The following is a 72,089-nucleotide window of genomic DNA, read 5'->3' as shown; positions in this document are numbered from 1 at the left end:
ACAGCTTTCCCAGAGATCTGCTGCATGCAAATCAAGCAAGCTTCCAAATTTCTTGAACAAAAATCTTATACCAGGAAGCCCAAACTGTGGCTTGTCATGTATACTTGTCTCATGTATAACACTTGGAATTTAGGGAAATCCTCCTGTGCTATATTCCTGGACTCCTTCCCACCTCAGCCTCCAAAGAAGTCTTTCCTCTGCCAGCTCCTTCACTGCCCTCACACCAGCCTCCAATTTTCTGACAAGATACTGCTCTTTTGGGCTCGACATCACATAACCTACCCTGTGCTGGCTGGCTCTATGATTGTTAAACTACTGCCAGCCAATCTCTATCTTAGGGTTCCCTAACAACCTTATTATCCTTTTTATTGTTTAATTAACATAATCACTTCTTAAGAACAACTGTAATAGTAGTTAGTGGAACAGGTGCTGTAACCAGTAAAAAGTCTATAAAGAGAAAAATCAATATCCCACCAGATGTGTGCAGAGGATGTACCTTCCAACATCACAAATTCCCTTTTGGGGACCTGAAATTATTCTCTGCTGCTTCTGCATGATGTGCCTCAGTTTTAATTCACTTGTTATTCTTTGTTTAATCAAGTTCATCTGTAGTATAAATGTGAGCACCATTATGCTAATTTCTGCACTAGACATGCAAATATACAAACATTTGTGCGCCAAATTATTAAGGTTCTGTCTATAATGTTATGCCCCTATTTACTATCTATATTTTATGTCTTATGGATTTCTAAACATTTAAATTTATATCAGCATTGTCACATATCTGCAAGCAGAGACAGTTTTATGAGCACTAAAAAAGCAGCAACACACAGCCACTAAATACTAATGACATAAATGGTATCCACTAATGGTCTCTATTTTTATTACAATGCAAAACTTCAATACATTGCAATTACCATTGCTCTAAGGCTGAACCATACTCACTGTATAATGCCAACTTCCATCTCTATAGCATAAAATGACATTATTTGTTGTTCAGCCCTGTACTGCAGATGTTGACTGAATGCTCAAGTCAGCAGTTGGAGTTAAGATTCACTCTATTTACAGAGTCTTACTGTTAACTAATACCCTAAATTGTCAGATATGCCAATGCATTAGACATTTTTCAAAGGCTGCTGCACTAATAGCATGTAAGTGTAGCACATGTCTTGTTGTACCTGTCAACAGCCCAGGAACTTTGCAAAGGTAAAGCATGTCAAAAAAGGGAATTATCTTCTTATGCTTCTGTGTTAAAAAAATCTTCAGTGAACAATTTTTCTAAAATATTGCAATATAAAAGTGCATTCAACAGAGCTTACTGTCTTGTAACTGGGTTTCTATTTCACCTTTTTAATGTTAAATTTTAAATTCTTCATTCATAATTACAGCAGTGTCTCCTTTTACTTCAGCTACCAAAGACACTAAAGCTTCCTCTTAGAACTTTGAGGCAGAGGAAATCTCAATGTTCATAAAACTGGATGAAAACAAGTGCATTACAAAATCTCTCCTATGAGAGTCAGGGGGTGGAGGGGTTAATTTCATTTCATTTATGCATTTTGCTTGCCAGAAACTTTCACCAAAATTAAGGAGAGCTAAGCTCATCTCACCTAAAACAAGTACAATTAGATTCCCTCCCATTGACTTCAAATATAACCTCCAGAAAGCTGAAAGTTTTGTTTGAAGCAAGAGACATTTTTCCTATTTCCATGCAGCTGGGAAGTCATTTACACAAGGAAAACACTGGAGACAAAGTAGGTGTCAGACTGGGTAGCATTTTACATACATTTTCTGACACAAGGCAGACAACAGGAACGTGCACACAAAATATTTCCTTTCAAGGGCTGGCCAGTGAGAACAGCAAAAATGAGGAGACGTTAGCGTAATTATTACAGAGTTACCAAATACAGCTTGTCCTTAAAAATACAATCCAATTATCACTCATAACTTTTAAGCACAGAAAACTATTCCACCAGAAAGCAGCACTTTCTTTAAATGTTCTCACTCATCTTGCAAAATCTAAACATACACAACTGACTAGAGAAGAGCACATGATGTAAAATACATAGAAAAATAATACCTAAATCTTAAAACTGGGAATATTGACATAGCATTACTTTTTTTTCCTTCCTCCTTTCTCTGCCAAGAATCTTCAATATGGCAAGTGCTTTCTAATGCAATCTGAACCCACTTCAGTGTCCTAATATTTTGACTAAATAGGTTTTATACAGGATCCCAGTCGATTACCTCTGTTCTACAATTGCAACAACAAAATATTCCAACTGAAAATCAAATGGAAGTCTTAATTTCAGAATCCAGGATTTCTCAAAAGAACAAATTCATTACTTTAAATAATTGTAAGAAAATACAACTTTTCTAAATGAGTAAAATATGCTATGCATTTTCTCAACCAGGGTTTAAAATACTAATTTTAACATAATAGCTCATTTTTGAAATTCAAAACATTTTGGGGGGTGGGGGGGGAGTAATTTTTAATCCTCTCTACACATCTTAAAACTTGAAACAAACCAGTCTGATTTCACTAACACAAAAATGAAATATCTGAGTACATGAAAAGCATTTTTCTTTAATTATTTCCCCTTTTTTTTCTTGAGGAAACTGTTAGGTAACTGTAAACCATTTTGAGGCGTATTTTGGCCCTTTTGAAATGCCATCTCTGACAAGCTGCGTTGCTCACTGTAATTCTTTCCCCTTGCTTAACAATCACATTGTAACAAAGGAGGAAGTCAGCTCTTTATAAGACGACCTTGGACAAAATCCGAGGGTATCAACTTGAAAGAAAATGTTACCTTTGTTTCAGTTTGCAAGTGTAATGTCTCCACTAGAAAAGCAGCAATAGGTCACGGCTTGGCTAATGCTAAGCCAACAAGTGCCTGACCCATTTTTTTTTTTTTGGTGTAGTTTCTGCTTTTAGTGTGGTTTGCTTGTTTGGTTGTCTTTAGTTTTATTCCCCCTGACTTTGGCTTCACAAGTTTGCCCTTATAACTCTCTTTGCAACAAAGCCCAATGTCATTCCCCTAACAGACCACACTTGATGAGGTGCCTAATTAAGAGAGCAGCTGCCCTAAAATCTCTGTAACATCAAGGAGAGAGAATGAGACACCTGCAGAGGCCGAGTCAGACTCGAGAGCTCCCAAGCTCCTAGTGCAGGTGTCTCAGGACAGCAGGGTTACACGGTCTGAAACCAGCCCACAACCTAAATAGGGAGTTCTGTTTCAGCCTAAAAGGCGTACATTCCATAAGGGCACTGAAAGAGCACACAGGTAAGAGCTCAGCTGCTGCCCAGAACTGGAATTACAAAGGTCTCCATGGATATTCCAGACATTCCCAGAGCAATAGGCCCAGTGGGTTTCTACACTCATGGACCTGGCTGCTGTCTCTGGGCACCTTTCCCAGCCTGTTGCTCCAGCCTCTTCTAAGTAAAAAACAACATAAGCTCTTGTGTGGAGCTAATCTCTACCTGGCCACACACAGTGAAAACACTCTCCTTCACTGAAACAATAAAAAACCATGGAAAACAACAAGAGGCTTTCTGGCCACTCCAGTGGATGGTCAATTGAGCCCTGAACTAAAAGACTCCTGCCTTCTGTTACCTGATTGGAATATTAGGTTCTAGTTTTGTTTTAAACTGTGAAGACACTATTTTAAAAACACTCTAGGAAGGATGGCTATCTGTATCTGCATTCCTTCCAAAGGGAAGGGGGTAGAGTATTTACACCTAAGGCAATGGCTTTTTTAAGGTGTTTCTTCTGATTATAACAATACAATGAAACAGCTATAATATCTGGAAGCTTTAGACTTCTGCCTTGTAACCATGCAGATGAATAGCTTCAACCTTTGCAAGAAATTGCAGTATGAATGTCTGTTTTATTCCACAGTTGTGTCTGAGCAGACTATTAATAGAATACTGATAAATGCTACAATAGCTTTTTCCTCCCCTTTCTCTTTTATGCTATTGCCAATACCTATCCTTCCCCTGGTGCTGTCAGCTGATGCCTGTCTCATAACTCTTGGGGTAACAGCATTAGGTGAAAAAGAAATTAAGTTCAAATAAAACTGCCAAGTAGAATCAACATTATGAGATTATGGACTGAATTGTTTTCTGAAGCAGGCACATATATGCAGAGATATACCACTAATGACCTACAAAGAACTTACATATTAAAATTTAATTACTATAATATTATTTAAGAGAAGGGAAAAGATACTAAAGCTGAATATATTTCTTTTTCTAGGAGCTCTGCAATTTTTAATGGCAAGTAATAACCAACTTCATCTTCTCCATGCAGTTCCTGGGGACTGTGTAGGTAGCACCACACACTGCACCGTGTTCACATAAACCCAAAAGATGTTAAGAAGTCTTTGTCAAATGTGCGTGGGGCTGGTAGGACATTCTGGCCTTTGCCAGTCTGTGCCATCCTTGGGCACATGGCTGCATTTGCACAGCTCCCTTGTTTGTGTTCACTCTCGTGTAATATTTGAAAAGATAGGGAGCTGCCACTGTTGGTCCTGTGAGTAAAAACTGATCAGTGAGATTATGGAGAAGAGCACACAATATAAAGACTATACAATAATTATGAAGAAACAAAAAAAAAATTGGATTTTTTGCAAATACTTGCAAGCCATGCAGCTAAAAATAAATGAATATTTGATTATGATGCCAACAGCCTTAAATTATCAGTGTGGAATGCAAATGAGTGAAGTTGTTTACCATATAACAGCAGAGTTAGCCATGCTAATGTCTGTGTCACATACCTCAGAACCACCGTCAGATACTTCATCTGGATTGCAGCAAATGCAATTGCTGTCAGAAGCACCCAGCTCCTTAACTGGGTCTTTCAAGGCAGCCAAATAATGAAGTGCCACAGAGAACAGATATATTTTTGCTCCCTGAAGCGATGTCTTCAGTGAGTTAGAGGAAACAGGTCCATCCCAGAGAAGCCTCTAAGGCTGTAACTGATGTTTCTTCTGCTTTGAAAATTTGTATTTTTAAGAGTTCTCAGCCTATTAAGTTTGGAGCAAAAATAACACATGTAAAAGACACTAAGAGAAATAAAAATCTCTTCTTTTCTCATAAATGCCTAAGTAAAGTTGGGAAGAATGAGAAACACCTAGATGTTTGTCCAATCTGAACACAATCCAATCCAGCAACAAAAGGCTGTAGCACATCCCCAGTTAAAAGTAACAGTTCTACTGAGTAGTAAATATTTATCTTTTAAGATCATGGTGGCAAGTACTGTGGAAACATGCATGCATACATTTTAGGAATAGCTAACATTTGCTCATGGCTGGAAAATCATTTTGGTGAAGACAAGCAACCTTATAAAAATGCTTTAATAAAACTAACAAGAAAACTACAAATGTAGTATGAGTGAAGTGGGATAGTCATGGAAAATAAAATGTGGTATTTTCAGGAAAGTTGAGTCAGCTGTGGCTCTGATAGTTGGATGCCTGGACAACAACAGACATCACAGGAAATCCCGTGTGCATACTCACCAAAAGAAAACTGACTAGTGGGAATTTCAGTGCACAAAGGGCTAGACTGCACCCTATAACTCTATTAAAATATTATTATGAGACTGGAAAGAACTAGCAATGCTAATGGCAGAATGCCAGTCAATGCAAAAAGTATAGAAAATTATAAGGATGCAGTAGTCATGGTGAAACAAAATCAAAAGGTGAAAGGAGGTCTAAGTACACCTGGGAAGGCAGGTAAAAAGGACAGAGGGTACCTAAAACAGGGGTGATGGGAAAGAGGGACTGGCAAGACGCAGCAGAAACAGAAAGAAGTTGAAACCTTTATCAAGAGACACATATTAGATGATTTGTAAATATATGTTGTTGTTTATAAAAGGCAAGGATTTTTCTTCAGCTGGGTTTTTTGTGTACTTATCTGTAGCTTTAGAGACTATCAGTTTTGGAGATTACATCTTATGCATATTAGTCTTCCAAGATATTGAAACTTTTTTTGACCTTTCCCGAATAATAAGTGGTATTTTTATGTAAATTAGTCTTCTTCAATCTTTGTTGTGATATCAAATATCTTAAATATTGGGCACGCTTCCCATAGCAAAACTATTTCAAAGAACAAACAAACTGAAAGTGAATAAACATGGCTGGTAACTTTAATTATCACCCAAAGGGACACCAAGAAACTGTATTTTAAATGCTGAAAAATTTGCAGTTTTCTCTCACAGAAGTCAGAGGGACAGCACTTTTCACATCCCATGGCCACTGCCATCGATATCTGCTCCAAGAAAACTTAAAACGTTCAATTCCGCTAAGTCAGGCTGGCAGATTTCACAACACACAATGGACCAGTGAAACTCTGAACTGAGGGTCCCTGCCTAGGACCTGGTTACTGTCCATATTCAGCCTTTCCAATCTGTGTTTATAGGAAAAAGGCATTTACCTGCTATAGCAAACCCTCACCTGGCATCTTCTTCACCTCTCCATTCCATATTTCCTTTCAACCCCAAATATCTGAGATGTCTAACAATGGGAATGGATCAGAATAGATTTGAAGGTGTCTGAGCAAGGAAGGTTAAGAGCTACAAATCTCTTCACACAGCTCTGCCCTAAGCAGTAAGGATCTGCATTCAGTACAATAGTCAAGCAGAGCTGAACTATCAGATGCATCCCCTCCACTTGCTGTGTCTTTCCTGGTAACAGAGATACTGCTCAAAAACATAAAGCCTAACTAGCTGGTATAAACTAACTATATAAGCAGTTATGACCTAAACAAAGTTTGAACAGTACACAGCCTCTGGGTACTCTTTTGAGTATATTTTGAGTTTAAATTTAGATTTTTATTGCCCTTGGAATGCTGAAATAAACTTTCAGTCCCACTGGTGCAACTCCAGGAAGAGACTATATTAAATTTCTTTGTTTATGAAGGTGTGTGCCTTCCCTCTATTCATTACCAGGCATGCAAGTCACATAATAAAGCTGAGCAGGTTTTATTCTTACACAATACATATCTTATCATGCTTAGCAGAATTCTGCAAGGGCAGTTCCTATCAGCAAGTGGTGTCACGTAATAGCTGAGAATCCCATCAGGGGTCTTTGAACACACAGATTTGACACACCCAGGGCCTGTCAGGGAATGGTCACACATCTTGGTCTTTACTTCTCTAGCCTGGGACAGAGAGCTTCAATTTCCCTGTTTCTGCAGAACAACATTTAGGACTAACTCAAATCCAACTAATCAGCTTACTAAGATGGCATTGTGAAAATACACCACAAAATGAAACATCTGAGGTTTGAAAAAGACAAACCTAGAATTTGCTTATTTGATAAGGTAAGAGGTTTAATACCCTAATATTAGTAACATGCATTGGCCTTACTCAACTAACATTTTACCAGCAAAAGAAAAAAAGTAGGCCCAGGCAGAAGTAACAACTCTGACATGGGAACAACCTGACACATCAATAAAATTAGAAACCATTGTTTTGTCAGCTATTTCTTTGTCACTTCCCAAATCAGATCTGTCCTGGAGTCAAAATAATTGAGCTAACTGGGAACAGGGAAACAGAAACCTTTCTCTTACAAATCCCAAGGAAATATTCACCCATTTCATTAGTTGTTTAGCTGCATAACTGGGAGAAGCATTCCTTGTTTCCAGTGTACAAATCCATAATGCTGCACGGGCCCTAGGCAGAACATTTAAGGTAACAGTTGAAATATGCAATGAAGCAGAGATTGCTACACATGAGAACAGATGCAATTTGCCTCAATAAACAAACAAACAAATAAATAAATAAAGTTCTATGTGAGTTTGAAGTTAGGCAGATTCCAACAACCTGAAAATAGTCTTTGGGGCAAAATAATGCTAGCCATGCCTATGACAAAGAAACTAAGTATGGTGTGTCTCTTGATGCAACTTACTGTTTTATCGACATTCTCCTGTTGAAATCTTGTTCAGTTCTGCTTTTCTTTCAAGCAAAGCTCTTCAAGGCACTGGGACCACACCACAGGTTGTAGGTCCATGTTGGTGGCAGAAGAAGTTCCATTTGTGGGAAATTTGACAGACATTATACAAATATTTATCCTGGTAATAGCAGCTGTAGCTGGTTATGAAATGCAGTGCTAACTCAGAAATGGGCATGGAATAGTTACTGATATAGCTCTCCATTGAATTGTTGGCTTTTCAAGATGGTATAGAAGGAAACACTTATGGTTTTAATCATGTTCATTACACCAGAAGAGAATTTGTGATCTAACCTCTACGAGTAAGTTTAAAGAATTTATGTCATTTTGATGGCTCATTTTTGAGATTTATATTTTGTGGTGGTTTTGTGGGTTTTTTGGTTATTTAAAGACAGAGAGGAAGTTTGAGGAGAAAGCTGAGAGATTTTTTGTATGTTTTTAAACACTGTCTGAGCAATACAATCAAATTGACAGTGTTTCTCTGATCCCCTTTACCCAGAGGAAAGTTTGAGATTATTTCTTCTTTCTGCATACAACACAAACAAAAATTGCTTAACCTTCCCTTCCTCTTCAGCTCCTATCCTATTCACTAAAACTGGCCTAGATGGGCTTCTCTTTTGCTGGTTTGGGGGAGCATCATAGATCATTTGCCTTTATTTTAGATCTTTCCAAAGCTGTTTTTTTCCCAAAATAGCCTGCTATTTGGGGTTCTGGCTCTTCCTCCCCTTCTACAGTATTTTGAAGTTTAATTTTATATCTTTCACAGGGCTTTTGATTTTTTTTTTTTTTGGTAACTCCTACTGCTGCCTTTTCTTTATGCTTTTATAGATATTGATAACATTATGAATTATGCTATACTATACAGAAAAAGCTCACTAGAATGAAACTTGCTGCCACTTTCTTCCAGTTTCTGTGAGGGGTTGAGACTCCCTATGAATTTATTTTAAAATCCCCTTTAATCCTCCGACATGAGTGATGTTTCCTTTCAGAAAAGGAGGGCACTGTTCCAGCCTCAAGAAATGACATAGCATGAAGGAAATGAGGAAAGAAAAAAGTCCTGAGTCACGAAAGCAAAGAAGAAATGCAAGTAAAACAGACTTGAGAGGATTAAAATCCACAAACTGGAAGGGACAGAAAAGTAGGATGGAGCGCTAATTGAAAGGAAATAGAGGCCTGACTCTAAGAACTAGAGAGGTAGAGCAAGGAGGGACAACTTGACCAAGGGAGAGCTGAACTAGCAGCCACCTCTCACCTTTTAGCTCTGTTCATTATCCTCACCCTGTCTTCTGTTCCCAGGGAGAGCTGGAGCTCTTCCTACAAACTTTCCTGGCCACAGTCAATGCTGCAGCTGGAAAGCAAAGCATTTGGGACAGGAGCTGCTCTCAGAGGGTCACACAGGATGGCCAGGGTGGAGTGATGGAGCTGCACTGTCCTTCCAGGGGTAGGATTGATATCTGGGCTCTGAGGAACATAAGCCAGTTCTTGTTCCCACAGCACTGACAAAAGGGGAGAACTCCATCTAAGGTGTGCAAATTGATGTATTTTGTGAATAAGTGCTTTTGTTCTTTCCTGCTGCTCTGGATGTCTGAGTACTGTGCAGCCACTGCTAAGGGCTGCACACACAGAAGAGTCTCAGCAGTGAGAACACCTGGAACAGCCCCAGACCTGAGCCACTGCACAGCATCACCAATCTCAGCCCCTGTGCCTTGCTGGGGACAGCTGGGCTGGCTCCTTTTTGTCCACTGGACAAGAAACTTCAGTGCCTTAAACTTCTTTCTACTCCTAAACTCTATTTTGGAAAATCCATGTTTACAGTAACTAAATGCACTCTGCACTCATCAAAAGGAGTGCTATAGTTAAATCAAAGCCCACAGTTACAGATACATTGCTGAATTTACCATTCTTGAACACTCTGTAGTGTGAGGCAAGAGCTGTGCCAGCTCAAAAAGCTGAAAAAGACATTATTTTCTTCAATTATTCCCATGGAATGGACAACTGGATTTTAAAAAACTATGATCTTTTAACATTCATTCTTCTGAATAGGATGTTAAAAAATTAATCCCTCTGAGCATCACAGCTATACTTTAAAGATGAGTCCAGCAATAAAAAGGATTTTGTATGGATAACTGATATATTTTCTACTAGGTGAAGAGAAAAAAAAAAAAAGAGATACCCCAAGCTATGACAAGTTTGCTGTATAGGTGATATATGGTAGTAATTGTCATCCTAACAATAGGAGACTAGAAAGATACCTTGAAATTATTTTCTTTTCTATTTCTTCCCTATCTGCTTTTCCTCCTCCATTTCTTCAGTAAGGCAGATCTACCAGCAAGACAATTTAATCTTCCAGGGATAAAGAAAGGCTTCGTTGTCTAAGAAAAATAAAAACTTCTACTGGTCAAGGACAGAAAGCCCAAGAGAAGGAATTATCTCCTGACAGTGAGCAATGTTTTTTTATCTCTAGGAACGGAAGCAGCAGTATTCTGGAAGAAATAACATTGATTTAGCTGGAATGTAAGGAAGACATCTTCTGCTTGATGTATGTAGCCTTCTGGACAAGGGTAGGACAATAGCTTGTATTCCCTGAACAAAATACCTCCTACTGTGATTTCACTATCATTTAGTGCGAAGAATTTTATTCCCTTGTAACATTTAATTCTGAACCATGAGAAACTTCATGCTCAGTTATAAGCCAGGATGGATACTTATTCAATAAGCTACCAATAGGATAATTCTTCCAGGCTCTTATGCCATGCATAGCTGGGAAACAACATTGTCCCAATAACATTGTCCCATCCTGTATGAATAATAAAGTAAACCACACCTGCCAAAGACACCAATACAATTTACCTCCTTGGCAAAACTGACACAGAAACCAAACCCCAATGTTTGTTTAACTTTACAATGTAGAGCAACTCTTTCCATCATTTTTGCTACTGCCCTTCACAACATAGCAGTATGCCAGTCAGGTTCAATAATCATTAGTAAAGTGACTTATTAGTCAAAGAAACAAACTTGCTAACTTAGGGCTTATATGTAAACACAGAAAAAGCTTCCACATCTGCCTTCTTCACAAACACACACTTGCCATCCACCTTAAAAGTAGCTGACTGTTGCCTGTGATTCTTTCTAAAGGAATGTTCCACTTTTAAAAAGGCCACTTTTATCTGCTGGCTGGAATATAAAACAACTCTTGTACTTCTGTTATCCAGCTGAAGGCATACATGGCTGGTAAGCTTATACTTAAAGGTTTAACTTTAAAACATGAAGCACCTTGTTGCTTTCAACTCCATGAACACCCTTATCACATCAAGCACATTCTTAAGTGTTTTCCAAATGGTAGGCTTTTCTCAACAGAGTAACTAGAGATATGTGTAGCTCCATCCTTTCCTGAGGAGCCAATCAGAGATGTGGGGAGCCAACAGTTCAGGAGAATTAACATTTTACTGGTTTCTAGCAGAGATCTTAATACTGTATATCAACAGGGTTCTTCTAAACTAGAAAAAAAAAAAGTTAGAAAAGCACAGCATGAACAACCTATAAAGGTAGTGGAGAAAACCGGAAAGGGCTACTAAAGGCAAGAATTATTTGAAGTTAATCTCAGAGATGACAGGAAGTTGATACACAAAGAGGCAGGCACAAACTGAGTTTGCACAGCCAAGAGGTTCTACTCCTGATTGGCAAGGCTGAAGTATTGGGCCTTTTGAGACGAAGTATTACTAAACCAGTTAAAACTGAAAAGCTGCACAACTCATGGAGGAAAATCAGCAAATGAGCAACTGCAACACAAGGAATATACAAGGAATGTCTCAAGGTATAAAGGACTGTACTTCTAGAGCACATTACTGATGCTGTGGACATAAACCGCATTGGCAAAGGGTTTAAAACTCTACTCCAGGTAGTCACATGTGGCCAGGGCTTACCTTGCTTGCCCGGCAGTGCTGGTGCTTCCTACCCTGTCCTGTAACAGTCCCTTTGCTTCAAGCTTGCAAAAATGTTTCCATGCTGTACAGCTGTAGGAAGAAGCATCTCACCATCCTCTGCCCCTGAGAACAGACACAGGGTTAGTGCAACCTGGCCACAGTGTAACAGGAGGCAAATTTCCATAAACTGCAGAGGTAAAGGGCTGAGTGAAAAGCATCTGAGTCACACAGGAGCTCACTCAGCTGCACAGTGTACAACAGCCTTTGTGCAGAAGCCTTCATTAGACACGAGTGTCGGTACAGCGAGACAGAAACACGGTGTGGTATGATATGCTGTCACCATTAAGGTAGGATGTGACAGTTACATTTGGAAAATATAAAATATATTCACACAGCTTCAAATTGAGAGAATATATGTGAAGCCAACCTGTATGAATAGCCCTGCTTTCTTTGGAACATGCTGACATCAATAGCACTGATCAGACCAGTTCCTAATTACATCAATTTCTAAACAGCACTCCAACATTATATTTGCAACATCTCCAGCTTTGCTCAAAACACAATATAGTAAGGGAATGATAAAAGCATTAAAGTAAAATTACCATTCTGCAGTTGATTTCTGATTATACAGGACTCATCTTCCCAGCTGCTGAAGCATAACCAAAGGGATTTGGCTGCATTACCGTGTTCTGAGCATAAAGCAGTCATGACCAAACCTTTGGGTACCGACTAGCTGGCCTAGAGAGCTGCAGCTTCAGTTTGCCTCGTTTCTAGAGGAGCCAACACTGCCTTACACTATGACCATCTCAGCCACAAAGACATAAAACTGTTAGAAACAAAAATTGTGTTCATCCTTCATATTGTGTTCTCCAGATTTTCATGAGCACTTCACTTGTTTTGTCTTAAAACAAGTCCAGAAGAGTTCAGCTAGCTCCTTTCCCACACAGGACAAGTATCCAAATCTTCAGTACCATCTGAAAGACTGCTAGTAAACAGAGGGGAGATGGTTTCTTCATAAAACCATCTACTATTTCAAGAGAAAATAGTAACAGATATTATTTAAACAAATACTTTACTTGACATGTTAAGTCCCAATGCTTTTTAATGGATTTTATTATATTCTTCATCTTTAAAAAAAAGTAATTATTTTAAATAGGAAAAGTTTGTCATGGGACTAAAGCAGGTTATGCACTTAAAACCCTACACTGATAGAAATTAAATGACAATCACCAAGTAACACTGGACTGCTTTGACCCTGTGACATTCAAGTTATTTTTAAAAAAAAACAACCTATCCTAGGCATCTTTGGACAACATTCTTTTGGACAACAACATCCTTTCACCATGTGTTTACAAGTGAAACTATTAAATATCTCAATAGTTACCCAGAAGATTTGCACGATCTTGAAAACATGGCCAAAAATATTCAGTTTTGTTACATAAGGCTCCATGAAAAAATTAAAATGAAATGGGAGAAGAAGAAATATAAATGTGTTTCTTCAAAAGTTCAGGTCATCCAAATAATCCTTGTCTCATGCCAAGTGTATCTACTGCTCATAACAACTGAGGAAATGGGACTGGGATGTATTTCTGTAACAGCAGTTTCCTGACTTCTGCCATAATATCCCACGGGCAGAATAAGTTGCAAGAATCTGCACTGCAACACAGCTATGCAAATTTATGTCAGCAGAAAAAACTCATTTAACGACCCACTGGAATTTAAAACCGTATCTTCAAAACTGAGCCCCAGCATCTCCACTTTAAAAAAGAAAGATCCTCATCTTCCTGCTAGAGAGAAAAGCTGATTTTTCTCTCAAAGCATTTGTTTCAAAGTCTCTTCTTGTCAATAAAATGTATGTATATTGGGAAAATAAATATGACTTTCACAGGCCTGCTATGTTAACTAGTGCTTCAAGACCATGATATCTTAGTTCTGTATGGGAAAAAAAAATAATTTCTAGTTTGGTCAGAGCTGTGCAATTTTTCATGTATGTGATAGGCTAAATGCAAAGCTGGTAGGTTTACGTGTATTAACGGTGGTTAATTACTAGCAGAGCTCGCAATTAGCTTAATCAAGCAACAATAGGGACCTGGGAATACTGCAGGAAATTCAGTGAAGATCTCTGCTCAATACAGCACTGTGAGAGGTTGGCCACATGACAAAGTGCACAGCTACAGGAATTAGAATTTCTGTTGTGGATATAATAACTGCTGAGCTTCATCTCACTCTTCCGCATAAAGCTGGTCCTGCCATTTCAAAGGAGGCGTTTCAAAACTAGAGGCTGCAATCCTTTGGGTTGTGTGAACAATTGAGCCTTTGGAAAGGCTCTTCGAAGACTAAAATAGTGAGATTAATCACTCAGAAGACAGCAAAGGAACAATAAAACCAGATTAAAAAGAGAGACATCAGAAGCTTCTCTTCCCTCACACCTCAACAGACAGAATGGTAGAGAAATTCAGCTCTATTGCCATCTGGGAAACACAAAACCAAGTACAGAAATTATAAAACCATTAAAAAGGGAATTATGAATCCATCCCAATCAATAATTTTAAAACATGATTCAATGTATGCTGAAAAATTTGGGGAGAATCAAAGTAGGAAGAATAATTGGCCCACGAAATTTCAAGTCCTGGGGGCCAGATTTTAACAATGATTAAATCTGGAATAGTACTAAATACTTGTCCATTCTATCAGTGGAAATGGTATTTATCAGGTCAACATATCAGGCAGTATGACCAATATCCTGCAGTATTATAGAAGAAATTTTGAAGGAAAGAACTGTAGAGTGAGCAATATGACATGTTTATAATTTTTTTTAAAGTCTCAGTATTTTTGTTTCATAACAGAAAGAAATATTGACCTGCTTTGGTGACAGCCACACCAAAGCCAGTTGACATGCAATTTGTGGCATGGGGGGTTTATTATCAGAAAACATTCAGGACTATGTTAATTTCCACTAAAAAATTTACATTTTTAAAAGGATTGTTTCTACTGGAAAAATTGGAAAACATTGTCAGTATAGAAGCAGCTCAAGGAGGATGGCCCTGACTTGAATGACCCTGAAGCCCAAAACATTGAAAGCACATTAAAATTTATTAGCATGAAGCCCAACATTGCAGTGAGATTTTCCACTACAAGCTGGATGACTATTAACTGCAAACAAAGCAAGAGTTCTCCTGTGAACCTTTAGTCCTTGAACGAGCATTGTGTAGACAAAAAAAAAAAAAACCAAAAAAAAAACCTGGAAATAAAGCTGCAGTTGAAGCACTGATACTTCTTCGAACATACTGTATGCAACATAAATTACTAATATGAATGACAATTATTCACATCTCCTGTCTTCATTTTGCTCAAACTCTTCCAACATCTTTTTCTCGGGTCCTCTTTCTTCTGATAGCTTTGCAGAATTTCAGTCAATTAGAAGGTCACCAACACCAAAAGTGCTAGGAGGAGCATGCTGCACAGAAGGCTCATGACTAAGTCCAAACCCATCTTTGTTAGTGATATAGGCACAAGAGGCAGAAGACCCTTGGGTATATTTTTCAAATCTACATGCTCACGCAATGTTTGAACCATTCTCCAATAGCTCCACAATTCCCTCCTGAAGAAAAATTTCCCAAACAGGGTTTTCAGTATTACAGATATCTCCTGAGTTCAGAACAACTGTTTCATTTTAGGAGTCCCACACTGTAAGAAACTAAGTGCAATTGGTGAAACAGGACCCAGCTCATTACCACATCTCCCCAGCTGTGCAGAAAGGCAATGGCATTATCTTCTCTCATCCAACAGAAGGCTCAAAGTTGTTGCAGAGGAGAGCGAGAACACTGCGTACCCAGATGTGCACAGCTGCTTACACTGGGATCAACACTGCTTTTGACTCTGGACCACTGGAGTAGAAGAACCCCACTGCCCTGCATCCTAGGAATACATTGTAGGAAGGAAGGAGGTACCAGTGAAGGTGAGGGAAGTGCACCCCGTGCAGGCATCACCACCTCTGGTCCACACTGGGTTTTCAGCGAGTGCCCCAAGACACAGGGAATGATTATTGCCAGCCTTGCCCAAGTGCTTCCATCCCATGCAAAGCACACAACTTGTTCCACTCTCCAAAAAAACCACAAGGCCTCTTTTCTTTTTAGGCAAGAAACAAGAGAGGCCTTTTGGCAACTCTTAGCTGACAGAGTACACATCACATTTCACCCACTGACCCCATCTGAGGGTGAAACAAAAACAATTTTACACGTGGTGTCCCATCCGGGATTTCTGCACTACAGGGGTTCCCTCAGAACCTGAGCCTTCCTGCTCTCCCTCTGCACATCCCACTGGAGATGCCTCCAGCAAAACACTGACCTCTCCCCTCCCACACCACCCTTCCTTTCACGTGGAAAGGACCCTCTCAGAGGTCACCCTCAGGAACACTGAGCACAGATGGAGAACACAAGCTGCTTCCACCTTCCTCACACCCAGTCCTCACAGTACCCTCACAGTCCCCTCCCTGCCTCTCAAATCCCGGCCGGCGGCCAGCCCGCTCCTCTCCCCGTACCTGTTGCAGCACGGCTCCAGCCGGGGCTCTCCAGCACTCGCCGGTCTCGTCTCCAGCTGGCAGGAAAGATGCGGGCGAGGCGCTCGCTGCCGGGGGCGGCACTGCCGCTGCCAGAGCCGGGCGAGCCTCCCCCGCTGACCCCGGGCAGCGCGCAGCTCTCCGCGCTCGGCAGCGGCGGTGCCTCGGAGCCGCGCAGCCGCCGGCAGGGCTGCAGGGAGCAGGGAGCAGGCTGCAGGCTGCCCGGCCATGCACGAAGCCCTGCCTCCGCCGGCTCCTCGGGAACGGCCGCTTCCAAACGAACTTATTGGGCTTCCAGATGTGCCTGTGGGGCAGACGGGGGGAAATTATGTTTTGCAATGCCGAGTGTGCATTAACTGTTCCCTGAGTTAACTGCATTTGACTTGCTCTTCTGTTGGACCAAACTCCCCGTCTCCTGCTGGAGTCATTAATCTGTACCTTTGCATCGTTTGCGCAGAAGGGAGTTGGTTCGCTTCTCCCTTTCCACCCCCTTCGCCCCCACACGCAGTCCCTAAAAACCCAACAATTAAAGATGTGGATTTTCCCTTTAATTCCCCTACATTGTGTAATTATATTCACATTAGAAATCAATCAACATTGGTCATTACCATTAGTGATATGCTCATAAACTAAACACTAGACATGCTAATGAACTGAATGAAACATAATTTCTTGTTGTGTAAACTCATGCTCAACGCTAATCAGCAATAAATTCAATCAGACCTTACATACATCAACCGAAAGCACATTAAAGCAGGGTACAGAGCAGCGGCTGCTCATTTCCGAGGGCAGCACGGCCCCGAGCCCGGAGCAGGGGACGAGGCCGCCGGAGCCCTGAGGGGACACGGCCTCCCTGCCAGAGACCCCTCGGTGGCGGGGCCGTTCGTGGCTCTCGCCCGGGCAAAGCCGATCCCTTGTCTGTCTCTGCAGCCTGTCCGGTTCCACAGCTTAAAACGCTCCAGTTCCTTCGGCTTGGTCACCCCTCAGAGCCCGTTCTGCTCCTAGGACCCGCCCGCGGCCTTGCGGCTCGCAGGGCCCGGCCCTGCCCAGGCGGGAAAGCGGCCTTGCCTCACCTGCCCAGCTGCGGGCGGCTTCCCGGGCGAGAACGGGCTCCGAGCGGGTGCAACCGAGCGCTCATTTTACATTTCCCTGCCATAAACACGGAGCCAAAGCACCGGCCACGCGTAAAGATGGCGATGGCTGCAAAGTGGGTGCGACCGGCTGGCCTGAGGGTGCCCCGCGCCCTGTTCGCCCCGTCGGGGCAGCGCCGGCCGCGGGAGGCTCGGCAAGGCCGCCCGCCGCGCCCTCCAGCCCGATCGGGGATCACCCTCACGGCCTTCCTCTCCCTGCCCGCCGGGGGCGCAGGCATGGCAAAAAGGGGCTGCTTTTATACACAAGGCTTCTGCCGAAGTAAATCACCGGGCAGCAGCCCCGCCGCCGCTCGGACGCGCCGCCCCGCTTCCGCACCCCGCGGCCGAGCGAGCTCCGGGCCGAGCTGGGCGGGAGGCAGCGGGGCCCGCCCGGCCTGCGGAGAGCCGGGGCGAGGTCCCGGGCCAGGTCCCCCGCCTAGGACACCGGCAAGGGCTCCCCGGCCCGGCGAGGCGGCCGAGAGCTACGGGGGCTTCGGTGCGGCGGCGGCTTTACCTCCTCAGCCCGGACGCCGCAACTCCCGCCCTACCCCCGAGGTGTGGGGCTCGCTGGGGGGAGCAGCGCTGAGCGGGACGGGGGGCTCGCTGCGCGGGCGTGCAGCACACGAGGCTGTTTCAAGCAGCCACGGCGGCGTTTTGTAACAGCCGCAAAGCAGCGATTTGCTGCGATCGGAGTAATGTAATTTCCAGCTGCACAATATTAATGAGACGCTCAGAACCAGGGGAAAACTTTCAGCGGAAGGTGGCGGGTTTATTTGTTTCGCGTTCAGGGAGAGGAGGGAAAAAGAAAAAAAAAAAAAAAAAAGACAAAAGACAAGCATCAGCATCATCAGCCCCCGCACCTGCGGCGATCGCCGGGATCCCCCGCGGCGGGCCCAGCCGGGAGCTGCTGCCTGGCTCCGGCGCGATGAGGCGGGGAGGGCACAGGGCCGCTGTCCTTTCTCTTGCAACCCAGTAATTCTTGTTCCCCCCACCCCATTTTTCCCCCCACTGCCCACTCCCCGCGGTCGCGGCAGGCAAGGGCGTCTCCGCTCGCCCTGACCATACCCCTGGGGTGCGGGAGAGCGCGAAGGGCGAGCGGGGCTGGCAGCCCGGCGGGACGGAGGCGGCGCGGCGTGAGAGGCTTCAGGGGAGAGCAGTGAAGAGTCACATTGAGAGGGGAACATGCGGCCGGAGAATGTGACGTGTTGGTTGTGTCGAGCAGTATGCCACTCCAGGTGAACACAGCCCGGCTGCCTTCCGTCATTATGCCTTCTTCATAAATCTGCTGTTTCCTCGCACGGCTCCCGGCCGCAGGTGCCGAGGCTCCCGGCGAGCTGCTGGCGGGGCTCGAGGAGGGCCGGCCTGCGCCTTCTCTGCTCCTGCGGGGCGCAAACCACCACCTGGGCCAGGCGGCATCCGCGGGGCCAGCAGGCGTTTTGGCCCCCGCGCCCAAGGGTGCCAGAGGAGTGGGAGCTGACAGCAGGCTGGTGTATTCCACTTGGAGTCCATAAGGGCCGCGGCCATCCCCGGCTCCGGCCGACCCCGCTCCCCGCCGCCGCCCCTCCGCGGAGCTCATCCCCGCCCGCCCCGCCGGTCTGTTTCCAGGGCAGAACCTGTGAATAAAGCGAGAAGCGTTGCTTATTGTGCTCGTATTAATCCCCCCCCCTTCTTGGAGCTAATTAAATTCCTTCCCGGGAGCCGGGGATTCCTGCGGCTCCGCTGGTGCCGCAGCCGGGGCAGCCCCGCGCCGGCCGCCGCCGCGCCACGCACACAGCCCGGGGGTCGTTTCACCGATTTATTTCACATTAAAGTTTAGATACAATCGAAATCCTCGGTACGCACCTTTTAATAAAAGTAGTAGTCTCTCTGAATACTGCAAAATTATAGCATTTATATCTTCAAAAGACGGTAAACAATTAATACCAGCGAATCAATAGTACCAGCATCGAGTGCACATGGTCAGGTGTTTTTAGGCGGCCGTATAAAATGAGATCTGGTTTATAGAATATAATACAGATAAATGCTATATATAAGTGGCTATCAGAGTCGGTGTGAAACTTCCTCCTTTGGCGGGTCCGCTCTGGCGCTGCCGGGAGCCAGGGGGCTGCACCCCCCAGCCTGTCCCCCTGCAGCAGCCCCGGGACCCCGCCGAGCCTCCTCCCCCGCCTACCTGCATTGAGAAACCTAATTTCTGGTTAAGAAAAATAAAAGTCCCATTTAAACTTTATTGAATTAAAGCAAAAATTAGTTTTCGATATTCACACATATATTACAGAGTAATAGTAAAAGTTCAATATACTTCCTGGCGTTTAGTTGGGCCACGTTGTACAAGAGCAAAACAAGCATCAAAACATTTAGCAGCCTTAAATTTCACAATCACTCAGAATTACATAGAAATATTGAAATACCCTAGTCAGCCTTGGCTGTGGATAGTTCTTCATGTAGAAATTTTTTCCTTTTGCCAGCCAGTACATAGCAAGAATTGCATTTTCCCTTCCATCATGGCATCCATGTATTCAAAAAATACTTTGCTTTTTTTCTTTTTTTAAAAGTTAAACTCAGAGAAAGAGTCAAGATTAACATGTTTTAAAAACAAAACTACAAAATATGCTGTAAAGGACAATGAAAATATCTAAAGTCTACTTGTGTGAGGCAGAAGCCATGGAGGAACAATGGCAGATTACACCAATGACATAGAGATGGGAACTAATTTTGTGGGAGGAGAGAGAAGAATATAAATGGGGGTTTGATCAATTATAGTGTCTCCCGCCTGTTGGCTGCAACACAACAAAAATAAGTAGTAATTTTTCAAAGCAGATGTACACAAACCTAAGCAGGATTAAGCTTCTTTAATATTTGAATGTAAAAAGTCTGCTGTCCATTACTCTTCAAACCCAGCTCTGACTTGGGAATTTGTAAGAGATCTCTCCCTTTTCTTGGATGAGAAGTGATTTAAAGCGGGAACACTAGAAATCCAGAGAATGTTGAATACTTCCAGCCTCCCATCAAGTTTCCTCTCTCCAGTTTTAGATAAGCTCTGTCTCCTTTCTCCATCTGAATCAGGACTCCATTGCTAGCAGCTTCTCGGGTCACATCTTGGTCCCCTGCAAAGGCAGAAATCACTGGCCACCCATTTAGCATCAAACTCACCTAAAGAGCAAGATAAAACAAAGCCCTCTGTCAATTAAAGTCAGACAATGGCACCGCTGGGGCTCGCCTAGCAGGCAAAATGCTCAGTTAAGAAAAGGCCTCTTTTGACAGCTGAAACTCCAGCCCCATAAAATAGAAATACCAACCTAAACCCAGCTAAGGTATGTACTCCAAAGGAAGATGTCTTTCACCACTGTTTTAGACTGACAACCACATCAAAACACCCGGTGCATATAAAGCAGGACATTGATCCTATTTTGGAGAATTTCAATAGGGTGCCTGTGTTTCCAGGCTATGAAAAGAGGTCTGCTTGTACTTATTGAAAGATGGCTTTATGCGAAACCTCAGAGAGAGCGAGGAGCAGAGCCACAGCCGCCGGAGTCAGGGCCTTTGAAGTGTATTCAAGGGGTAGTTTTCCTTTGTTAGGCAGCAAAGACAATATGCCACAACACAGTCAATAAGCTCTGCTAAGCTCGTGTTAATGATCTCGGGACTGCATACCCCACATTAATAATACACTACCTGCCCAATCTAAAGGTGTTAAGCCACTTATACCAGATCGGTGCTATGTAGCTGTCCATTCACCTTTGCAGTGTGCATTGTTATACAGTCAGATTTCCTGTCCTGGTTATGCTACCTGGCTTCAGGCCGGTAATTTATTAACCCTACCAAGAGGAGCCTATGTATTGAGCCCCATAAAATAAGGACGTATGTATAGAGTTCATAGACACATAGCTGCATAGCCATGCACAGATTCACTATCCGTTCCATGCCACAGGCACCTCCCTGAACTCCAAATCCCCGTGAAACCTCCTGCCACAGGAGAGTGGGTGAGAAGCCCGCCAGGGGCCGCGGTTCCTACGGGCTCTGTGCAGGGATGTTTCCGCCAGCGCTCCGCGGCACTGGGCAGTCGGAGGGCTCGGACAAACTGGGAGGGGACAAGCAGGCGGCCGATCACCTCCCGTCCCGGGACAGCTCATGCGGACAGGGGCCGAGCGGAGGCCTGGTGGGACTCCACGGCCCCTTGGGCACCGTCGCCGCGGGCGGAGAAGCGCCACAGGTCTGCGCCGCCCGCACGGCCCCATCCCCGTCCGCTCCCTCCCGCGGTGCCCGCGGAGCCAGGCGACGGCGCTCGGGGCTGACCTGGATGGTTTGCCGGTTGTACACTTTCACCACGTGAAAATTGAAACTGTAAATCCCTTTCCTGGGCGCGATGAAAGTGCTCCGCTCCGAGTCGAAGTTGCTGCCGATATTCACTAGTACCTGGAAGGGAAGGGCACTGTCAGCACCGACGCGGGGCCACTGCCGCCCAGCCCCGCTGCCCCGCGGCCGCCCCCGGCCCCCAGCGCTCCCCACTCCCGCGGGCAGGGCCCCGCGGGGCGGCGCGTCCCCGGCCCGGCCCCGCCACCGGCCCGGGCAACTTCTCCCGCAGCGGCGCGCCCCGAGCCCCGCCGTCCCGAAGCGCCCGAGCCCCGCCGCGCCCGCCCCACCTGGTCAAAGTAGATGATCATGGTGCGGTTGCTCATCTCGGAGGGCTCGTGGTTGGTGCTACGGATGGCGGAGAAGGCGACCTTGGCGCTGCCGGAGCGCACGGAGATGCCGAGCGCAGTGCCGGTGGGGTCGGAGGTGGGGTTGGAGTCGCACACCACGAGGCACTTGCCCTCCAGCACGATGGGTTCCGTCTCGTTCTGCCCGCACGCTACCCACGCCGCGCCCAGCAGCAGCCCCAGCCCCAGCCCCAGCCCCGGGCCCCGCATGGCGCCGCGCTCCCTTCGCCTCCGCGCCGCTCCGCGCCGGGCGGCACCGTCCGGGCTCCGCTCCGCTCGCTCCCCTGCCCCGCCGCGCTCAGAGCGGGGCCGAGCGCGCCCCGCCGGGTGGGAAGCGGCCGCGAGGAGGCACGGGAGCGCCGGCACACATAGCGCGGCGCGGAGCGCTGCGGTGCGGAGCGGGGCCGAGCTGTTCGGAACGCAGCGGAGCCGCCCGCCGCGCCGAGCGGGGCTGAGGGAGGCGGCGGGAGGCGGCGGCGCTGCCGGGGCTGCCGGCGAGCACAAAGACGGCGCGGGACGCGGCCCCGCCTCCCCACCGGCCCCGCGCTGGCGTCAGCGCCCCGCGCCCGCCTCCGCCGCGCCGGCCCAACCGGCGCCCGCCGCGCGCCGCCGCCGCCAATGGCCGCGCAGTCCGCCTGCCGCCGCCCGCCGCCGCCGCTTTTGTGGGGCGGCGCGGGCGCGGGCGCGGAGCAAGTGCCCGGCAGCCGCCCGCACCGCACCGCGCAGCACCGCACCGCACCGCGTAGGTAGGAGCGCCGGGGCGCGGCGGCACCGCGCGGGGCTGAGGCGGGGCGGGGGCCGGAGAACTCCCGCGGAGCAGCGCGGACCGGGTCGTCGGGCAAAGCCGGGCTAAGGGCCCGCGGGGCGGAGCGGGGCCGCGGCTTTCCGCGGTGCAGCTGAGCCAGGCAGGCTGGAAGGGCAAAGGCCTGCCGCCGCCTCCGAGCAACCTGAACATCCCCGGCTGTGACCCCGCGCCCGTCCCGCCGGAGATCGCACCGAGGGATGGGATGCCACGGGTCCGCATTTCAGAAGTGTCCAGGCTCCGCTGTCTTCTTCAGCCACCTCGTTCGCATCCCGGGCAGGAACAATCCGCAAGGCTCCCGAGCAAGAAACTCCGACAGCGTCTAGAGCCTTTCCTGGCTGGCAGAGCACCTCGCTGATAGGGAAAGTTCCCTGCCGGGCCGGGACTCCGTGCCCTGCCCCGCGATGGCTCCAGCCCGGAGCGCAGGTTTAGGGCTCTGGTTGTTTCCTAAAGTGCAAAGATTGCTTTGTCTCGGTGGATGTCTGACCAGTGTTCGTTCTGGATGTGCTGTCAAAAAATCATCACCCGGGATTGTAAATGAAGAGATTTACTGATGAACCATTAGAAACAAACGACTGGAACAGAGTAACTTTCTAACTGGCAGATCTGTTTACAAAGTTAAACTTCACTGATAAAAACTTTTATGGAGTTTGTAGCATCTTCTCTGGGAAACAGAATTTCATCCAAAACTGGGCTCCAGTGCAAATCATTATGAATTTTGGTAAAGGCTTTTACGTTATTTTATCGTGCTGTTCCGATTGTGTGATTCATAAGTTTGTTATCTGGGAAAGTGATCTCTCTCTCTTTGAAAACTGCGATAAATAAAACTTTATTCATAAAACTGCCCTGCTAAGTTAAACGCGTGTCTGTAAAGTTGTTCAGACAGCCTGTGAAGTATCAGTGTGCCCGTGGGTTGGTACTGGCTGGCTCTGAGGGACGGGATGTAGCGGTAGCCAATGGCATCAGGAGCCTCCGCAGGGAGGGTCAAATACTCCGCGCTGACTTTAGATGTTCAGCAGTGAAGCAGTCTGGAAACCAGGGTAGTGGCAAAATTATTATAGGGGTGGGACAGTGGTCAGAACGGACTTGGGAAGATAATAAAATAGAAAAAAAACCCTCTTCTGAGGAGCAGAAAGTGAGTGGGTGGAGCTACAGCCTCTTAGAAGGTGTGTTATGTTTTACTTCAAGACTTGAGCTTAAAATCTACAATGTATTTTTACTGCTGATGGTCTTAACAGAGTTGGAAATCAGAATTAGAAACTTTAAAATAAAATTAATATTTCTAAGGAGTACTAATAAGGCTAACCCAAATAAAAATCAGTGAAAATGAGCATTTTGCATTCTTGTCAGCTTTGGTGAAATGACTTGAGGAAATGGAAGCTGAAGGAGCACGACTCTGCCCTTTTCATTTTTTTGAGTGCTTGACTCAAAAAAACATAGATGTTCTTTCAGCACACGTGGCTTGTAAAAAATATTCATGTATTTCTCTTGTAAGACACTTCTTGTGCATGACTGAAGTCAATTCTCTTGTGCTATAGAGCTCTTTAGATGTAGCTTGTGGGTTTGCATCCAGGAGGGTCTGCCAGAGCTGGAAGTTGCTTAGTGTGGTGAGCCCTTGGCAGGAGGCTGGGTGGGCCTTCTAGCCCAACCTCCTTGACCACTCCGAGGGCTTTGGTGGATGGAGTTACCAGAAAGAACAAGAGCAGGGGGACTTGGAAAAATGAACGAATTTGTCACTTTACCTCACACAGGAGGTGGCAGGCAGGCAAGGGGGGGTGCCAAGATTCCTGTGCCAGACACCCTGGTTGTCCCTGACTCTCAGCCTTGCACACTTGCCTGGCACTGCAGCATCCAGCTTCTGCAGCTCTGGCTGTAATGAAGTAACACCTGCCATGCCAATTAGACCTGACTTCATTTTCGTTAAATGTCACATGCGGTGCTAGGCAGTAGCGTAGATTCTGTCTGTATTGACAACAGTCTCTGACTCGTACCGGGAACAAAGAAGAGATGCTCAGCAGGAGGATGTAGTGACTGATATATGAGCACATGGCATAATTAGTGATGTGTGGCAAGGAGCTCCCCTTCTAGGATTGGAGATTTGTAAATCCAGATGTTTACAGAGTGCCAGGAATGAAATTACTCAATCTAACTACAAACTGCATTGTTAGTCAATGTCATTGACTAACAAGACAAGAAGGCAATCGTCATTGAGATACAATGGAAATAGTGTCAAGGTATTAGCAAACTGCAATAAATGTTGTAGGTGTTAGTCTGAAATGGACATATATGTCAAACAGGGCTCTTTGGTGTTTGCTTTTAAGAAAAAACCATTGCGGCTATGGAGAAAATACGTGAACTGTCCACTGTGTGGTAACTAGCCCTGACCTCAATATTGACAGATTGACCACAGACTATTAGTTTTTAGAACTCCCCTAATGTGTCACCCAAGGATAAAGGAAAAAAAACAAACAAACAAACAACTTGGAAATAATCTGGAGAGGAAAAAATAATGGAATGATCCTTGAAGTCCCTGAAGCACTGCTTCAGGATTGGTTATTATCCTGCTCAGATCGCAAGAGGGTTGCTTATCTTGTTCCAGAAAAAAAAAACAAACCTATGGAGAGACCAAAATAATCTGTTATTTTACCTCTTACAGAGGCAAACTTAAAGCTCACAGGTACTGAACTTTTCTCTGTAGAAACCAAAATATAGTTTATAGTTTATGGCAGCAGCAGCATTATCTGCTCTCCATTATACTGTCAGTGAGCCTTAATCCTGTTTTAGGAAAATCATCCTTAAAACTTAATTTCAATACATATTTAACTTTAGCTTCACTCATGAAGAAAGCCTCTGAGGGGGACAAGCATAAGCTTCTCTGAAAACAGAAGAAGGTACAGAGAAACCTACTGGAAACCTTTATTTTTCCTTTGAGAGAATAATTTAGTAAGCAGTTAGCTCATTGTGTATAAAATCACCTTTTCACAGACTACTTGCCTTTTGATTTAATCCTTCTTGAGTAAGAAATGCAAGGTCTGGCCCATAACTGGATAACTTATATGAAATGCAGTTTGTTTACAGTTCTGAAAATGCAGTTTGTTCACTGCTGTATTAGTTTATGAAGTATAAGCAGCAAAAAGCAGTTCAGGGATTTATATATGCCCATATAAACTGAAGTTACTTGTCTTCCCAAGCATCTGCTGCGACTCTGTACAAAGTCTGAAGATGTGTGAAAATGAGATTTAGAGCAAAACAGCTCTTGCTGGTCCGTGGTGTGCCCTATCTAGAACCATCTGATTTGCTGTTGTGAGAGAGGTTTGCATGAATTTATGGTGATTTGCTTATGGTGTCACCTTCAGCTTCCACAGCAAGCAATTAAAGTATCTCAAAGAGCAGACTGAGTTCACTGAGAGAGAGCACAGTAGGAGCAGATGAACTGCTAGGGTGCCAACCAGCAGAAATTATCTTAACATTCCACACTGTAGAATAAAAAAGACCTGGGACCTGCTGTGCCACTTGCCTGCCAGTGCAGGTCGTGCTCAGCAGAGAAAAGACAGAAAACTGCACAGGGGCTGGTCTGGGGGCCAGGGGAGAACCCCACAAGGCCAAGGGAATTCTCTCATTCTCACTTGTGCTTGCAGGAGAAAGAGGACATCCCTGAGTGTAAAACTCATCAGTAGTGTGGTCACCCAGAGAGGGCCTGTGCTTTCCAAGGTGTGTGCCTGACAACAGCTGCCAGGTGATCGTTTGTGTATATTCCTGTCTCAGTGTTCTGTAATTTTATTTGATCAAATGAAACCAGGTTGCTTCCCAACATTCATCATCCACACCTTACTACAGGAAAACAGTTCTGATTTTTACTTTCAGATCTTGGTTCTGGCTAGAGAATATGAAACAAAATAAGCTTAGTGTTTTCCCTGTGCCTTCAAGTGTTTTGTAACGTTAAAAAAATTGTGATAAAATGTTGAAATAAAAATTCAACTTCTGCAGTTCACATTTGTGGCAAACCCACAAAAAAGTCGCAGGAGTGGGAATTTTTGGGGGATACAGGTAGTTGGAAACAGAAGGTCAAAGGGGAAAGAGTTACACAGTCTTAACCAAAGTGGGGATTGCAGCAGTAAATTCATGTCAAATTATCTACCTTGAAGGATCCTTGGGCTACACAGGTAGAAGGGTTTGTATATTTTGAAGAACACAGCTTATTAAGATAACATGGATAAATTTCATCTGCTGCATTTTACTGCCTGCCTGCAATACAGTCTTTGACTTCTGATCTCCCATATATATTACATAGGGCAGCTTTAAAAGTAGGAAAGAATATTAGCTCATTGCTAAGGGCATTTGAAAACACCATCCCTGAGACAACTATTAAACATTCTGGTTTAAACAACCGTAATTATCTATGTGTAGTATAGCACTATCAAGCTGCTTTTTTTTTTTCTTTAACACTGGATTTCAGTCTTACCTTGAGATGTCTGTTTTATAGCTGCATTTACTGATGACATGCACAGCAACAGATCTGTTGCTGTATTGACTGAAGATGTGAGATAAGTTATTACTTGCATGGGATATCAGCAGATTTCCTTTCAGGTACAAAAAAATTCCTAAGTGAGCAATGATGCCAAAGTCAGGAGCTCAATTTGTTTTTCTTGTCGTAGACTTCTGTCAAAACAAGTTCATTGTTACAAATGAATAACTCAAACTGGAAATTAGTTGCCATTCAGATGGGTAATTATATTTTAACAGGGCAAAATCCCAGCCCAAGCTGCCAAAGAACTCTCAGCTGAAGCCAGCACGGGCTGGAACAGCGTGTGTGCTCACTGTAATTGTAAATGGGGCCACCTCGGTCATGCTGCCTCTTCAAACTTAAAAGAATTAAGACCAAAGCTGTCCAAATGTTAACTGAAACTCCTAATAATTAAGGGTTATTAAGGGCTGTTGGCTGGCTTTATTTTCTACTGCAGTGCACTTGTATTTGTGGATTCTGTTTATACACAGAATTAAGAGCTCTGCTTGAACAGGTAATCCAATCTCCTCTGTGTAATTTAGCCAATGGTTGGGTTTTTTTTCCTGGCCCTTAATTTTGGCTGTGTTTCATGATGTACAGTGCAACTGCAATACTAAAAATAATCTCATTCAATATCCTTTATCTGAAAGGATAAATCAGACCACCATACAAATGTGGGGTAAAATTCTGATTTTTTTTTTTTTTTTCTTACGAAGGAAGTCCCAGAGGTGCTGAGGAGAATTTTCTGTGTACATCTTTCCCTCTAGTGGCTGTTCTTCTTGGGGAAAATCAGCAAGAGCAACACTTCTGCACTTCTGTATTCAGTACAAAGGGATGGGCAGGATGGAGGGAAGGAGATATGTAGACAAAATTTTAGGTACCAGAAAATGAAAATTTTGTGTTGCATGAAGACAAAGATACAATAGCCATGGATTTGACTATGTTTTCATGGAAAATGCAATGCATTCTTGAAATGTTATAATAATTTTGATCAGTTGCATGCAAGATGAACTTCTCAGCCACTTCATGGTCTCTCACACTGATCCTTTTTGTTGGTCTGTTATATTCCCAGTGCCTGCAGGACTCATGGAGTTGGAAAATACCTCACTGACAGCCCATAAACCAGCTGTCCCTCATGTGTCCATTCCATTCACTTTTCTCCTGTCTGATCCATGCTTCTCCTTTTTGTCTGTCCTTTTCTTTTTGGCAGCATTAAACCCACAACCACGTATTCATGTTCATTGTTTCCTTTTGGCTGTTCCTGCTCTGGTGTTAGAGCCTATTACACACCCCAGCACCCCTTCCCAAATTGCTGTTAAAAGGATGAGTTAAAGCCACGAATCCAAGAGTGTTCGGAGGATGAGGTGGCTGAGCCAGCACTGTAGAAACACAGCTGCTCCAGTGACTCCACGCACTGTATTGCATCTCTGGCCACCTTTTCCAGTGTTGAACCAGTGATTATGTGGACTTTAAACACCTCAAATGAAGTAGGGGATTTGAAGTAGGCAGAGGATTAAAAAAAAAAAATAAAAGGGGAGAGAGAGAGAGAAAAAACATGCTTTAATTTCATTCATAGCTCACATGGATGCCAACCTGAGTTAGTTTTCCAGTCCTTTAGATGGAGACATCTTTATTCCTCTTTGCTTACTCTCACCCCTTTGCTTTCTTCCATTTTTGCTAGTTTTATAGCAGGATTGCTCTCTCTAGCCAGACTCCATTTATTCTGCTTCAGTACAGAATGGTTTAGGTCTTTGTAACCTACAATAGCTGGGAGATTTCCTTAACACTTGTCATTTACTGCTCTGACAGTCTGTGATAACAAAGGCTATTAGATACCTCCCCTTATTCACTGCACGTATTGGACATATGTGCTACCTGGCTCAGAAACTATCTCAGGACAACCCCAGGGTACATCCCAGGGCACACTTCCATCAGAAATCAAATCTGACAGGACTATCAGATCTAGGAGGTTAACTTGTAACCATAAATTACAAGCAATTAAATTCCTGAAATATTAGTGTTTCATTCAGGGCGTCTTCTGAGTAACTTCTTTGTTATTCAACCAGTCAAAAATGTCTATAGCCTTTCCCAGAAGGATTTAGACAAACCCATTGTTAATAAAAAAAAATTAATAATAATGGATTACTTACAACATCTTTGAACTTCTACCAGGACAGTTTTCCCCACACTTATTTCTCCTTAGGTTTGAATGGAAAAATGATTAGTAGTTATGTCTATCTTCAGTGAAAGAAGTAAAATAGTAAATTCCATCAAATACTGACTACAGCTACTTTTTATCATAAATTTTTACAAAGTCCTCACCAGTGAGCTCATTAGTGTAAATGATAGAGCCTTATCTTAGGTTTAAAGTCAGCAGTTTTTCTTAGCTACCAAGCAGCCTGTTTTCTTTCGTGACATGGTAATGGAAGACTTTATTCCAGAGAGCACGGAAAATTTTCCTCTCTGGTCTTGCAGGGCAGTCAAGTAGGGCTGCTAAAAATCAAGCAGATTGAATGGGATTTCAGTGCTGTCAGTATCTTTCTGGAAGCCTTTTCTAAAAGTAGCAGAGCCTTTGTAGGGGAGAGAAGTGCACATTGCACCACAAGCCTGTTGTAAGGGGCAGATGTCACAGGACGATAGAGGAGAAAAGCTGTTTCTAAAGAAAATAATAGATTCTCCCTATTCTACCCTCCAAAATCTTTGTGGCATACAAGCACTACATGACATACACATTAGTATCCCAGGACGCCATCAGCATTCCTCATCACACAGCAGTACCTCATCAGAGCTGGGACACTGCAGAGTCCTGCTGGCAATAGGCACGGGTGGTGCAAGACTCCTCAATTTCCAGGAGCACCTGCAGGGGGAGAGCTAAGAGGAATGGCGTTGAAGTGTTAAAGACAATGGCAACTACAGATTAAGATAAAACTTTAAAATATTCAGCTAAAAATTATTATTTCAGTGGCAAATAGGGGGAAAGGAAGGCAAAACCCTGAGTAACAAGCAATTTCTCCTGACTTTCTTCTGAAAACCACTAGCCTGGTAATTGTGGGGTAAACGTGTCAGCCAGCACACGGACACTGTGCCATGCTGCTTACTGAACCCTGCTTTTCATGGATAGTGATCTCTGCATTCATCACAGTGCATCAAAATAACTCCAATGAACACGGTCAGGGCTGAGGCTGGATTGTTCAGGATGCTCAGTGGGATCGTTCAGAAAGGAAGGGGGGCTGTCATTCTGTCCAATGTTCATCTGCTGCTCGCCAAAATCGTAGCACAGCACATTTCCGTGTCCTGAGCACTCCGGGTGTTTTCCAGGGTTGCTCGCGGCTCCGCAGGAGAGTCCATCCCCCGAACGCGCTCAGGCACGATGGCATGAGGCTGCCGGCAGCGCTGCGGATGCAGCCCGGGTGAGCCCCGCCGTGCCGCGCTGCGGGCCGGGCTGCCTGTGCGCTCCGGGCAGCGCCCGGCGGGACACTGTGCCTCTGCCGCGACCTCGGCACGGCACGGCTGCGGGATACAGGGACACCGAAGAGCTGCAGAGCCTTTGCTGCTGGAACGCGAGCGCTCCCCGGCAGTGCAACAAACAAATAACAAACATGGGGATGTCGGCACGCAGATTTTGAGTTTGAATTAATAAAGGCCGCGGGAACGGTCCATAAACTCAGCTGTTTGTGCCAAAAACTCAGCAAAGATCTCTGAAGGAAACCTGCTCTCCCCAGAGCCAAGAGCAATCTAGTTAAAAAAAAAAAAAAACCTGGAAGCAAACCACCTTAACTTGGAGAGGAAATTATATATATCACAGAAAGCAAAATGTCTTCAAGTGGCTAATTGGAGCAACATTGTTCAGATATTAAGCTGTGAAATTAAAAGTCACTATGAATTTGCCTGGGGTCAAGCAGTGAATTCTATCCTCTCAGTTCCTAATTTTGCAGCTAGCTGGGCCTGTGTTTCCCCCACAACAGCATCCTTTGGTGTGCTGATTCCCTATAAAGTTCCATCCAAAGCCCATCAGGCTCAGAGTCCATTTGTTCTTTCATCTCCTGTTGAATTTACCTCATCATCCATGGACTTGAGCATTTTGTGTCATTTCTGGAACAACAATTGTGCCACAAGATTGGGGCAGAAAAAGAACAAAGAGAATTGTTTCACATGAGGAGCACTTTTAGATTTCCTTTTTTTTTTTTTTTCAGGTACACAGAGCTCAGGGAAGTGCCTGTATGTTGCAGTAAGCTCTGGGCCTGATATAAAGCTCAGGGGAATGGAGAAGAGGTGTTATTACTTGCTGAGTATCGCAAGGACTCCCTCCTTGGCACCAGTGGGAAGGGTGACTGGGATATACAGGCAGATCTGCTCTTCCTCAAGGGCTAAATCTACTTGTTTTGGAAATTGCTGATATAGGTGAACTTCTGAGGAGATACAAATTGCACATCATATAATTGTGACTGCTACTTGGGCCAAATACTTATTTACACTGGAGTAATTTTTGCATATATATTAAATACCACAACAGTGAAAAGAATAGGTAATGAATATGGGTACCTAGTTCTTCATCAGCACTGCCTCCACAAGAACGTTTCATCCCCTGAAAGAAAAAATCCAAGTTAAGTCTGTCACAAATATAATATTTCCTTACATATTCCTTCCTCTAGCTATATCCACCAGCAGATTGTCCATCAGTGCTGCAGGCAGCTTGTGACAAACTGCTGTTTCAGTAATTACTGAAGGTCTGTACCACATTTGTGATGCTGTTCACCGGAGGGGTTCAAACCTAGAAAGACAGACATCATCATTTTTCTTTTGAAGCTGAGACCAAGCCTGAGTCACTGGGCTGGCCACTGACTGGCTCAGCAGATCAGCGGTGGCACCAAGCATATTGTATTTATTGAATATTATGAGGGGAACAATGAGAGGTAGGATGGTAACAGCAGTGATACAAAGGGAGCGAGACAGCACCGGATAAGGAATCCAGTCAGGTATTGGCCAGCCACCAGCATGAGCATATTTATAACAAAGATCATTTGAGGGTCATAATCAGGACATAGAGGCAATCTGCTTTGTTTGCACATCATCATCACCATTGTTCAGCACATCTTTAAGATACAAAAATGCATGTGTTTTCCAATATTTTAATTAAAAGCGCATTTTTCTTCTAACACACGATAACTTCTTTATTATTTTTGCCTCTCAAGTAAGCTGGGAGTTCTTCATTTAGGTTATGTAAAATATTTACCTACAGAGAAACCTAGCTGCATTGAATGACTCTGCACCATACCATTTTCTTCCAGGGTCAGCAAAATTTTTAAAGGCTGAAGTGTAAAAATTGTGTTGCATTGCATTTGCGCATTGCCTTTTCTTTATCCACAGAAACTCACCTCACTTGCCTCAGTCCTTTTGCATACTAGGGTTTATTTACAAATTGGCAGTAAAGTACTGTAGTCTCTTTGACAGTTTGCAATTAATTGCACACAATCTGTTTAGGTTTTAAGATGCACCATTCATAAATTATGATATATTCCAAAAGGCAGTCCAATTGGCTGCTTTGCATATTGCATATATTTTTCATATTTCTGAGACAGGACATATGCAAAATCATTTTACTGTGGCACAAACAGGAAAGATTATTTGGAAGAAAGGCCAGAGGTTCTATATCTAATTCTTTGACTCACCTGCTGCAGACTGTGGGCAAGTCATGTAATATTTCTCTGCCTTTCTTCTGCATCTGCACAAGGTTGTTTATTCTTCTGAGAGCTGGAATTCAGTGAATGAAACTGTAATTTATTATTATTAATATATTCCAATAAATGGTGTTGCAGTGCTCTAGCATTGCTTTGAAGTCAGTATTAGAGAGTATTGAAGAAATAGAGAATTAGAAGAAAAGGTACTTCAGTCCATCTGATATGCCTGCATTGAAAGGCTACTTATGGAATAACCTCCTCAGAACATGAAACTGATAAAGGCATATGTGCTAAATGGATCCCAGAGCCCTGAGAACCTTCTCTTTTCACTTGTTTTGAGTAAAGAGTGGCAAGAGTCATGTGTCCCAAACCACTAAAAGCAACTTTTACAACACAAAGCATTTAAATGTGCCAGTAAATACCTTATATTGACATCACATCTATCACCATTCTTACAATGAGCTCCTATTTACTTTAATTTTTCTCTCTTTTCTCCCACCCTGCCTTCCTCTTTTGAATTATGGGCAGCTCTCAGAAAAGTGACACACACTTTAATGATACATGTAATACTATAATTGAATCAAACTACTTTGTTTCCTCAAAAAGCTATTCTTTATTTGCTGGCAGGCTGCTTGTTTATCCTAACATTGTCAGTCACATCAGGAAAGCCATCTTAGTCATAAAATAGCAATTGTAGAGGAAGCATTATTGGTTCTGTACAGGGCTTTTTAGCAGTAATTATGTACAGCTTTTAGTAATTTTAAGAGTCACCCAAGCATCATTGATACAAACCATTTGCAGTGACATGCAATGATGCCTGTGTAGTATTTTTACAAGCGAAATAAAATAAGACATTTTGGTGGTAGCATGTAAATTAGCCTTGAGGCTTGCAGTGCAATGCTCATCAAGTGTGTAACATTTAATTACAAGACCAATGAGCATGAGTGAGGTCCCCTGAGTCTTTCATCCCCACAACAGAAAGATTCTCCCACTGAACTGATGGTTTGAATCCTCTCATCAGATGTGGAGTGAATTCACTGTTCTTTCAGCAGGCCAAACTGGCTTTTAAGGGTCTGATGTCTTTCAGGACCCTGTTTGGTAAAGTACTTCATGGACCGACAGCTGCCTGAGATCCCTTGTTGAATCCCATCTGCGAGGAACTGAGAACTGCACTTGACAAAACTAGCAGGAAGGAAAGTTTACAAGAATTTGATTACAAAATTGATTACAAAAATTGATTACAAAAATTGATTGAAATTAATTGAATTAACTTCTTGATGACAAGAATCAAATAGAAAACCAATTAGCCACGAATTCCCAAACTGATGCTGTTTTCCAGTAAGAAAGAAAACATTACTCTGTCGGTTTGCTGGAGATAGGAGTTTCATTTTCAGTATCTATCTAGTATGGCAAATATATTTGCTACCCTACTTGTTATAGACATTATGTGTGTGTTGTCTCAGTTCCCTAGACACTGGAAAATGAGAAGCCTGAGGGACTTGCTGCACTGCTGGATGTGGTAAGGGATGGCTACTGTTAATGTTCTGAAATTCCCATGTTAATGTTCTGGCTTCCCAACACTGAAGTGTTACCTTTTTATGCAAATGGGAGCGGTAACAGCATGCTCAATCTTTGCTATTTCATGATTAGTGTTTCCATGTGCAATCAATAAATCCCCAGAGCCTCTCCCTGAAATGGCCATCTTGCTCAGCCTCTCCAGCAGGGAGGTCTATTTAGCAGCAGGTTTTCAGCAGACCAAAATGTGGAATCAATACCCTGAGAATAATCTGCCCACTTGTCCTTATGAAATATTTGTATTTCTCCATGCAAGTTCTAACAGACTGAATGACTTTTCCAATATGTAAGGGTTTAGTGCCTTGTATGGAAATGCATCAACTACACAATTGCCAGCACATCTGAGAGGATCTCTCAAGGTCACCAGTGAATTGACTGAAGAGCTTCAATAAAGCTTTAAACTCCAGTCATGCAGATACAGAACACTCACCCAAGTGGTTACAAACTACCCATGAGCTACTACAATGTGTAGGTGAGGGGAGTCTGGGTAGGACATGGAGCTTCCCTCTCCTGAGCTCACTCCACACCCCATCTGTTACCTGAGTTCAAAAAAGGCACCCCTCTCTGCTGCATTCATCCCTCACCCAGTGAAGGGTCAGTGGTTCCAGCCTGTGTTCTCAGTTGTTTTTACCTGCTGCATGGCTCCAACCCAGTGTGGGGACAGCAGCAGCCTCCCTCAGCCTGTGCCTTGGGCAGGGGAATCCTCTGCATTCTGTCCCCTAGGGATCTGTCTCTGGCTGTAACTGTACCATGATGCCACTTTTTCCTTGGAAAAGTAAATACAATAACATTGTTACTAATAATTTTAATAATACTGGTGGTTTAAGAGGACTTAAAAGTTATTCACAATTAGTTTCATTTCTTGACTCCTTTAATATAGTCACAAGGATACAGTAATCTCCACATGTCTCTTCTGATCTGGGATATATCTTTCTCATCTTGGCTTTCAAAGGGGAAGCCCTCAGCAAAGGGTCTGAGGTCACATTTTCATTTCTAGCCTGGTTTCCTAAGGAAATGAGGGTCATGCCATTACTGTCTGTCTGTCTGTTCTCATTTTTCTGTAATATTGCCTTACAGGAACTTTTGAGCTTGTCAGTCAACCTCAGTCAGAATAAAAAGAGCTTTGTAAGTCTCAAGAATAAATACTTGCCTGTAAGACTTCATGGCCACTTTTGGCCAGGGAGCAGAAGGACACACAGATTAGAGCTCTTGCTGAGCAAAGGTGAGGAAAACTCAGCCAGTGCCATCTGCTTGGCAGCAGCGATGGACAAACCAGGGCTGGCCAGTCACCAGCATGAGGCTAAATTTGGACAAGGCAGGGCAGGAACAGCTTCTTGGCTGGTGAGGGTGCAGCAGTGGGTCCAGCTGCTCCCAGGAGTGGGAGGTTCCAGGAGCGCAGGGCACCTCTCCCTCACAGGCACAGCTCTAGTTCTGTGTTTCACAGTTGTAATTACAAATCTGTCATCAAATTCTCCCTTCCCTGCCAAAATAGTCAGGGTGTTTTACAGATTACACATGGTGATACCATTCCTGTTCTACGGAGATTACAATTTAGGGATATAAATTATACTCATTCCTAAAACCTACTGTCTGTCTAAATTTTGAGTTACAGAGTGGAACACAATCTCATGGTATCAAAATCATCCGGAAGTTCTCAAATAGGGTCTAATCCAGTTTTTTATATAGCTGAAGTAAAGCTATCACTGAGCTTAGTGATGCAGGACCAAATTTGAGCTGTATTTGTATTTGGTTAGTAGCACTTGACAGGATAATATAAGCATGTTGTTTATACATACCTCATATGTAGCAGCACTGTGTGGTAGGCAAAAGTAGTGAGAGAGATCCCCACAAAAATTAAAAAAACAGTGATAGCAAAGAAAAAAATGCACCCTGAAAAAAGCCACAAAATCAATAGATTATGAAAGCTATGCTGAGGCTTCCACTGCTATTATCTCAAGGCTTTATTATCAAATATCAAAAAATCATTACTGCAATATCAAAACAGTCATAATAACAATATAAAAACTCCACTTAATCTGTTCCTGCAGGGATCTGATCTAAAAATCCACAAGAAAAAAAACAGTTGCTGTAAAAATGGCACTTAGCCAGTTCAATCATCCTGCCAGCCTGGTTCTATAACTGAACACCAGTCACTGCCCCTCAGTGCCACCACTGTAGATAACTTCAAAAGTATTGTTCAAGCAAGCTGTATCTAAATCAGACAAAATATGAAATCTTTTGGAAAAGCTCATAACTGCTCTTATCAGGTGTTGTATTTATGGCTTTGGTATTTTCTGTGTAAATAATTCCTTATCACTTAGAAATTATAATTTAGACACTCTGCCCTGTGCCCTCCTGCACAAGGCCACTTATCTACTTAAATGTTCTTCAGGTTTTCTTACCTCCAAAGCAAGAGTCACTCCTGACCACCTGGGACACCTTCATCCTTGCTGCCCATGGGAATGTAGTTTTAAGGAAAACAAGTTTCTACATGGAAGACTTCTTTTGTTTGAGACTCCTGTATCTTTAATGAGTACTTCCAGTGTTTTTAAAACTCCTTTTGGAACCTACATGCAAATAGAGCTTTTAGTTCACAATGGCACACGCGGATGGGAGAGACGGGATGATGGGAGGAGGAGAAGGATAATGTCATTTTCCATTTTCTGGTATAACGAGAAAAGAAAATAAAGTTTTCTGGTCCAGTTTGTCCAGAGTGATCTGCTTCATTCTTGTTTGACACCTAAAACCCCAAGTCTGGCCTGAGATTTATAGCCCCACTCAGCTCTTTGCAGTGTACTGTTGTATTTAACAGTTATTTATAATAGCCTCCAGTATTTGGGGACAAATAATAAACACACACTAGTAACAGATGTTTGTCTTTTAAGCTCAAAATAAGTAAAACTCATTATAATTCCAGTATAATTTGTAAAATTTATACCTTTTTTGTGTGGCTTTCTTCTTGAATGTTTGGGTAGCAGATGGCCTTTCTGAACCCCAGAAAATGCACAGAGTTTGCTGATGAGATCAAAACAAGATGTTATAAAAACTGAGGGGTGGGCACAGGAATGACAGAATTAAAAGCAGGATGCTTTCACTTGCACATGCTCATGTGAGCTAACTCTGATTTTGCATTGTGGGACAAGACCTGTGGGAAAAGTCCCCCAAATGAGATCTTTGTAGGTGAGGAACAAGAAATCAAACCAGCCTGTGAGCAGAGTGCAGCTCTGGCTTGTATTATACACTGCCTACACACTTGCCTTTTCTTCCGCTGCAGGCAGAGTGTCTGAAGTCCCCCTGCAGCCTTTCAGCTGATAATCTACTTCCTGACAATAACTAGCAAAAGACTAACATTGCACTTGGCTCTGCAGTAGACTTGAAGCAGCCCAGAGGCAGCGCAGGGTCAGCCTGCTGCTAGGCTGTTTGTTTATTTTGGTTGACATTTTCCTTTGTGGAGAATCTGTTCCTTGTTATTCAGGACGTACAGCCCTGCACATATCCTATGTGTTTAACTGTCTTTGGATAAAAGTGAGTATTTTCCCATGTCAATAAATGTTATGGTGTGAAGCTGTGAGCTGGACTCTGAGAGAACCACCCCCTGCTGAGCATCTCACTTTAGCATTGAGTTTTCTTTGTTAATCATGTGTAAAATAAAAAGGCTTTCTGTCTAGCAAAAACCCATCATTAATTTTTCATACAAGCACTAAAATCTTGAACACAGTCCTTGAGTAGCTTCAAAGAAAAAAGAATAAAAAAACCAAAGAGCTACAATTTCTTTTTTTTGTATCTTAGTTATTTGATATTTTAAGAAAACTTTTTAATGCAGAATTACAGTTCTCTCAGCTTCATAGTGACACATTCATTCTGAAGGCTACATTTGACCTTCAACTTTGTCCTTCATTAGCAGGATTACACCTAAACACTCCTTCATTTTACTGCAAATGAGACAGATGCAATGTGTATTCTGTTCGGCCCAGCATTAGGATTATCCCAAGAGTGGCATTTATGTTCTTGTAGTTCCTTGGTATAAATAAATATCAAAGTAGGAAGACCAATCTGTACTCCACTAGGAATAATAAACTAAAATAATATGGCACTGATTCTGTTTGGGTTGTCTAAATGTGTTTTTATGATTGTATATGTTTATGGCTTTCTCACACAGCCCCCATGAATTCCAGGCAATTAAAAAGAACATGAGTTCTGAAGCATTTTAAAAGGGGCTTTGCTTTCCAAATGGTGTGTATTAAATGTAGAATATATTTTTTTGACAGAACTACTGCAAAATCAACAGTCGCACATTTGCCCTGCTTCAAATTCCTTTCTCATCTCCCTCCTGAAATAACTAATTAGAATATTTCTGTAAGTTAAGAAGAAAGGCAGGGAAAGATTCCTTATGTTTGCACATATATTAGATGCACTGCTAGCTGAAGAGTCAGCCTGGAGGCCCCTGATTTGAAAGTAGCTGAGGGGGAATGTAGCAGGTCTTGTGTCAGGTCTATCAACCTACCCACAGTCTGTACAATCTGCATTTTTGGGCTGAATTAGTCCAGTGTCACCACAAGCGGGATGGAGGGCATTCTGTGCCTGCTCACACTGCTGGCCTTCACCCCCACTTGACTGAGGGATGCAGATTTTTTAGTCATGGGTGTAGAGAAGAGCTGTATTTAATCAGACAAATACCTACCATGCTCTAACCTACCTTGCCCTGGACAGTCTGTGTGGTGTCAGGAGTTATTGAACAAAGAGGTAAAAATACCAGTAGTGAAGAAGCAGTATGTTTCATTAGACTGTTAAATATTGTTGGCTGGCTTTTGTTATTTACATCATCTCAAATACAGGGAAAAGGGCCAGGAGAAGAAAAATATTTTTATACAATTTTCCAGTTATGAACCAAGTCCAGTTTCAAATGGTAATGGTTCAGGAAATACTCTGGAAGACTAGAGGAAACTGAATATTATAGGTACATAAAAAAGGCACATTTTTAAAGGCAAAAATACCTTGTTCTGCTCTTGAGTCAAACTGTCCCTAATCACATGACTTTTTATGTGAGAAAAAGTGAATAAATGGAAGAGAGAGGGTGATAAAGCTTGATAATTTTCTGCTCCAAAAAGTCTTCCAAACTGCCAGTGGGACAATCAATGGAGTTATGTGATAACAGAATCATATTTCAAAATTTAGAATTCATATTTAAAAAAAGGATTTCCTAAAGAGTATAGCTACAGCAGTCACTAGGCTGTTCAAACCTCATCTGGAACAAGCACCTGGAATCTCTGCAAGGTCTGGAGATATGGTATAGCAGTTTCAGCAAGTGGATGGCACACCCTTAGATGAACAATGGATGTGGGCAAACATACATAACAATTCTGGGGCAGAAGTCCTGGAATTCTTTCAGAGTCCACAAATAATCATATTTTATGAGAAAATCACTTGGGATTTCTGCCACTTCAATTGTAAGATGTTACCTCTGCACTGTTTGCTGGGCTTTGTTCCATCCACCTGTTGCATAAGTATTTTACTGGGAGCTCAGACATAAAGAGAACTATTAGCCCATTGTGCTGAAGTGCAGAATGTCAGCTGTTTAGTGGAAATGTATCATCGTGTCATTATTAAATATTTATTTTGCTGTAGCACCAAGAGACCAATCCTGTCAGGTTTCCTCTGTTGAATTTTTAATGAGTGATAGTCCCTGACAAGCTGACAGGAATGTGAAAGAGCAGAAATTGACACAAGCTTCTGGTGTTTCCAGAGGAAGGGTGTAAATCCTGCCCAGGACTCTTGTTTAGCAATGAGATCCCTTCTTGAGATAAAACAGGCACTCCTAGGATAACCTCTGCCAGGAGCAAGGCAAAGAGGAAAACCCCTGAAGAGCCAAAAGTGTTTCCAATGGCATGAAAAAGCAATTCAGTCCTTCTGGGGTGTTAGCAGTCAGGAAAAAAAATAAGCAGAATGGGGGAATTCCAGCTTATTATTTGAAAATTATAGCCCAATTTTGACCTGTTTAATCAACCCCAGCTCTAAGCCTTGCCCAGTTGCCCACCAGTGTTGGCACAGCAAGGGCAGTGCTCAGGGCTGGCAGCAGCAGAACCAGCCCAGCCCTGGGTGGGAGCTGCCCTGCAGGACTTCAGCTCTCCTCCCTGCCTGGCTGGACAGCCCCTGCCTTGTCTATGACAGCAGGAAATGTCTTTAAATCTGAACAATGCAGCAGATCTGAGGGCAGACAGCTCAGATAATGAAAAGAAAAAAGAACTATTACTTGGAAATGATTGTTGCTTTGTCACTTTCCCTTAATTTCCTCAGTAACTGGTAGAAACTGCTCCTTAGCAAATATTTAGGAAATAACATCCATAACACCATTTCCCTGCCTCAGTCTTAGCTATTGTTTCCATCCTTTTACTTTTGATGACAGGTGAGTTTCAATTGTAGTTCTTTTTATGAATACTCAGTGTATAAATTATGCAGATTAAAGTCTCTAATTTCGGACTAAATTTCAAAGATTCTTTTCTTCTTGTGGTGTATAAAAACAGCACAACATTTTGATTTAGTTCTTCAAAGGCTTTATGATCAAAATTTCTGTTTCAAATAATGCCCCTAAAGTCTGTACATTCACTTATGAAAGCAGAAGCTGAAAGAATTAAATAACAAGGTTTTATCTTCATTTAATTTGTTAGACTCAGGTAAATAATACTGATGTTCACACTGTAATACGTAATTTGGAAGAAAAACTGGTTTTTGTTGCTCTTAACTGAGTATGGTCCATGGCTAGAACAAACTGACCATGAGTCAGACCTTCCCATGGTGCAAATATTTTTGAAGTTAATGCAGCAAAGGTAATGTATATCAACAAAGAACTAAAGTACTATCAAGGCTCTGACTCTGAAAAAAAACAAACCTTTGTTGGTCCACAGGGAAATTAGGGAGCTTCATGCAGGGGACAAGGATTCAATCTTTGGATTTTAAGGCTCAAGGTTTGGAAGTAATTTTCTGCATTGCCATTTTCATTGTTAAGCCTTTCTGTCTCTCTACAATACAATGAAGAAAACTTTCCTCATTCCACAAAAGCAAATTCTGGCTATCAAACAAACTTGTCAGACATTGGCATGGAAAAGGTCTTTGAAAAACACCAACTCTAATAGCAAATACTTCCCTACAGTTCATAGAAGACCAGTTTTCAAAGCTTATTTATTTATATAAAATTAACCAATTCGGCCAAGAGCAGTTGAACAGAACAGTGCATTGCCTACTGGCTGGTGGCTCAGTAAGGATGTAAAAGGTGTGTATTTGTGTGCCTGGTTCCATTTGGCACAGAGATCTGAACTGCAGGCTCCTGTGTTTCTTGCAGGATCTGCCTGACTGCTGTGCTGCTGACCACCAGTGCAGGCCAAGGCCTCATTTAGTGTCAGCATTGTAAAAATCAGTATTTTATCTCCTACAAAATAACTTCTGCTTTGAAATTTGGTGCTTACAATGACACACCATTTATTGGAATATTCCCAGTTAACCTGCCCTGCATGATTTGCTATTAAAGCCCAGAAAGTTGAGATGGCACCAAAACAGAGAAACATGAATCTGTCTTGAAAATCATGCCCAACTTCCTTTTGTGCTGGATCACAATAAAACTGCAGAAAGTCAGTCACAGCCTTACACTGTTAGGTTTGGATTGCTGTGCGTCACAAGCCTTTTCACAAGCACCTGACGAATCTCTCTCATTAATAACAAATGACAATCTCACTGGTGCTACAATGCATGTTACATTTAATCAATTTGCTATCTGTATTCATTATGTACATCTCCTATTTTGAGTCATGAAAAATTGAAAAGTAATTACAACATGGAAGAGCATCATGGATAACAAATGAGACAAGATGAGAGAAAGTACTAATAATTGGTCAGTTGTGCTTGTCAGTACATTTATAGCAATTAAGGCAGGAAATGAGATAAGGCAATTATATGCTTTTGAAGTGAAATAGAGCATCATGAAAACCACCAGTAAGGTACAATGGTTATGACAAAAATTTAACCATCTAAATATGTACGGTGTTAAGACAGGCTTTAAAAAGTTGTTTAACTACACTGGTTACTTAAAAAGTCAAAGTGACTTCCCTGAGCAAAACGCAATTGTGATGCCTGGTAGCATGATGCTGCTATAAGTCTGCCTGTCACCATGTCCATTATAGCCCCCACTATAGCCAGGGGCAGCTAACTCATCTTCTTTACATTTCAACGGCCTCAGAGAAGGCAAACAAATTAATGACTCAGATGTCTATTTCTACTAAAAATAGGAAGACACAATAAACTGTTTATAATCAAGAGAATACTAATCAAGGGAATACCAACATGCTGACATACTTCTAAGATTTCAACTGCATTTTCTTGTGAACAAGAGGGTTACCTTAAAAAATAGAAGTGGAAGAAACTATGTCTCTGTGAGAGAGAACAGGCTGATTCAGTTTTGCACCTTGGGAAGATCTTGAAAAGTGAAGAGCTGCATTTAATGAGCAGCTGCTGAGTTCCTCATGCTTTTACCAAACCTATTAGTACATATTCCCTCTGTTGCTGGTATACATAAACACATCAGAAAAAAGGTCCACTTTAAGAGAAAATGTGCCTAATTTCTTTTTGATCAGAATTTTGAGGAACTTACATGTCTACAGCCGACGCAGCAGTCCGGGGAAGTTCCTCTGGCTCCCAGAGTCCATGTGCCAGCCAGCACCAAACTGAGCAGTATGCTATACCTGGACCCGGCTAGTGCATGCAGCAAGCACCCCAGGGGCCAGTCCTGCTAAGCACACTGGATTTGGCTCCTTAAATATGCTATTATGGACCTTACCTCAAATTCAAATCTCCACCACCAAAGATGGTACTTGGAAGACTGGAGTGTAGTGGGCTGGTCAGAGGCAGTATTTGGTGTCTGCATGGCAGATCTTCCTAACAAAAAAAAAAAGAAAAAAAAAGAAAAAAAAAAGAAAAGGAATTAAAATTAATACATCAAGTTGTTAATAACTACATTTTTGCTTCTGAATTAAAATTCTTCCTTATATCACATTTTAGGAAAGCAGTGGTCAGAGGTTCCTGCTATGCAGAGTCACAGGCATTTTCACTTTACACCATTTCTGCTTGAAAGAGTAGTTTTAAGTTTTAATTCAAACAGGAAACAGAGTGAAGACATAAGAACAGAAAAAGACATGGCTGACAATCACTTTCTTGAGAAAGAGAGCTATAGTGACAAGGGAGGACAAAAGTGCTGAGGAAGGTGATGACTGTATTGCTGTGACATCTGGAAAGTAGAGTTTGGTCATAACAAACTGCTCAGCATTAGCAATTATAGTAGCTTTTCTTTGACATTGCCCCTGAAGTTTAGAGGGAATATCATTGATTTCATAATGAAAGCTATTCATTTTGCAAAGGTTTATTGTAAAGTGTCATGAGGAAAGGCATCCTCAAGACACTAAGAAATATAACGAAAACCTGCAAAAAGGTGTAAAGAATTCCAAATCACTGCATTGCCTAGATGTTAATGTAAGTAGGTACTAAACACACTGGCTGATTAATGCTTCATTCCCCTTAAGGAAAGAGAATTAATAAAACAATACTTAAAGAAATGCAGACATGAATTAAAGCAGTACTAGCAGCACAGTGATTACATGGGAAACAAGACTCAGTAAATCTAATGTACTTTCTCATGTAGGATTTGATCTAGAAATTGAGAGATAAAGCTATTCAACGAGCCCATGTGAAGTTTTCATTACCTTCAAGTAAAACATCTTTTATCACCTAAGCCCCTTTCCAGCTCTGTGTGTGTGTGCAAAATCTATTCCCCATCAGCAGTGGGGTGCAAAAATTCTCAGCTTAAATCATTCTAGAAAAGAGTGTCAGCTTCTCGGGGAGCTTTTTTAAACTGCCTGTTCAAAAGGATTGCAACTGTTTATTTGTCACCACCCTGTAGTCAACAAAAATGATAGGTTTTTGTGAAAATGTAGAAGTATGAGCTTTTTGAAGAAGAGACTACGCATTTATGTCTACTCTGAAGGAGAACAAGAATGTCTCTGTGCTGGATACAGGGGTTTGTAAATAAGGCTCCAGACAGTTTATTGGTATAAGGAAAGGAGCAAAGGCAAAGCTAAAAAGAGAAAGTGATATACAGGACAGGATCTCCTAGACTTTGGTGTGAACTCCAAATGGAAAGTGAAGAGTTTTTGGTGTTTTATAGGACATGTCCCCACCAGCTCCAGCACAATAAAATGTGCTGGCTTCCAGCACGTAACAGCATTTGCTGGGCCAACAAGACCTCAATCCCTGCTCTGTGTCTCTGTCTGCTGTGTCTGTGCAGACCCTGACAGGCTCCCTGCATGCACAGCAGTCCCAGAGCTTGTAGGGGTGGGACTGAAGCTGGTATATTTTATATGCAAACAGATAACAGGTATTCCAGGTACTACAGATGTAATTATCTAGGTGATGTAATTATCTAACTTTGGACCATGCATGCAGACTGCTAGATTTATTAATATATTGTAGGTCTTGTATTTATTTAGAAGAAAATTTATATATCAAGTGGTATGTACTCAACTGATATTGACTCACAGCCAGTTGGAAGTAATTATATGATTTCTCAATAAGCATCAGAAGTCAGCCATAAAGTTCAATTATTTTGACATAAGAGATCAATAACAGGAATCTGAAGCAATTACAGGCCCATGATTCTGAAACTGCTTGACTAAAAATGATCACATGGTGACTCAGTCCCTGACTGCAGCTCCAAGTTCAGTTGGTGGTGTGGTTCTTCACATCAAAGCACATGTAATCAATGCTTTATGCTGCTAACATAAGCTGTTATGATTTTGCATTTCCAGAGCACACCCCACACCATGGACTGCATCCCAGGCTGAACACATCCTTTCCCAGAGTAATTCTGAATGTAATATTGAAATCTGTCATCATCAATGTCTGTTAGAAGCACAAGAGATAATTGTGTACATTCACTTTTTCTTTTAAATCAGTAACAACGTGCTGTCTCACATTAAATTTTAATCAGACTTCTGAGTCAACAGATTTCATCACTGAAGCAAACAGAAGGCAGTGCTGGGATGCCTACTGTCAGGGCCAGTCCTGAGCAACTGCCCTGGATGCTCTTCCAGAGCACTCCTGCTGCCCTTTCCCTCCCAGAACACGAACTGGCAGCAAACGCTGCAGTCTCAGCTCAGCTGCGTGGCAAAGCCATCACCATGTGCTTCCCACTGCACACCCTGCCTCCTGCCACTGCCCCAAAGGGACACTGCAAATACCTACAAGCGTCAACAGTACAGAGGCACCACCTCTCTTTAATGACTGCCTTGCTCCTGCTGTCTCCTCCCAGTTCCTCTGCTCTAATACACAGACAGCTGGCACTAAACACCACTGGGTTTTCCTGGGTATGACAATGATTTGACATAAAAGATAATGTTAGATACAGATAGGTACAGATGTGACTTTGGCAGTTCCCCTCTTTTTCTATTTCCTTCTGCTGTCTTTAAAACAAGTCTACAGCAAGAAAAAAGGAGCAATGAAATGTTGCTGCTCTCTGCTTTGTTTCATTTACTAGTGGTGCAGACAGACATTGTTGTTTCATTTGAATGAAACCCCTGGGAAACCCAGGTATTTCCACTTCTGCATTGCAAACATTACATTCCAAGGATGTGGAGAACAGTTCTGAAGTACAACACATGATCTCACAATGCAAAAGAAGTAAAGATATGTGTAATTTGGGTTCCAATATTTGTGCTTAGGGTCACAGCCTAGGCTGTTCAGTATGTATTAAATAGCAGACAGTATGTCTAACAATTTGATCAAGCACAGGACTATGCTCAAAATTCATTGCTCTGTTTGTTTTCAATTGACTTGTTCAACTAAGTTAAAAAAAAACCCAAACCAATAACCAACAAAACAAACAACCCCTCCAAAAAAGGAAAAAAAAAACCACAAGAAAGATTTATTTTAGTGGGTTCATTCAATAGTTCAGATATTGTTCACATTAGAAATAAACATGTCCTGTGTCCTTGTGCAGACAAGAATTTTTCTGTGTCCCTCTACTGGTGACTGTAACCAGAACCATGGCCTCAAGAAGACAAGACAACATTCTTTCCCTTTTTTCTTACTTTCTATCCTAATTCAACAGTCATTGTTCTTTGAAATGGTTTAACCAATATTAGAATGAATTAAAACCACAAAAAATTTAATTAAGGTATTGTTTATATTTTTATTCCACTAATGGTCAATATGTTCACATTCTATTTGCAAAACCATACATTTTGGTGAGCTTTGCTCACCAAAAAATTCTCCTGAAAACCAAGACAGACTCATGCCACCGAGAATGTTAGAGAGTAGCCTTCAAGCTTCCTGGATAGACGACTATGAAGAAACCAAAGCTTTATTTAGAAGCAACCAGAAAGACTGTGTGTAGACAAACACCTGAACAGCATAACCTATAAGAAAAATATCTTTTAAACATAGCATGTAGTCCTGTTTTATATCCTTAACAGCTATAAATGAAATTGTTGATTTTACACTAGTGTCATCACAATACCAGTGTGGTCTTAATCAGTCATCATAAAATCACGTCTCATTTTCAAGTGTTGGTTCATTACCCAGGCAGAAAGATCCAACTTCTTCAGACCATTCAAACCATGCATTAAAGAGAGTGGCTATGTGCTGGTTGTGCTGTGGGGATTTCTCAAATTAGAGCTCTGCTCTGCTCTTTTCCCAAGGCTGCTCCTGTAAGCACAAATGCTACTGCCCATGTGGACGTACAAGGTCACAGCAGCAGCTCCTTGTTTCTCTGGAGCCCTCCTGTGAGCAATGGTGCTGGGGAACTCCTGGGCTTGTTAAAGCTGAAGCATGCCAGGAATCCCAGCGGCCAGCCAGCTCCTCAAAGGAATCACAGGCTTGGCATTACTGAGTCCTTTGTCCAGGGACAGAATATTTGTTTCTGGAAACTGGAGCAACCAGCGTAACTCGACGGCCAAACCAGGTCTCACTGCCTTGACTCCTTCCTGGCACCTCTGCCACCTCTTTCCATGCCAAGGCTCATCTGCTCCCTGCAGGAGGCATTCCAAAAGCAAACTCCTTTCTGGCTTTGCCCCAAAGAGCCACTCACTGATAAGGCTCCCCTGACCACTGGGGCACGAAAAGGGCAGCAAAAAGTGAGACTTGGACCACCTCTGTCAAAAGGACACAATGTCTTCTGCCACTTGATACCAGCATGCAGGTTGAGTGTTATCCTGTGTTTTCTGCCACGGTTTTTCCTGTTTCATAAAAATTCATGTGTATATTTTATTTGGGGGGGGGGGTGGGGGGAGAGCTGTTGTTGCAAACTTTTGAAATTTGAGGTGAAGTTCCTTTGTTTTTTTCTTCTTGGGATCTGTGGAAGGCAACAGTGCCATTCTGCTTGTGTGAGTACCAACAAAGCCATTCTTCCAGAGACAACTAATTAGTCACAGGGAGATTTAAGTCTTGTTCCTTAATGAATGAGGCAATGTCACGGTGGCAAAACTGTCACTTTTGCCTGACCAACCTGAAGGGAGGAAGACTGTTACTGCATCATCCCATCCATTTTTCTGACTTATCAAGGGTGGAAAATTTAATAAACTAAAAATATTCAAAGAGAAATCATCTCCAAGCAGTGCTAACATCTTCAGAGGCAGCTCTCTCTTCCAGTGCCACAAATAAAAGAGAATATCAGCAACTAAGTGATGGGCAGTTATTTAATGAGTTAATCTCATTAGGATATTTGAACTCCCAGAAGAGACTCAACCCATTAGCTACATAAGAGCTTGGAAAAAAAGCCTTTCAAAAGGACTGTAAAAATATGTTAAAACGTGGTTAATACACGGTGGACTTAACCAGGCAGTCTGGCAGGAGGAAGAGTAAGAGGTTATTGCTGGTGAGCTTCTCTGTAAGCCCCACAGCCACCCCGCAAGCCCACCAAGTAACATCACTAACAGTTTGGATTCTTGTTTCTAAGGTTAACTTTGCTATTCAGTACTATTCCACCTGGCTTTCCAATTATGAATCCTATAGTTTTACCTGATCTGGATTGTCAAATCTGGGCTAGTCTTACTCTATGTATAAAAAACCAAACCCCCTCTTTCCCCCCAAAAAATAGTGGTTTTAAGTTAAAGTTACTTAACCTCACGTTCTCCATAGTGATGGAATCCCTTCTAACCCTTTGTCCTTTTTTATCTAGAATTTAATTAAAATAAATGCAGACTGTGATTAACTGCACTAAGAACAACAGCAGAGTCTCACCTAGAACAGCATCTTGTCATTACTTTGATTTCAGTGGGATACCACAGCTTACACAATTGTACCTTTTGAATTTACATTCTCTAACCAGTTCTGTTCCTTATATTTACTTATATTAGCTTCAGTAGAATTATTCACCTTGCTAAAGTGAGCAGTATTTGACCCTATAACATTAAATGAAAGGCATTAATAGCAGAACCTAGAGAATATCTTCCAGCAATAATTAAAACTCAGGAAATCTTTTTCCATCATCATATATCACATTGAAATGTGGATACCTAATGCCTGATTATTCAGATCTGCTCCACAAAAACAGGCAAGAAATTTCTACTGTATAATTGTTAATGCTAATTGCATTTAGTGTATGGTTTCAAAAGCATTGATATGAAAGGTTTTGACTGTTTAGAGTATTGTAAAATGTAACTGGTAAGTAATGCAGTTTCAAGAGTTTGGGGAACATTATTAAGGTTCATTTCCATGCTGCAGCTGCAGGAGTTGGAATTATGAAAGTGAAGAAGCTGTAAAATTGAAAAGGTCAGTAATGACATTCATCTATTCCAGCTGTCAAATCAAGGGAATGTTAACAAAAGTAGTCTCTGGTAGAAAAGCTAATTGTCTACTTGTATTTTGGCTGCCCCAATACACCTACTGCACTGTGGCTAATCCACAGGAAAGACCACACTGAAACAGTGTATCATTTTTCTTAACAGGCCTCTTGTAAACAAATAAACCAAATTTCCCTAAATTAGCAAACTCTAATGATTCTGTAACCTAAATTGGTCTACAAAGCAGCCAAAAATTTCAAGTTTAAAGAAAGCAGTATGTGAATAATGTTCAAATAATCCTGGAAGCTGAGTTTCCAGAGTGCTGAGAATACAGGGCAAATTTTAAATTTTACTCTAATGCAGTCCTGCAAGAAGCATTTCTAAAACGTCTCCTACCAAGGCATGTTTTATTATAATAACGTATAGAAAAGTTTCTTTCACAGATCAAATCTTTTATAGTTGACCTGGATTTAATGATCCCACAGCGTGAAGGACCTTGTCTTCAACAGCCCATTCCCACGAGGTGAGACAGTACAAATGGAACCCACCTAAACACAATTCACCGGTGGACACTGAGTCTAAGACCTTTGGTATTGAATGACAGGCCCCTGCCATGTGCAGAAAGAGCCCTCATCAAGAAACAGTGAGAGCCTTGTGCTTTTTATGATGCACCAAATCCTGCCTTATTGAGAGAATGACATTCCTCAGCAACTGAGGCCAAAGAAAAGGGCCCCAGACCTATAGCATGCCACTCATTCAAGGGAATCCAGTGATTAATCTACACAATATTGCAAGCCCCTCTGGCTATTTTCTATTGCTGTCTGGTTTTGTATTTTCACCCTATATGCCGCAGCTGTAGGTTGCAAAGGTTTATGCTACAACTGGAACAGCCCCACGTAGCTGACAATGTGAAGAGAGGGCTCCCATTATGAACATATACACCACCTCAGATTTTGATTTGTCCTGTGTTATGTAATACAAATGTGACAGAAACAATCTAACTTGACCAATGACAACACAATATTAAGTTGGTGTGTAGCTTTCTGGGTAAAGTTTTAAAAATCTTTCTGTTATCTGTCTCCTTTCCTATGCAGAAATATTGCAAAAGCCAGAAACAATACTGGCAATTCATTAAATATTCAGGTGTACAGTTGCAATTCTTTAATAAATGGAAGTGACCTTCAAAACAGACATCCCAAAGATTAAGAGAACTTCTCAAAAGATGGCATTTGTCACTAATCAATGACTTACACTCTTCCTAGCAATGAATACAAAAAAAGACCTTTCAGAATTATACCACTTTAAAAGCAAATAATTCATAAAACCCACACAAAAGAACATTAATGAGCTAGCAAAACAACACATAGAAAACATCAAACAAGGAAATTGAAAGGATAAATCCCCTGTGCCTATCAGTCTCCACGTCTGGAGTGCTGGGAAGCCACTGGCATATCCATCTGCTGTTTCCAGGGGCTGGGTGATGCTGTCTGTATGAACTACATATCTTTTATTATGATATTGTGTGTCAAAGTATTTATAACATTTTACAAATGGATTTCCTTTGTCACAGTCACACAGGTGTCTTGGCTCTAACTGGGTCACTGTATGGGAACAGATGTAATCTCAGCAGAATACAGTGGGAAATCTGGGCTACATTAATGACTGATCCAATTACAGTGGAAATCTCTAGAAAACCCAGATTTATTAAGAACCTGGAGATAATTACAATGTACTTCTAGGGATGACCAGATGGACAAGCCAGTCTCACACTCTTTAAGGGCAGTGAAGCTGAACAAGAGGTGCTGATGCCATTGCCTACGTAGTTGGAGAAATTCCCATTCTGAGGATCTGATGAAAAAGCTGGAGGCTCACTGCAGACACCTGGGCACACCGAGGCTAAACATACCCCAGCCCAGGAAGCAGCATGGCTCACCTGCTACTGTGAGGACAGGGTGACAGAGAAAAAGATTTCCAGGAAAGAATGACAGCAGGAATCAAGAAACCCCAGGCAGCTTTTTGTCCAAGGAGACTATTTACACAAAAGAGCTCCTCATAACTTAATATCAGGTCCTCTTGAGAAGCTACATTTCCCCCCTGAACTGAAAATAAGTGCCAACTGCCAGGCAGCAATCTGATCTCACACTTAAACAAACCCAGCCACCTCCCACAGAATTGCACTCAAGAAAAGAGTATGGAAAATACTTGAGAAATCTGTGTATAAACATCTCGTTTTACCAATGCAAAGGCAGATAAAATTTCATAGCAACCTCTGTGATCTTGATAACATGCTTCATCACAGGGACCTGCCCTTGTCTCTTGTAAAACTGCATCTGTGACTAGTCGCATTAAGGTAATTTGGATCTAAGAGGATATCTGACTTTAAACATTTTGTTAATTAAGAACTTTGCTGAATCAAGGTCTTTTTTTTCAGCTAAATATTTTACCTAAGTAGATATATTAAACAGTAGAAGATAATATCTCTTATTTCTAGAACTTCCTGCCAGCTTCAAACTAGCAAATATTGACGTTTCAGCCACTGGTAGCTAATGTGACCTTTTTGTTGGACACTACACCTATGCTATATTTTACTTTCACTGTTAACATTCTTTCTAGTCCATCTTTCATTAACAAGCAGTATTTAAATATATGCAAATTTCCTATTTTAGCTGATGCTTTAGGAACATTTTTAAGGTCACCCTGTTTGATCTATCACACACACATAGGAAATTTATGCACCATATATCCTATCTCTACTTGTTTTTTACCTACATCTGTCTTCTCTGATTGCATTTGAACAGGGTTATTTTCTATTTTAAAGAAAAGATTTATGCCTTAGCTGTCAGTTTGCCTTTATTTGAAAATTTAATTTTGTTTCTAGAAGTCTAGATTAAGTTATTAGATTTAACTGTCCCTTGTGCGTTGCAGCAATAGCAGAAGGATATTTTCCCTGGTGGATAGAGAACATAAACAAAATGCTCTCAACTTAAAAATAAAGAATGTTATTACTCAGACCAATACAACACAGCCCAGGATGCAAAAACTGGTGTTGTCATTTTTAATAATGATGGTGAGGAATTGGAATTGACTAATAAATATGACAACTCACAAATCCAGCAGCCTCCAAAGCCTGGGAAATGCTTTGAAGAAAAGGCATGTTCCCCCAAAATGTCCCCTACACTTAGTCCAGTGGATATCCCTTTGTGCCACTACCACTGGGACACACAACTTGATCCCTGATACTGAAGGGTTTATTTAAATGAGGCAGAAATGAGAATCTGCACCACTGTTTCCAGTTAGTCAGAGGGCTATTTATTGATCCAGTGTGGTATATCACATCTTCAGTGTGACACATTCTTTAGCATCTCTCAGCAGTGAGAGAAAATTGGTAATATTTTCTCTCAAGCCCTGGAATTTTTGGGCTTTCCTAAAGGGATAATCATGTCATTGCAGTTGCTGCCTGTGGTCCTTGCAGTGTCCAAACCAGCTGAGCTCTCTGGGGCAGGGTAGGGGGTGGTGTTTGGGGCAGGTTGATCTTTTCAAATGTGTTCACATGTTTTGAATCTTTTTCTCCATTTTTCAATTCTAGAAGTACCTGGGCTTCTGGACAGTTCTGTTATCTTCTCTTCACACAGCAACAGCCATATAGACCTAGCCAGAATCTGGTTTTAATCAACCTCTGCACCTCTTATAAACACTTCAACCCTACAGCTTGTGATTCTCTGCTCTCAACAATATGCAGTGTGAACACAGAAAACAAAGAGCTGAAGGATAAGTATTTACATGGCTATGTTAATAAACCTTCAGTCACAAAGGGGCAAACCTTGTCCTGATTCCTTTTGTTAAATACTGAACACCATAAAAACAGGTGTTTTTAGGAGAAAGAAGGGATTCCTTGTACAAAGAAAACAAATGCATGTACATGATGGCTTTTATCACTCACAAAGTATCAGCTAAGATTTGAATGGCACATTTGACCCCAAGGTTCCCTATTCTCCCAATTCAGGCCAACAGAGCTGCTATTTAATATAAACAGTGATGAAAAACAGCATGGCCCCCTCCTGCTAAGGGAGGCAGGACAGGGCAAAGCTGAACCTCCTTGGCAGCCTTCAGTTGATGCATCTGTGTGCATAAAGTACAAGCAATCCCAGCAGTAACTAGTCAATCTTGACAACAGCCCAGTAAAAATTAAGGGAAAATACCACAAGGCACTATCTCCAGGTACACAGCACCATCAACACAAAAGTGGAATCTTCCCAAGAATTTTCTTGGAAAATCTTGTCATCTCAGAAACACTTTAAGATATGTATTTTAGACACAATTATGAATATGAGCCTCCTACTGTTGCATCCTGGTAAACAATTCCTGCGACCTGTATGACAACACCATGGCACAGTATGCCCACACCAGTGGGGCACTGGGCAGGGAACCATCCAGCAGGGAAGGCTCACACTCACCTGCTCTCTTGAAAGCAGATCCCTTTGCTGAGAAGCATGAGCCTATTGCTTCTGCTCTGATAGCAAAAACTCATTAAGGATGTGTTACATTAACCCTTATTGTCAATGACCTTTCAAAACATCATACAAGACGAAAGTAAAAGGCTAAGACCTGCAAGGAAGTAAACTGTGCACCACACACTAAGTAGAACATATTATCATGACAATTACTTTGTTACAGAAAGCACCTTCAAATACCAAATAAATTGCACAAATCACTGCACCAACACAGCTGAAAAGACTGCTCCTCCTCTCTTTGATTTAACAAGTAATTAATGAATACATAAACCCCGGACAAAACTTTAATCTATCCCAGTGTCAAATAATTAATCATTCATTCCACGTTTAATCCTGTTCTGATAAATGTAATTAATATTTCACCATGACACTGCAGAATAGAACAGAACCTGGGAACAGAGAAGGCTGCCTTCCATTTCTCCTTTGTTGTAACCCTGAAGTGACAGGTGCTTCCTACATCTGACAGGAAATCCAGAATACAGTGTTCCCCCACAGTTGTAAATTAGGGTTTATGCATGGCATATATAGTGATTGTAATGAAGCCTTTCCTCTTCTAACTGATTATTTAAAAAAACAAAACAGCAACAACAACAAAAGCCAACAACAATGAAAAATAAGCCACCTGAACCTGGTCAACCATTTTTCTGACCTGACAGCATTTAGGAAACCAGAGCTAGCACAAATTTTTGGCCTATACAATGTCACTGAACATATGCCAGGAATGTGGATAGAGAACAAAGCATGTGCAGATTGTCTGCTTCTGTCCACAGAGAGCTGTGCTGTGAGAAAAAGCAATTGGATGAAGATTTAAGTCCTAATTTTTCTGTAGGAAAACACTGACATCTTTTTTGAAAGCTTGAAGTCTAATCAAGAAATGTGTTGATGTGCACAAAATTAAATTGCAGGCAATCCTATGTTGACTTTTTTCAGGGTGACACATCTCAGGTATCCACATATTTCAGCAAAGAGTTTTGCAAGGAAGATTCTATAAGAAACAAATTGCCTTGGGATCCTGCTGCCCAATTACTCAAAAATAGAGAGGCATCCCTTCAAAGTTGTCTCCTTGCTCAGCATTCTCCAGTAGGGCCACAAATTCTTCTCTCTAAACAAATGCTAACTATACTGTCATAATTTATTCTCACTCAAATATAAAAAAAACCAACCCCAAATCCTTGATCAAGAACACCAATTGTACTGACAAGTTTATACAAGAAATCCGGCTTGTGACACAAGCCCCTCCTAGAGTCACATACTGATGCTCACACAAAGACAGCTGTAATATTGCCTTTTCCTAACATGCTATATCATGCTACTATCCCACATATCATTAATCTAATTCTCCATTATGTCCCAAATCAGTAAAGAGACAACTTTCAGATGGGGGTCTCTGGTAGAGTAGGACTAAATAAAGCCACATGAAACCAGGCAGTTTTAATTTTGGGACCCGTCAAGAGCTATTTTATATGCAAACTAATTTGCATGCCTGATAATGGCTTATCTGAAGTGACTGATATTTTTAACACCTAGATAGCAATTCTAGCCAATTATGCTGGACAGCATTTGCACAGTTACAGAGAACTTTGACTTAGAGTCATGGTTTTATCAGCTGAGAATTATTTCAAAACACTCTGTTTTCCATTAGCTCTAAATACTTTAAAAATCCACCTAACTTCTTGCTACTTGAATAGAATCTACAGCGGTTAGGAACCTGAGTCACAGTCCTTTCTCAGAACACTTCTCAATGCTAAAATAAACCCTAAGTATCTGGTAAAGTGCTAGTTTTAGATTTATAAGGAACAACTGACCTGATTAGGGGCAATGAATCATTGAGGCAAGTGTCCTGCTCCTGACAGCAGCCAGCACCAGAAGCTTCAAAGGAACGCTCTGGCCCCACAATAAAGCCTTAGCAATAGATTTCATTTTTGTGTTTCTTGAATGAGTCAACAGTTCTTTTGCACAGGAGACAACTTAAAAAGTGATTGTCTATGCTGCATCTTTAACTTGTGCTTGCAGCACTGGGTGATATTTATACCCTTGTACCAATAGACACATGGATTTGTTGGCCAGCTGCTGCACTGTCACCTCATTTCTGAATCCCACAAGGAAACCTTTTCCATATTCATGAACACTGCATTAATTTCTAAGATCCTGGAAACCCTCACTGAAGCTCTGTGCTATAATCCAATTGATTTTTTTACTGCTTAAGATAAACAAAGCTTTAATTCACTGTAGGAGTAGTGTCATGTGGTATTTTGTGTACATACACACAGAACATTATATCTTTGCTATCATGCGGATTTTATTTCTATTCATTTATGCTAATTATTTTAAATAGGGAGAATTAAATTATTGATATATGTAAATGTACCATTCTACATTAGATTTGATGAGATTGTATTATGAAGAGTAATTCTTGTAGGAAAAAAATATAGTTCTACTTTATAAGAAAACCAATGTTAAATTGCAATGGTAGCTATCAGCCAAGGCTAGACCCATTCATGCTAATATGACCTTCAATTAGTGAAGCAGACATCTCAAGACCCAGCTATTTTATCAGACACACAGTATAGGATGAGGAAATGTTGGTATCCTTGAAAAATTCTACTTTGAGGTGACCTTCTACTTAGCCAGGCTCATTATGCAAAACAAAAATAATTGTGCATCTTCTTCCCGGTCTCACTTACGGAGGTTTTTGGCAAACTTCAAATTACAAATAATGATTTAACCCATAGATTTATGCTAATACATAGCAGCTCAGACAGCACATGCATCCTGCACAATTCCCCAGAGACACTGGTTTACAGTGGTTTTTTTTTACACAGCAGCAACAGCTACAAGGTTCTACTTAAAAAACCACTACACATCTACTTGAGCGTAGATTTTTTAAATAGTAAATACCATTGTGACATCCTTAAATAGCAGAGAACTCAGTGGTTGCCCACAGTAGTTTTCTCACTGAGGTGTCCAAATAGCTGCAAAGCTCTGCTGAAAATAAGTACTTAAGCAGTTAAACCATCAGATTTCTTTCACTGTTATTCAGAAATATGGCACCTTTGACATGGCAAACAAGTGAACATATATCATACTTGATTTGTAAGCTTGTGCTTGCAGCTCAGTTTAAGATTGTAGCAGTAGTTTAAGGCTACTAAAAAAAATGTTTATGCTTGCCAGAAGGAAAATCAATGAAGTCACTATGTGGAATATTCTCTTATTTTTATATGAGGCTTTTCAGCAACATGCTGTAGGCAGAAAAAGAGTTTCATACAATGCTTGCTTATAAGTAGTTATATTTCTTTTATGTATTAGAATACAGAGAATTAAATTAGAGAGAGATGCTTAAGTACCTAAATAGAAATGACAAACACAGGTAAGAGATCTTAAGGTTAATGGAAAGTTGACTATTAGGAAGCAACCACCATGACTAAGGACAGTGCAAAGTCACTGGAAAGGATGGCAAATCATGATAAAACCTACCATTGAAAGAGAGAAGAACTGGTCAAATAAAGGAGGGCTTCCCAAAAAGGTCAAAGAATTGGCAGCAATGGAAGGGAATACATAAGGAGACACAGTTGGTATAGTCAGGTGAGATATAACAACTTAGATATTCGTTAAGGATTTGGCTTTGCAAACCCATTGACAGGATAGAAGGTAAAATGGGATCATGGTCTATTCTTGGTACAGGAGAGAGAACCTGAATAAACTTTCTTGTACAGTATCTACACAATTTCCCTTTAGTTTGCTGTCATATTCTGAGTACTGAAATATGCCACAATACTTACTTTTTTCTTTACCAACTTGTCTTCTCTTCTGAAACTATTTCATATATATTAGTCTTTGGCTCTGTGTGTCACCATGTGTGTGTATATATATATATATACATATACACACACACACACACACACATTTCTCCAGCACTCCTCCAGTCAGGTGAGGATGGAGACATTCCTGAGCCTTTCAGGATTCTCACACAGATTTTACAGTAGGGGGGTGTTTAATTGTTTATTTGTTGTTTTGTTCTGGTTTGGCTTTTTTGAGGGGGAGAGAGTGGGAGGACTTTTATTGGTTGGTTGGTTGGTTGGTTGGGGTTTTTTTTTTGTTTTTCTTGTTTTTGCCTTGTTAAATTATTTGAAAACAAAGGGAGTTTTGAGCACAGCCTTATGGTGGTGTGCTTAGCCAAATTGTCAAGACAGTCTGCTAGTTTTGAGTGGTTCTTAACATTTCACACTTTCTTTTTCCTTAAATGAGATTAACAGCCAGAGAAACCAGTCCCTGGAAATACTCTTCTTTTTGCCCACAGTTTACTGTGAACCAATGCAACAGGCAACTTGGGAAATACCCCACTTTTCTACCACTGCTTTCCACGGATGGGTGCAATAAGCAGCCTGGGAGATACCGCCTTTCCCTCCGCTTTTTCCCAAGGATCCGTGCAACAGACACTGGGATATCCCCCTTTCCCCTCCGGGCTGTCTCCCTTCACCCTCCGGGCTATCCCCCTTTCTGTCCCCTTTCCCCTTTCCAGGCTCTCCCTTCACCCTCCGGGCTGTCCCCTCTCCCCCTGTCCCCTCCGGGCTGTCCCCCTCTCCCCCTTTCCTCTCCGGGCTGTCCCCCTCTCCCCCTTTGCCCTCCGGGCTGTCCCCCCTTCCCCTCCGGGCTGTCCCCTCTCCCCTTTTCCCCTCCGGGCTGTCCCCCTTTCCCCTGTCCCCTCCGGGCTGTCCCCTCTCCCCCTGTCCCCTCCGGGCTGTCCCCTCTCCCCCTGTCCCCTCCGGGCTGTCCCTCTCTCCCCTTTTCCCCTCCGGGCTGTCCCCCTTTCCCCTCCGGGCTGTCCCCCTTTCCCCTCCGGGCTGTCCCCTTTCCCCCTGTGCCCTCCGGGCTGTCCCCTTTCCCCTGTCCCCTCCGGGCTGTCTCCTCTCCCCTTTCCCCGCTCTGTCCCTGGATCGCTCCCGGCTCAGAGCGCAGCGGTTTCTGCAGCAGCAGCGCCACCTGCTGGCCGTGCTCGGCGCTGCTGCGGCCGCCGCCGCGCTCGCTCCGCGCAGTATTCTTACCCAAGTGTCCAAAACCAGCTAAATAATATTTTTATTTTGTTTTATTTATTTTTTTTAGCTAGGGACAGTCCGCTCCCTGCAAAGCTCCTGCTGGCCGCACGGGTCAGTAACATTTACGTGACATTTTCCAGCAGAGAGGTTCTAAAATCCTGACTTTCCCCACATCAGTGAAAAAGGGTAAAACCAACAAAGGCAAAAGCCTGGTAAGATTCTGATTAAATGCAGCTACTAAGGTAAACATTGAAGTGGAGGCTGTCAACTTGCTCCCCAGAAACACCCCCAACACCCCTATTGGGGCATCTCAGGGGTGGTAGGGCTGAGGTACAGGTAGGGCAGCAGACCAGGACAGCATATTAGCCAGAGTGGAGCTGCATTTCCTCAAACAACATTTATAAATCTTCTCTTTAGGGTAAAGGAGTATCTCATCTTCTAAGAATATGTTCTGCCAATAGTTTAATCTACAGCCATTTAAGCTACATTCACTGTTAATTTCACATACTCATACACACTTTGCTTCCTTGCATTTGTGGGAATGTGCTTAGGGTTTTTTAAGAGGAGCTTTTTATTTTCTCTTCACCACTGTTTGATAGAAGTCATTCTGATAGTTTACAGAGCAGTGGTGGCCCACAAGAGCAGAGCCTGAGAAACAGCCCCACAGATGAATCTGCAGGGATGCTTCATTTATCAAATACTTGATTCCTTTGATGGGGGGCAGTACTTGCTCTTGGCTTTGCTCTCTTTGTTGTTGTTTTTGTTGATGTTTTGGTTTTTTGGTTGGCATTTCTTAAATTTAGCTTGCTCTCATAACATCTGTAGTAGATTCTTTTATACATAAAACCAAAATCCTGCCAAGTACACAGGTAGTAAAAGCACTGATTTGTTAGTGCCACGTGTTTCTCAAAGAGGTTGGGTTAATTTTGGCAACATACTTTATCAAAGCTGTATTTTACCCACAGCCAAACAAACCATGAGCTGTTACAGAGGAATAATTATTTTTCATATTAAAATGTGCCTCATTGAAAATGGCAGCTCATTGTATCCATTAAACTTACCTGTTCTGCAGGCTGGAATCAGGACTGCTTTCAGATGATTTAAAGAGGTCGAGTGCAACACTGTAAATATGATCAAGGCAAAAAGCCAGTCAATAAAACTGTCAGTCTTACCCTAATAAAGGAGGAAGGCCTTTGCTATTTCTCTGTAGCAGACAGTTTATTGTCCAGCTGTATGCAATGGCTTCAGGACATCTGGCCACTTAATCATTGAGTATCAAGTCCAGAGCACCAAAGGAGCCATAAGCAAAATAATCAGTGGTCTAATTCACTTTTGTACTGAAGACCCTGCACTCAGTTCTGACACCAACAGACTGCATGGTCTTGGTCTAAAATGCATTTTAACATTGCTGCTAGCTGTCAGAACACAACGAAGAGCCTTGATGGAGAGACAAGCATGTCTGAAGAACCTCATATTGCCCAGGCTAGGTCCTATTGTTTATAGGGTGGGAAATGAGTGTGGGAAATGCAAGAGTGCCTTTAACTCAGCTGGGAGCTGGTAGGGCCTTGTCCCAGTGCCTGCCTTCAGCCACAGCTGGAAGCATCAGGAACATCAGTGCTCCCCGCTGGGAAACATAGCAACCCTCCCAGCTGAAACTGGGCGGCTGCCAACTTGTGCTTTGGAACAAGGGTCCTGGTTTGTCTTCGACCTGATACTGAGGCACCATGGCTGGGCTTGAGTCTATGCCAAAATGGTGTGGCCAATGCTTGGTACTGCTGGTGTGTAAGACAGTGACATTCTTCTCTCTAGTTACCCTAGAAGCAGCTTCTGCCCAGACTGAAACATCCACCAAATGACACAACTAACTGAACCAGCAGCTTCCCCCTGCAAACCCTTCTGTAAGGCCTCAGGTAGTCCTGTGCACATAGAAATCCCTTTGCTTTAGCAAACACATCAATCTCTCACTTTCATTGCTACAGATTAAGGCTTAAAAATACACTTGATATCTGGATTTTCTGGTTTATACAACAGAGTTAAAGTTCAATATATTGATATGAGCTGTAAGGCTTATTTCCTTTAGGGTGCAATCAAAGCATGTGGATTTCCACAGCTCCAAGTGCACAGCTTTGGTCTGACTGCAGGTACACAAGCTGCTGTGGAAGCCCACAGGCAGTTGATGTCAGAACAGACTGAGAGTTGGTGGGCAGTGCTGGCCTAGCTGTGTGTTTGCACTCCTGAAAGTGATCCTACATCCTGTGCTTCAACAAACTTCCTCCAGGCTAGTTCTGGAAAGTGATTGCACATTGTGATGGTGCCTGCCCTCATCCCCAGTTTCTCAGGATGCATTGCTCCTCCCTGTCTGATGAGTCTAACAGGGATATGTATTATCTCACAAAAAGGACAGCGATGTATTCAGAAAGCCAAAAGGCTGAAGTGATCTTCTCCCCACACCTGTGCATCCAGAGGGTCAGCAACATAGAGGCTGGGCCAACACAGACACTGAATTTGCTGTAGAACTGACAGCAGCAGTAACCAGCTCATCTGTTTAGCTGTTGTAGTAAATTGCCACTAAAGCCAAGGCACCCTCAGACTGTGGAGGTTTCAAAGACAGGAAGGAAGCACTAACACATTACATAGAGGAGGGAAACAAGAGAAGGACACAGGGAGTTAGGGGTAAAAAAATAAAGGAGCAAATGCCAAATATCCCTTCTTTCCAAGTGAGTTCCTCCTCTACTGAAATACAGAGCTGTCCTCTGTCACCTACCATTTTGTTTGTGCTTGTTCAGCTGTGGAGAAATCTGTCAGGTGAAATGAAACATCTCATCCCAGAAATGAGGTAGCTGCTAGGTGAGAGCACTGGCTTCACACAGTCATCAAGGCAAACGCCTTAGGACTGAGCTGTTCGACCTGCAACGGAAAACAATTTTGCTTTTTTCTTCCCACTGGGCATAAGTCTTCCCTGTCTCTCTGTTGTGCTAGTGAAAGCAAATTTCACTGGAAACTGAATCTATTTACAAATATTTTGACAGATTGAGACAGTTGCTCAGGAAAAAATGATTAAATGTATGCAGATAAAATATAGTGTCATGTGAACAGCTGCTGCACAGACCCACAGCCTGTGAGGATGTAATTTTATTTATGCTTTTTAAAGGCTATGTGGGTGTCCCTGTAAAACAGAAACAAAGAGAACATTACTCCTGTTGGTGATAAATTAGAGAAAAATCTCAGATGATTAATCCTCCAAAATGTGCAGTCTTGACTTTTTTTTTTAACTTTTTGGCAGGAAGATATACACGCAAAATTGTACCAACACTGCTCTTGTACACACTCACATGTCCCATTCTGCAGATCTCATTGGCAACTCCCTTTGAGGCTGTCTCAGTTCCTGACTAGAACAGGTCATTTTGTGTGTGCCTCAATCCATCACTTCTGAAGTATCCTGCAAAGAGATTGCCATTAGAAGCCAGTGCAGTGAAACCAACTATCTTCCATCTAGAACATGACTTGCATTTTTGTGTCACATCTTATTTTTCTCTTTCTAACATTATATTACCTATCTATATTGTTACTTTTCTACAGGGACAGAGATCATGCTGTACCTGCTTTTCCTGTACCAATTACTGCTGTTTTAAGACAGTGTAGAAACGTCTGCAAATAAACATTAGCTGGAAGTTCCTGATGCTTTCCCCTGACACTGTCATTGGAACATTATGACCATAAACCCCCTTGCCTATAGCAGTTATAATTGATTTTGTTTCAAATTCTGGACACCCGAGCAATGAAACACTCAAAGTGTTCCAAATATGAGGATCAGTCTGTAAACAAAGGGCAACAAATTTCAGATGCAGCTGTTACAGTGAGTGACAGGAACAGACAAACGACTTGTCTATAAATGCCAGCACTTGCTATAACCTGTCTTGCCCAGGCACTATGTAGAGTACTCACAATCTGCACAGGGATGGGGTCCTGACTGCAAATACACACACACACACATCCTTACCTTTACAGGACCCTAAATACATGTTTTGACACCCAAATTCACACACTCAATCCAACACCAGAAAACAAAACATTGGTAGGGGAAAAGTAATTCAAAGTGCATTGCTCTCTGAGAGTTCAAATAATCTTTTCATGCAGTAAGACTGCAATACCTAGATAAAAACATGCTAATTCAGCTGGATCACCACTTACACAGAAAATGGAAGCACAGGGTGCTCAGACAGCAGCATGAAGCAGCCTTGCACAGGCAGAGCCACACTGCATGTGAGCTCTCCCCAGCAGGACACAAGCCTGGAAAGGCAGAGCAAGCTCAGCATGTTTGCTGGCTCCTGCTCAGCCCCAGCAAGCAGGGCAGATGATATTCCTCAGCTTCACAGTGCCAAACCAGCTCCTGGTCTCACACAATCAGCACTGTGGGACACCTTTACTCCTAAACACAAGAAGCCCCACAGTACCCAGCATGAGGTCATAAAGAATTTAGATGTGAAGGGGATATGCTCACCCAAAGGCAAATCTTGCAAGGACAACTTGGAATAATGCTGAGGATTTTAAAGGCTGAACCACCCCATGGAAAAAAAGGTGATAATAAAAATAATCTATAAATGCCCTCTTCAAATGTACAAGATGTCTCTTACTGCTTATCATTCTTTGAGCACTTCCCTTGTCAAATTCTACTTTGCAGCTGATGAAAAAAAATATCCCCAGTGTTTCATAATGACATGGCATGGCTACTTTAAGGCTGCTGATGAATATGGAGGCCTTGAAAACCACAATGACTGTGGCTGTTCTTTGTTTGCCACATCAGAAAACAAATACCAAACCACTTCATTCAGGGTCTTCTATTCATCAATCTGCTTTAGAAAAAATACAGGAGCAAAAGACTGGCACTAGAAATAACACTGTGTTGAAAACCATTCTCAAGGCCAGTGCCAGCTTACTGGGAAGCTGCTGCTCGTGAACTGGTATGCCAGCTTGGCACCATGCACTTCTCAGGGGACAGGACTTATTTGGCTCCTATTTTCTTTCACCTTGAAAATTTGGTGAGCAATAGCTGAGCATGCATTTAAAAAACCTGTTCATAGCATTGGCCATCAACAGCTGGATTATATATTTGTATAGTTTGTCTTTTGAAATTGTGGTGCACTTGCTGACCCCTGATTAAAAAACATTTTTGGTCAAGGGTCAAAAGATAAAAAATACCTACATATTCACACCAGATGGTAGGAAAACCTATCACACCACAGCAAGGAGAACAAAGGTAACAACAAGTACCTGTGTACCTAGGGAAGCTGACACTACACCAGCAGATACTGGAGTCTGCTAGGAGGGAGGATGGGGATCAGGAACTCTCAGAGCAGTTAGTTTGTCCATCACAAACCAAAGTTCACCATCTGCTCCCTTGAGAGGTAAATACTGCAACTTCTAACCTTACACTGACAGTTTCAGATTAATTTTAAAAAGAAAGTTTTCTGAACCATAGCAATTTTTTTTTTTGCATCACTTTGTTTAGAAATACTAAGCAGGTGCACTTACCACAAAATTTCTTCATGACAAAATGTATTCCAACTTTATGAAGAAGCCTATACTACTGTTAATTAAGATGAATAGTTTCGGGAGAGTCTGAGAAAAATAACGCCTATACTCATAAAACTTGATGACAAAATCTGATGTGTTAGAGAGAAAAGTGGTTACTCTAATGCATTATAATGCTGGATACATAGTCTCACAGCTCTCCCCTGCTGTGTTTTGTATAAACTATGAAGTCAACAAAGCACTGATAAAGAAACAAATTAAAGGTAGGATTCGCATGATTCATATTTCAATAGAGAGGAATTAAAATAGATAATGGCTCCCAGACAAAGAAGGAAAAAACAGCATTTCTTGCAGTATTTCATCCCTGACCCCATTAGAACTTCGTGATACTGCAAGTCTATCCTCTCTCTAATTAGCCCATACATTAACTGTTAAGTCACCTGACTTCAATTTATGATTTACACCTACCACATAAAAACTTAGAACTGTATTTGAAAAACATGACATCCCTTGTATAAGCTGTTTGGTGAGTGAGACTCTCTGCCTTTTCTCAGAAATCTGCACTCTTAGCAAGCCTGAATTGTTGCCCTTAAGCTCCTCCTCATCTGATGAAACAGGAAAGTGACCTCATTGAAAATTTCTTCCCATGGACTATTTTCATCCGCATCCTCCCAAACTCTCAATCTCTCTCAATTTCCAAGAAGCAAAGAAACTGAAGTGCTTCAAGGAGTAGATGAAAAGCAAAATGTGACCACATTACCTATGCAGCACTAACAGGAGTCACATGCGGCAGCCCTTTGTCTCTGGTGACACAATAGACCTGCCCTGCTGACGGCAGCAGTGCACTGCCAGAGCTGCAGTGGCACCAACAGCCTTCAGTGGGACACAGAAGCACAAACACTTCTGTGAGAGACATTGACAGCGCTGCCCAGGAGCCCACGGCTTTGAGTACTGTGAGGAACAGCTTGCTGCTTTTCTGTACAACCCAAATATTCAGGGCTACCAGCTGCTGATAAACATTTGCCAGAGACATCCACTTCTCACTTTTGGCAAGACACTGGAAATGACACAGTAAACTTTTCAAGGGCCTTTCTGAGCTGACTCTTGCTAATTATGGCCAAATGTATTTTAAAAAGTCATCATGGTGTTTGAACATAATTTCTGACATAGAGTCCTGGGCCTAGTTATACCTTTTATTTCTCCCATGGTCAGCATAACACAACAGGATACACTTTAACTTAATTCACTGTGTGCATCTACGGCTTGACTACAGGATCCTGCTGAATATATTCTGCATTGCATTGCTGGGCAAAACAGAGAATAATTGTTCAAAATGTGCTCTCCCACTCCAAGGTAAACACCAAAAACTGATTTTAGTAAATATTTGTACTGTTATACCAGTTGAGTATATGCTCTGTGTTAGGCAAATGAGCTGCCCCAGGGTATTATCTTCATGGTCTGTTTGCAGTTCTGTAAAACTCTCATCACATCTACTCACTAAAATAATTTGGGATATTGAATATCAAAAAGGGCTCTGCAATGCAAACAAGTCAGTCTCCATTGTGCTGCTTTTATAGTTTGACAGCTATGAGAGCACTTAAAGGAATTAAGCTGAGCATGAGCAGGTGCTTTGTCTTTGCCCTCTGCGCTGAGTACTGAATATGAGGTGCCCACATGATTTGGGGTTAAAACACAGAAACCAGAAGCTGTTACAGGCAACCAGCAACTGGAAGCAGCAGCTTTGATGTGTCATTACTACAATTGCAAAGGGAAAGACAAACGTTCCATAAATGCGCAGTGATGTCACTTTGGCGACACAGACTCTTCTTTTCCACACTCTATATATGTTCCTGGACCTTTCAGACTAATTTTTTTAAAAATAATAAATTAATCTAAAATAATGGCAAAGTCACCTTGCCCTGCTTGCCCCATCTCTTTCACACAGTGAAGTCCTAAAATTAGCCAAATGAAAATTGTGGTCAGAAAACTGAAGGAGTCAGGTGTAGAGCTGGGGACACTTCACAGGGGCAGCCTGCTGCAGGTCCTGGGATTTGCTCTGGCTCTCCTGCTGGGACTCCCTGGTGACAGCAGCAGTCTTTCAGCCTGTAGGAACTGAACTGAGAGCTTGGCTGGGGGCAGCAATATGAATGCTTCAGTCAAACACTGCTGAGAAAGAGGGATGGATATCTTCTCACCAAACATGTTCCCTGTCCCAGGCTACCCACAGGGGAGTCCACTCACTCCCGTTCACTAAGCATATAGCCCTCCCAAAGAGCACACAGCACCTCCATCCCAATCTTCACATGGAAAGGAACAGAAATGTGGAGAGCTCTTGTTCAGCTGGAGCCTCATCTGCTCTCTTTTCAAGGCTTGCCAGTGACTTTAACAGCCAGCTAAAGACAATTGAGCTTCTGGAAAACCTGTAGTATATATAAGCAGGAGATGGCCTTTGGAATCTGCAGCACTCCAAACCCTGGAGAATAGATGCCCAGTCCAAAAAGTAACTGCAACACTTTTAGAGACAATGTTCAAGTGCCAGATGAGAAATAATGGATTATTTCTCTGCAATGGTATCTCTTTTCCCAATACAAAGAGGGCACTACACTTTTCTCTCTGAAGAATGAATTATTTTGTGCAGAAAAAGAATCCTTCATTGCTCCCATGAATCACATTGTCAAGAATTACAGAGAAAAGGAAACCAACTCTTTAATAATAATAATAATAATAATAATAATAAAAGATTTCTGATACTTGGGATATGTAGGTGGTTGGTACAAAAAGCCACTCAAGAAACTAAATATGAGATGACCAAATCAAAAAGAAGGATACGATGACGTGCTGGTGTGCTCATATTTAACTACTTGAAAGGCAAATCTTGACTTTCTGCAAGATATTCCATCTTGTGCATTCTTCTGAGGTAAATAAACACTTGCCAGCATCGATGTGTAGAGGCAACCCTCCACATCTCAGTGGAGACAATGCTGCAGGAGGGAAGCAGCCAGCTCTGTCGATGGGGTAAAAAGAAGAGCTATTTCTCCCACAGCCCAGATCTCCATGTGCAAATCTATTTCTGGTTCAGAATCCTTTCCCCTGTAGATAACAAAGAACTGAGCAGCAAAGTATAAAGAACTTCCATGTGGCAACAAACAAAAATACACAAGGACTCCAACCTCAATATTCAGGTCAGAATCTAACTCTTCCCAAAGTTCTGCAACATTCAGCTCCAGGGTTTTCTTCAAGGCCAAATCTGGGAAAAGGCGAGAATGAAAGATCTCATTATGTGTGTCCATTGCATGGAAAAACCTCTTCAACACACCATGTGAAATGCTTTGTATTTTAGAAATCTATCAACTAGATCTAGTGCACATTGAAGTTAACAGAAAGCTTCCCACAGGCTTTACGGGCCTTTGGTTTAGGTTACATGTTTTAATTCTTTTTTCCTTACAACAGAGAAGCACAGTAAATTATAGAGGTTCTCCTTGCTCTGTTCCCCTCCAGGCTACAGGCAGCATGCACAGAAGCTTCTCTCCATCTTCTTCCATGTTCATCTTTGATGAGGGCTCCATTAAACTCTCCCAGTTGTTACTGCTCAGAAGGATTTAATGACTGGTGTTCAACCTTGATAGCACTTAATAATAGCATTTACGTAAGGAATTTATGCTAACATGGTTTTATGGCTTGCATGAGAATGTAGGAACAATAACAATAATAAGCCAGACACAATGTCTTTTTTAATTAAAACTCTAAGTCAAACATCACTACTCTTAATAGTTAAGACAAGTGAAAATGCAATCTTGAATCATAATCTCTCATAATATCATTTTCACAATTAAAATTCAGAGGAAAAAAAAGCCATTTTCCTGTGCTTATTGTTATAGAGATTATGAAAACACAAATGTACTGTTTAATTTTTTTGTAAGTTTTAGTGAATACCAGAGGAAATCAATACAAGCAGTGTTCTGTTATCAAACCTCAACCTTTCCAAACTTCTGTGTAACACCCTGGGGGCCACGACTCCTGAATGTATGCAATCAAGCATTTTAAAAGGCCAAAGACCAAAACTTTGGTGATTAAATACCCTACCTAGCCTTGGGAGAAGCATTCAACATATGCTTCTTCTGTGGCATTATACATTAATTTTATGTCACCACATCCATAGGATGTTCTATCACTTTTAAGCAGCATCCCCTAATGTATACAATTGTCAGACAGAAACCCTGAAAATGAGAACTGATATTTGCTGGGGGAAGACATCAGAAAGATCATTTACTGTTTTACAGTGCAGTAAATGGATGACCAATGAAAACATCCATTCCAAGGCAATTTTCTTCTTTTACTACAGACAGGCTTCATTGCCTTGGATAAGGCACTCAGTTAAAGAAAAATGCAGTCAGCTCTTCATGATGATGCATTAAACAAAGTTTGGGGTTTTCTTGGTTGCTGTTTTTTGTTTGTGTGCTTTAACACATTTGAGCATTACCAGGTTTCTAAGCCAGAGAAAGAAAAAGTTTGTTTCTGAGTCACATTTTCAGGGAAGAAGCAGAGACAGTTCTTTTGTTTTCTTACTGACAGAAAGTTTAGTATGATTAAAATGTAAAAGCAAGCTTCAAGTAGTCCCATAAAGCATGTCCAGTCTCATCAGCATTAGAAACTTTGCACAAATCAAATGTATTTAAGCATCTTCATGCAACTTTTTCCAGCCCATCTCTCAGTGATCTCAGTGTTGTGGGACATACTTCCACCTCTGTTCCATGTTTTTACCATTTTCTGCAACCTCTTGCCAGCCCTCCCTTACTTAAAATTCATCTCTACCCAACTGCTCAACCAAATGCTGCCTTCTCTCTCCTACTCCATCTCATCTGCCACTGTCCCCACTCTTTTTCCGCCTGCTCAGGGCTATTGCCACAGCTGTTCATCCAGCCAGGGAGCAGCGCCGCTGAATTTTGCAGGAGAAGAGCAAGCGCAGCCCCTCGCTTTGTTAAGAGACCCTCTGCATTATTTGTTTCGGAGGCAGCCACCTTCACTCTCGGATTTCTAAATGGGAGAGGGGAATTAGGCAAGCAGGCAGGCAGATGTGTGTGTAAAAAACCCTTTCTCATAAATAAATCTTCCAGATTTTAGTTTACAAACTAGATTAATAATGCAACTACTGGAAAGAATTCAGAGAATTTTTGACCAATGCTTTACAAAAATAAGGTACTTAATCGTGTAGCATATGAAAACACTGTCTCAGTATTAATGCATGACTCTCACCTTGGCAACAGGAAGAAGTTTTTTTTTCACTTTGAGCAGACCAGATTCCCATAAATATGGGCTACCACACTCCCGAGCCAGTGGCAAGGTTTATGCCCTCTAAACATCGGAGCATCTGCAAGGTACTTAAGGATTTATTCACAGGCTGCCACGATGAGGCAGTAGTAAGTTGTGGTGAGTTCAGCATTTACAGCACAAATGATGCTGCCGAAGTGCTAATTAGTGCTAATTTGACTTGGCCCATTTTGGACCTCTGACAATCACAGCTTTTCAAAAGCAAGCAGGTCTGGCATATGCTTATCTGAAGAAAAATTCCACCTCTCCATTTCCTATCTATTATGATATTTCTAAGGCAAAACATTAAGAAATTTAAAGTATCTGTGTTTTCCTAAGGTAGTAGCCCAGGCCAGATTGCCGCTACAGATTGATTTTTAGAAGAGAATGTTATAATAGATTTGGCTTAATGGGGATTGTCAAAAGTATTAGAGCAAAGCTCGGAAGAAAACATGTCACTGAGTATAGATTTGAGTGTTGAGTTACATACTTGTTCAGAAGTTAATAAGGAAAATATCTTCCTTTTTTTGTTTTCTTTCCTTCAGATAAGCAAAAGCTGTTTCCCAAAGAGAGGGCCATGAAGAGAGAAGCCAGTTTTTCTGCTTTCATCCTCTGCCTTTGGGCTCTGATAACTGTACTTGCTTCCCCCCATTTTCACTAGATGAATCAGGCTAGTGAAGAAAAACAGCTTAGAGATGCAGTAGGTTCATCCTTTGAGAAACCTGATGCAGTAAACTGTCTTGATCAGGAATATTTTTTTCTACTAAGATGAGCTACATAATTTGGTTCCTTAAAAAAGGGAACTTTGAAGCTACACTCTGCCTCCAAACACTTGTCATTTGACCCAGAAGGCAATAAGTGAAAAATTCTGAACAAATAAATCAAAAAAGCTGACACACTTTTCCAGGTGGTAAAGCTTTTGTGTGCTAACAAAAGGCTTCATTCTCACAGCTTTTGATCTCTGCAGAATGACAGGCCAACAAAAGCACGACTTGGTGATCGACAGTGGAGCAGAATGAGGCCAACAGAGTCAATACTCAAAAGAAGAGACTAACTACTCCAGTGATTTCTCAGGTGGATGGAACGCTGGGCACTGAATGTTTCCCAAAAATTACACTTTAATAATAGTTTTAAAAATGCACCTAAATACTTTAAAGACCTAAATAACAAAAGTACCTAAATAATCCTGTTTCGTATTTGATGCAGTACATTTGGGCTTTAGGTCTCCACTATAACAAAAGGAGTAGGAAAATATTAGATAATTCCTGATAGCTGCTCATTTGATCAAACTAATGGCACTAAAAATGAGTGCTGATCCAGCATCTTCACAGGGGAGTGGGAAGTGGTGGCAGGCAGGCAGGAAATAAACAAACAAATAAATATAATCATAGGATGGTGCATTGCAACTTCTAATACATGATAAGCAGGAAAATATTTCTCGTTGATTAAAATCCTCCAGATCATGGATTTGAGAAAAAACAATAAATATACACTTAATTGAAGCAGAAATAATTCAAAAGACTACCAAAAAAATAGTATTAGGAATTATGTAAAGCTCTTATCCCTTTTTTTACTGCTAAACCTACCAGAAAATTAAAACAAAACAAACAAAAAAAATGAACCCCCAAAAACTCCTAAATATGCAACAAGAAGTAGTGTTGTGAATAGATCCTAAAAGATCATGATGTGGATGTTAATCCAGCTCACTGTGGCTTTTACAGTTAATTGCTCACAGGAAGGTGAAGTCTGCACTCAGGTAAACAAAGCACAACACACCCTTTCTCAAACCTAGCAGAGATCATCCCAGGCCTGCAGGGAAGGGGAACAAACAGGGCAGGACACAGCACTCTCTTTTTCCTTGATTGTTACTAAGATTATTTATGCAATACCTCAGGAAGTGGCCAAAGACAATCTGATCAAATATTTGAGAAAATGCATTAATATAAACATAACTTGAAATTCATTCTCCCCTTCCTTCCTAAATGTTGAATTTTCTCTCTTATTTTAATGAGAACTGTAAAAACGCTGATAGAGGAAGAATCTTTTTTACATAGACACACTCACACAGTGCTGATA

General features: G+C 42.2%; 1 protein-coding gene and 2 long non-coding RNA genes across 3 annotated transcripts; all 3 read right to left on the bottom strand.

Annotated features, from left to right (window-relative positions):
• Window positions 1-19,763: 19,763 nt before the first annotated feature.
• Window positions 19,764-22,771, bottom strand: CBLN1 (cerebellin 1 precursor). The gene is made up of 3 exons (XM_085071902.1): window positions 22,199-22,771; window positions 21,852-21,971; window positions 19,764-20,708 (listed from the first exon to the last, which is right to left on the bottom strand). Exons 1-3 carry the CDS (start codon window positions 22,463-22,465, stop codon window positions 20,511-20,513), a joined length of 585 nt encoding a protein of 194 aa, XP_084928028.1. The 5' UTR covers window positions 22,466-22,771; the 3' UTR covers window positions 19,764-20,510.
• A 225-nt stretch (window positions 22,772-22,996) lies between these two features.
• On the bottom strand, window positions 22,997-33,322 carry LOC146432326 (uncharacterized). Its single transcript, XR_014854554.1, has 5 exons — window positions 33,231-33,322; window positions 32,104-32,146; window positions 28,274-30,418; window positions 27,520-27,716; window positions 22,997-23,564 (listed from the first exon to the last, which is right to left on the bottom strand). It is a non-coding gene; the product is annotated as an uncharacterized LOC146432326 (long non-coding RNA).
• Window positions 33,323-37,218: 3,896 nt separating this feature from the next.
• On the bottom strand, window positions 37,219-62,638 carry LOC146432325 (uncharacterized). Its single transcript, XR_014854417.1, has 5 exons — window positions 62,507-62,638; window positions 61,939-62,081; window positions 60,236-60,295; window positions 43,639-43,736; window positions 37,219-37,381 (listed from the first exon to the last, which is right to left on the bottom strand). It is a non-coding gene; the product is annotated as an uncharacterized LOC146432325 (long non-coding RNA).
• Window positions 62,639-72,089: the final 9,451 nt, after the last annotated feature.

This window comes from Lichenostomus cassidix, chromosome 11, assembly GCF_008360975.1.
Source record: "Lichenostomus cassidix isolate B80296 chromosome 11, HeHo_3.0, whole genome shotgun sequence".
In the NCBI taxonomy this organism is placed as follows: Eukaryota; Metazoa; Chordata; class Aves; order Passeriformes; family Meliphagidae; genus Lichenostomus; species Lichenostomus cassidix.
Note: the sequence above shows the minus strand (reverse complement) of the source record. Positions and strands in the feature narration are given on the sequence as shown.

What these genes read in the sequence shown, in the direction of transcription:
- CBLN1 (XM_085071902.1), bottom strand. Translation starts at nt 22,465, where the DNA reads ATGCGGGGCCCGGGGCTGGGGCTGGGGCTGGGGCTGCTGCTGGGCGCG. An exon ending in TGATCATCTACTTTGACCAG is followed by an intron (nt 21,972 to 22,198) that starts GTGGGGCGGGCG and finishes CTTCCCTTCCAG; the next exon opens with GTACTAGTGAATATCGGCAG. An exon ending in ACAACCGGCAAACCATCCAG is followed by an intron (nt 20,709 to 21,851) that starts GTCAGCCCCGAG and finishes CTTGCTCTTTAG; the next exon opens with GTGAGTTTGATGCTAAATGG.